The sequence below is a fragment of the Heterodontus francisci genome, chromosome 2 (assembly GCF_036365525.1).
Source record: "Heterodontus francisci isolate sHetFra1 chromosome 2, sHetFra1.hap1, whole genome shotgun sequence".
In the NCBI taxonomy this organism is placed as follows: Eukaryota; Metazoa; Chordata; class Chondrichthyes; order Heterodontiformes; family Heterodontidae; genus Heterodontus; species Heterodontus francisci.
The window spans coordinates 60,177,668-60,249,756 of record NC_090372.1 but is presented as its reverse complement, the minus strand read 5'-3'; the positions used below and the strand labels follow the sequence as shown (position 1 = coordinate 60,249,756).

Here is a 72,089-nt window from a genome sequence, read left to right as displayed (position 1 = left end):
GGCAATTAGCCCCAATTAGGGGGCTCATCCTGCCTTCACTGCAATTAGCGTATGGCGGTCAGTCCTGGTGTCACACAGTAAGCACAGCATGAAAAATGTGCAGGCTGCTTCCCATCTCCGGGGTGTTGGGGGGGTGGGGTGTGGTGGGCTCAGGGAATCCCTCGTTAAAAGGCCTTTAGTACCTAAATGAAGGACCCAGCATTGGGAAGGGGAGGCCCGCTGACAGCCACCCCCCAGCCCTTGCTAACAACCCCCCTACCCCGTGAGACCCCTCCCTCCCTGACCTACCTGTGGCCTGGGTCCAGTGCCGCTCCTGGTCCTCCAGTAAGTGCTCCTCTGACAGCAACCACCGCCTCCCATGATCCGCTGCTCAGTGGAAGAGCTGCCAGCTTCTGATTGGCCGGCAGCTGTCCAAGAGTGGGACTTCCGGCGACAGGGTCCTTGATCCTGTGGAAGGCCCGCTGCAGTCCACTTAAGTGCCTGATTGGCACTAGATTCGGCAGGCCTTCTGAAGAAGAGGCGATGCAGGGTTCTCGGTGTCGCTTTTTCAGGATGTCGAGACCCCCGTCGCCAGCATAAAATCCCAGCCAAAGAGTTTGCAAAGGGATAGAGATGGGTTAAGTGAGTGTGCAAAATTTTGCAGATCGAATATAATGTGGGAAAATGTGAGATTGTCCACTTTGACAGAAAGAATAGAAAAGCAAAATATTATTTAAATGGAGAGAGACTACAGAATGCTGGGATACAGAGGGATCTGGGTGTTCTCGCACATGAATCACAAAAAGTTAGCAAGCAGGTACAGCAAGTAATTAGGAAGGCTAATGGAAAGCTGACCTTTATTGCAAGGGGGTTGGAATATAAACCTTTTGGTCTCCTTATTTAAGTAGGTTTAGACTTGAATTGGCGTCAGTTCTGAGAAGGTTCTCGAGGTTGATTCCTGGGATGAAGGGAAAGGTTGAGCAGGTTGGGCCTATACTCATAGCAATTTAGAAGACTGAGAGGTGATCTTATTGAAATATATAAGATTCTGAGGGGGTTTGACAGGGCAGATGCTGAGAGGATGTTTCCCCTTATGGGGGAATCTAGATATAGGAGGCAAAGTTTCAGAATAAGGGGTTGCCCATTTAAGACGGAAATTAGGAATTTCTTCTCTGAGGGTCATGAATCTTTGGAATTCTCTACCACAGAGAGCAGTGGAGGCTGAGTCCTTGACTATATTTAAGGTTGAGATAGACAGATTTTTGAACTATAGAGGAGTTAAGGGTTATGGGTAACAAGCAGGAAAATTGTGTTGAGGCCAAGATCAAATCAACCATAATCTTATTGAATGGTGGAGCAGGCTCATGGGGCACATGAATTACTCCTGCTTCTATTTCTTATGTTCTTATGACCCCTGCTGGAAGGGGCATATATGGGCATCAGGCTTGGCTATGTTGCTGTGGCAGTTAAAGAGGCTGCCAATGTTGATTATGTAGGCTTGCACAGGCTGTCAGAGGGCAGTTCATCCAAGTGGCCATGGGACCTTATCAGCAATAAGCCTACGGCCTTCAGAAGAAGAAAGAAAATTGACAAAGGGAAAAAAATTATATCATGTCTCAACCACATTTGGCCACTTACATTTTCAGTATTGCAGGGCAATCCTAGTAGCCTCATCATCAATGTGGGAGACACGTATCAAAAGAGATCTGCTCTATTCTTTATTTGAAAATTCTGCCTATAACCTCCAACGCTGGATCTAGCAAACATTTTCTTTTGTAGCTCCTTCTGTCCACAATTCATTTTTAAATTATAGTAATTAAAATATTACTGATATTTATATCACTGTTGATGTAATGTGTTTGCAATAATTGGGGGAAGGCCAACTATACCAAAATTTGGCAGGAGCTGGGGAATGTAGATTGGGAGCAGCTGTTTGAAGGTAAATCCACATTTGATATGTGGGAGTCTTTTAAAGAGAGGTTGATTAGCGTGCAGGAGAGACATGTTCCTGTGAAAATGAGGGATAGAAATGGCAAGATGAGGGAACCATGGATGACAGGTGAAATTGTGAGACTAGCTAAGAGGAAAAAGGAAGCATACATAAGGTCTAGGAGGCTGAAGAAAGACGAAGCTTTGAAAGAATATCGGGAATGTAGGACCAATCTGAAACGAGGAATTAAGAGGGCGAAAAGGGGTCATGAAATATCTTTAGCAAACAGGGTTAAGGAAAATCCCAAAGCTTTTATTCATATATAAGGAGCAAGAGGGTAACTAGAGAAAGGATTGGCCCACTCAAGGACAAAGGAGGAAAGTTATGCGTGGAGTCAGAGAAAATGGGTGAGATTCTAAACGAGTACTTTGCATCGGTATTCACCGAGGAGAGGGACATGACGGATGTTGAGGTTAGGGACAGATGTTTGATTACTCTAGGTCAAGTCGGCATAAGGAGGGAGGAAGTGTTGGATATTCTAAAAGGCATTAAGGTGGACAAGTCCCCAGGTCCGGATGGGATCTATCCCAAGTTACTGAGGGAAGCGAGAGAGGAAATAGCTGGGGCCTGAACAGATATCTTTGCAGCATCCTTAAACACGGGTGAGGTCCCGGAGGACTGGAGAATTGCTAATGTTGTCCCCTTGTTTAAGAAGGGTAGCAGGGATAATCCAGGTAATTATAGACCGGTGAGCCTGACGTCAGTGGTAGGGAAGCTGCTGGAGAAGATACTGAGGGATAGGATCTATTCCCATTTGGAAGAAAATGGGCTTATCAGTGATAGGCAACATGGTTTTGTGCAGGGAAGGTCATGTCTTACCAACTTAATAGAATTCTTTGAGGAAGTGACAAAGTTGATTGATGAGGGAAGGGCTGTAGATGTCATATACATGGACTTCAGTAAGGCGTTTGATAAGGTTCCCCATGGTAGGCTGATGGAGAAAGTGAAGTCGCAAGGGGTCCAGGGTGTACTAGCTAGATGGATAAAGAACTGGCTGGGCAACAGGAGACAGAGAGTAGCAGTGGAAGGGAGTTTCTCAAAATGGAGACGTGTGACCAGTGGTGTTCCACAGGGATCCATGCTGGGACCACTGTTGTTTGTGATATACATAAATGATTTGGAGGAAAGTATAGGTGGTCTGATTAGCAAGTTTGCAGACGACACTAAGATTGGTGGAGTAGCAGATAGTGAAGGGGACTGTCAGAGAATACAGCAGAATATAAATAGATTGGAGAGTTGGGCAGAAAAATGGCAGATGGAGTTCAATCAGGGCAAATGCGAGGTGATGCATTTTGGAAGATCCAATTCAAGAGTGAATTGTACAGTAAATGGAAAAGTCCTGGGGAAAATTGATGTACAAAGAGACTTGGGTGTTCAGGTCCATTGTTCCCTGAAGGTGGCAACGCAGGTCAATAGAGTGGTCAAGAAGGCATACGGCATTAGATTAGATTAGATTAGATTAGAGATACAGCACTGAAACAGGCCCTTCGGCCCACCGAGTCTGTGCCGAACATCAACCACCCATTTATACTAATCCTACACTAATCCCATATTCCAACCAAACATCCCCACCTGTCCCTATATTTCCCTACCACCTACCTATACTAGTGACAATTTATCATGGCCAATTAACCTATCAACCTGCAAGTCTTTTGGCTTGCTTTCCTTCATCGGACGGGGTATTGAGTACAAGGGTTGGCAGGTCATGTTACAGTTATATAAGGCTTTGGTTCGGCCACATTTGGAATACTGCGTGCAGTTCTGGTCGCCACATTACCAAAAGGATGTAGATGCTTTGGAGAGGGTGCAGAGGAGGTTCACCAGGATGTTGCCTGGTATGGAGGGCGCTAGCTATGAAGAGAGGTTGAGTAGATTAGGATTATTTTCATTGGAAAGACGGAGGTTGAGGGGGGACCTGATTGAGGTGTACAAAATCATGAGAGGTATAGACAGGGTGGATAGCAAGAAGCTTTTTCCCAGAGTGGGGGATTCAATTACTAGGGGTCACGAGTTCAAAGTGTGAGGGGAAAAGTTTAGGGGGGATATGCGTGGAAAGTTCTTTACGCAGAGGGTGGTGGGTGCCTGGAACGCGTTGCCAGCGGAGGTGGTAGACGCGGGCACGATAGTGTCTTTTAAGATGTATCTGGACAGATACATGAATGGGCAGGAAGCAAAGAGATACAGACCCTAAGAAAATAGGCGACATGTTTAGATAGAGGATCTGGATCGGCGCAGGCTTGGAGGGCCGAAGGGCCTGTTCCTGTGCTGTAATTTTCTTTGTTCTTTGTTCTTTATTAGATGTTCTCATATGTGTGGTAGACTGTTTAAATATATTGTAATTGACTCTTAATTGTGAAAGAACTTGTATTTATATAGCACATTTCACTTCAGGATATCATAGAGGGCATTACAACCAATGAATTACTTTTAAAGTGTAGCAACTGTTGAAAGCAAATGTAGCAACCAATTTATGCACAGCAAGATCCAAAAAAGAGATAATGACCATTTTAACTGTTTTTGGTGGTGTTTGTTGAGGGATAAAGGTTGGCCATGATACCACAATGATTCAAATTTGAATAATGAATCTTTAGTACCTACTTGACAGCAAGTTTAATATTTCTTCTGCAAATGTTAGTCCTGCTTGTTTGCTCAAGTCTTGAGTGGGGCTTGAACCTACGACATTTCAGCTGAGGCAAGAATACTGTCATCTAGGCTCAGTATACAATACACAGTTTTCTTATGCTCAGGTGGTATTTCATACTAGGGTACAGTTCAGTCTTGATTCCAAGTAGTCATTGTTCATATGTAAGTTTGGACACTGCGTACCAAGAGGATGTTTGATTTGGAGGAATCACATTTTCATCTTAGCCTATTCTCACAACGTTTCCATAGATGTATTTTTAGCAGGCGATCACTTGATAATGGTTAAGCATGCATAAAACTTGGATAATTTTCCTGTGGAGACAAGGGAATGAGAGTGAAATTAACACTTAGCTCAGGATTGAGACTAAATGCTGCTTCTCCATTGCCGTTCAAGATAGAATTTATAAACTCATTTCAGACCTGGAATTCTTTTGATCTCTCAACAAATCCAAGTCCAACACACTTGACACATGAAGGAAGCACTGAAGATAGGATGAGAAGGATAAAAATAGCACAACGCATGGCAGATATTAAGAGCGGCACATAGGAACGGGAATAGGCCATTCAGCCCCTTGAGCTTGTTCCGTCATTCAATTTGATCATGGCTAATCTGTATCTTACCTCCATTTACCCACCTTGGTTTGGTAACCCATAATACCCTTATCTAACAAAACTCTATCTCAGATTTGAAATTTTCAATTGACTTAGCCTCAGCAGCTTTTTGGATGATTAAGTTCCAGATTTCCACTACCCTTTGTGTGAACAGCCTAGCTCTAAAGGTTTGCCTTGTTCTGGACTTCCCCACCAGAGAAAATAATTTCCTTATTGACTCTTTTGATTATCTCAAACACCTCAAGTCGATCACCTCATATCTATATTCAAGGGAATTCAAGCTGAGCCTGTGCAACCTGTCCTCATAATTTAACCCTTTTGCCTGGTATCATTCTAGTGAACCTGCAATGAATCTCCTCTAAACTCAACATATCCTACCAGAGGTGCTGTAGCTAGAACTGAATGCAGTACTCCAGATGGACTCAAACCAGAGCTCTACAGTTGCAACATAACCTCTACCCCTTTATATCCCAGCCCTCTTGAGATAAAGACCAACATTCCATTAGCCTTTTTAATTATATTTTGTATCTGATCACTAGCTTTTAGTGATTTCTGTACTTGGACCTGTAAGTCTCCAAAGTTCCTAGCTTCTTTCTGTTTAGAAAATACACTTATATCTTTCTTTGGTCCAAAATGGATAACCTCACACTTTACCACATTGAACTCTTACCTGCCACAGTTTTGCCTACTGAATCTTTCAATGCCCTTTTGCAAATTTCTGCTCCCATCTACACTACAGTGCCACCTAATTTTGTGTTATTGACAAACTTAGATAAATGACTCTATTTCTTCATCCAAGTCATTTAGAAATATAGAGCTGGATTTTATAGAGGTTTCGGCATTGGGATCTGTGGCGGGGTGGGGGGGGGAACATGAAGATTGCCCTGGATGAGGACCGCCGCGGAGCTCGACGCCGGCTGGGCCCGTCCTGATATTGCTGGCGGCAGCCAGGCCTCATGGTGCCCCCCGACCCCCCCCCCCCCCCGCACCCACCCGACAACCGCTCGGCGATTGGACTGTAATTTAAATATTCAAATAAATTTACTTACCTGCATTAATGACTTTCCTGTTGCCTCCTGAACTGCCACTGCGATCTTCATCTGGGCGGCCGACACTGCCGCTCCTCGGACCCCTGTCTGGGGAAACAAAGCCCAACACTGGTGGGGAGGGGGGAGGAGGTTAGAGCAGGGTGGGGGGGAGAGGTCAAATGAACGTCACAGGTGTGGGGGATGGTGGGAAGGGTTATAGTTGAAAGTTTGTACAGTTTGGGGGGTGGGGGAAGGTCAGATTGTGAAGGTAAGTGTTTTTGGGGAGGGGGCAAGGGCAAATAATGAATTTAATTGATATTGGGGGGATGGGAGAGGGGCAAAAATAATGTTTTTATTTGCTTTAATTCAATGTTCTTTTAAATATTTTAAATTACCTGAAGGGCTAACAGCTCTTTAAAAATGGTATTACGCCTGCGCACAGGCAGCTGATGCCATTGCTGGGGACAGACAGTCCGCCCCCTCTACGTAATTGGGGTTGGGGGGTAGGGTGTGATCCGCTCCGGCTCCAGCTATTTAAATGAGCCACCGTGCTTGGAATCACGGCGGCTCTTTGGCATGTGGCCCGCGCTTTCTACTACTGTAATAGTGTCTCCTGTAAATATTGCTATTCCTCCTGCCGTTCCACTTTCCCTATGCTTTCTAAAGACCTTATAACCTGAAATATTTATCTCCCAGTCATGCCCAGCTTTTAGCCAGGGTTCTGTGATGGCCAGTACATCATACTCGAAGCTGAATTTGCACTTCTAACCTGCTTGTTTTATTCCTTACGTGCATTGATGTATAGAATTTTTGATTGGACAATAGTCCCTGTCCTGCCCTTACGCGCTGATGTTATTTTCTACACATTTTTAACTCATAATTTTTTTTTATCAGTTCTGTTGTATTTTTATCAGTTATTTTGTTGTTATTTGCTATATTTTCTATCCTAAATCTGAATTATTTCTATTACCTTTAACACTATTTAACACAGGCCGGTGAGCCTTACATCAGTGGTGGGAAAGTTATTGGAAGGGATTCTGAGAGACAGGATTTATATGCATTTGGAAAGGCATGGTCTGATTAGGGATAGTCAACATGGCTTTGTGCATGGGAAATCATGTCTCACGAATTTGATTGTGTTTTTCGAGGAGGTGACCAAGAGGATTGACTAGGGCAGGGCGATGGACGTTGTCTACATAGCAAGGCCTTTGACAAGGTCCCGCATGGTAGGCTGGTCCAGAAGGTTCGAACACATGGGATCCAGGGTGAGCTAGCCAATTGGATACAAAATTGGTTTGGTGATAGGAGGCAGAGGGTGGTAGTGGAGGGTTATTTTTCAGATTGGAGGCCGGTGACCAGTGGTGTGCCGCAGGGATCAATGCTGGGCCCTCTGTTGTTTGTCATATATATTAATGACTTGGATGTGAATGTAGGGGGCATGATTAGTAAGTTTGCAGATGACGCCAAAATTGGTGGTATAGTGGACAGCAAAGAAGGTTGTCTAAGGTTACAACAGGATATAGATAAACCCGGAAAGTGGGCAAGGGATTGGCAAATGAAATTTAATGCAGACAAGTGCTAAGTGATGCATTTTGGAAAGTTAAACCAGAGCAGGACATATATAGTGAATGGCAGGGCCCTGGGGAGTGTTCTTGAGCAGAGAGACCTTGGGGTGCAAGTACATAGTTCCCTGAAGCAACACAGGTAGACAGGGTGGTGAAGAAGGCATATGGCATGCTTGCCTTCATCGGCCGAGGCATTGAGTACAAGAGTTGGGACGTCATGTTACAGTTGTACATAACGTTGGTTAGGCCGCATTTGGGGTACTGTGTGCAGTTCTGGTCGCCGCACTACAGGAAAGATGTAATTAAGCTAGAGAGGGTGCAGAAAAGATTCACAAGGATGTTGCCTGGTTTGGAGGGCTTGAGTTATAAAGAGAGATTGGATAGGCTGGGTCTGTTTTCACTGGAGCGAAGGAGGCTGAGAGGGGACATGATAGAGGTATATAAAATTATGAGCGGCATAGATAGGGTAGATAGACAGAGACTGTTTCCCAGGGTAGGGGTGGCTAAAACTAGAGGGCATAGATTTAAGGTGAAAGGGAGGAGGTTTAAAGGGGATCAAAGGGGTAAATTTTTCACACACAGAATAGTGGGTATCTGAAATGAGCTGCCTGAGGAGGTGGTGGAGGCAGGAACAGTAGCAACATTTAAGAGGCACCTGGACAGGTACTTAAATGAGCAAGGTATAGAGGGATATGGAATTAATGCAGGCAGGTAGGATTAGTATTGATAGGCATTATGGTCGGCATGGACGCGGTGGGCCGAAGGGCCTGTTTCTTTGCTGTACGACTCTATGACTCTATGACTATTGATGATGTGGACTTTGCTCTCATTCCTTTTTTAAATCTTTAGGCTATTTTTATTTCTACTGGAGCCGTTCTCTCCAACCACCACTCCAACCCCACTACCCACCACCTGTTGGGTTTGTATTAGTAGTGTTGTAGGGCCTTCTAGAGAAAGTCTTAGCCTCTGGTAAAGGTTAACTAACAACTATATTATTTACAGTTACTATATACACTCTCCACAAGCCACCTAAGCTAGCATCCTTCATGCTGCTGTACCTTCTTCTTCTCAAGCCAATCTCATGTGACTGTTACATCATCGCTTGTACAGTGGGGCGGGGGGAGGGCGGGGTCTCTCTTACTGTCTTTGTTATTAACCCTTTACGTACTTATACTACACCACCCACCCACCTTTATTGGTTAAAAGTCCTTGATGTAGCCCCATTTATCCTTTAAGATAGGAGCTTGATTGAAACTGCTTCAGGTGAAGCCCGTCTCAGTGGTAAAACTCCTTCCTGTCTCAATACTGGTGCTAGTGTCCATGAAATGGAATCCCTCTTTCTCACACCAATTCTTTACCTACATGTTAATTTTCTTAATTTGTTTGACCCTCTGCTGATTTGCACATGATTTGGGTAATAATCCCAAGGTTATTACCCTTGAGGTCCTGCCTGTTAATTTTTCTCCTGTCTCCTGGTAACCCCTAAGCAGGACCTCTTCCTTGCTCTTTCCTATATTGATCACCCCAACATGAACCATGACAACTGAATCTTCCCCCTCCCTTTCCAAATTCCTTTCCAACAACATTGAGATATTCTTTTATTGCTCACATATTTGTGCCCACATATAGGGCCAGATTTTGTGCTCATCCCAACGACGGGTTTCGTGGCGGTGAGGGCCGGAGAATCGGGGCAGAATCGCCCACCACGAACCTAACCCCAGCAATCCTGGATCCGATTCTCCCAGGGGTGGGATAGGCTGACTAGGGCCTTCCCGCCTAGAGGCCAAATAAGGGCCTCTTCCTGCTGCCAGTGCACCCTCCCTGCGGGCTTGTGGGGTGTCCCTCCTTTGTGGTTAATTTATGGCTGATGGAGAACCCCCACCAGGGACAAATGAACCCCCTGGGACCCCCTCCTGCACCGAACGCCCATCTCCCTCCTCACTGGGGCCTTCCGACTGGCCCCGGCAACCCCGCCTTACTTACCTGAGGTCCAGGGTTCCAGCGCTGGGCCTGGCTCTGAGGCCTCTGCAGTACCAGCAGTGACCATCGCTGCCGATACTGCTGAGCTGCCAGCCCTGTGATTGGCTGGCAGCTCTTGGGGGCAGGATCCCTGTCCTTATTAAGTGTTTAAAGGGATGGGGTTCCCGCCTCCTTAAACTTTGACCCCAAAAGACCAGAAGATTGCTCCGGGGGTCAGAAAAAAATGCAGAAGCAGTGTTCCCCCGACTTTTTAGCCTGCTGCCGGGAACTCCGCCTCCTGCATAAAATACAGCCTTTTTTAATGATCTAGCTACTCACTTGACTTTTATAAGTTGGGAACTAAATTTAAAGCAGTTCTAGCCAGCCTAATCTTATCAATTTTCTCTATTTTTAGCCACCTTTCTATTGATGTGTGAATTCTGACACATATATCAACAAGGAATAATTAATTGATAATTTTGTACCACAACATTGTGAATTCTTGGTCAGTGAAAAGATTTTTTTGAAGTACTGCCATGTGTCCCATATAATTCTAGTTGGGGCCCTAGTTGCATCTTTAGGAGTCTGATTTGCATGGCAAAGAGGCCTGCTTCCTGTTTCAGGCAGGCATTTGGCGGGTCAAGGGTAGACCTTTGTGAAAGTTACAGTGAGCCAATCATCAGAGTCAATAGGGCAGTAAGGCTACTGACCCAGGTTTTAGGCCTTTACTTCTAATTCAGAGGAAGGAATGCTACCACTGACCCAAGAACAATACATAACAATCATAAAATGATATCTCCCTGTTGGAGAATTGAACCATGGTCTCCTAAATGACAAAAGAAGATACTGGCCATTCTACTTTGTTCTGCATTTTGGTCGACAGTTCAGTTTCTAGAGCAGTGCAGGTTGGGATTCAATTCAACAGATGCTGGTGATTGCTTCAGGTCAGTTGGAGACTACACATCTGAGTCACAGTTGTGAGAAGTGATTCTTCAGTACTTGTAGTCATGTTTTACTTAATTAGAAGTCAGTTTAATGCATGCTGCAAAGGACTAAGATCCTGCTGATGGATCAACAATTACTGCCTCCCTCTCTATTTCCCTCCAGAACATTTGTCTACTCACCAACAAGATCCTTCCTGTGGATGATTGCATTGATATCCTGGCTTCTGAAACCTCCTTCAAGTGTGGTGAAATCGTGCCCCTAACCAAAGCCTCCCTGCATGGCTATACATTCTACTAGCTTCCCTGCTCAAACCACTGTGGTGACATTGTAATCCTTATCACCAAGTCACACCTTGGTCCTTTCATCTACTTCTCTGGCATCTTCTCTCCTTGAAACACCTCACCCTGTTCTATCTCTCTTGTCTCATTTAAAACTACCCATTTACAGCTGTTCCACTACAAGTCCCACATGAGTTCTGCACTGAGATATCTTGCGATTTCTTCCCTCCTTTCCTCTCTCAACCTCTGCATTCAGTGACTTCTCATACTCAGTGATTTCAGTCTCTATCATCTCTGCTCCCTTTGCCCTCTTCCCTAAATTCACTGCTCTCCATTCCATCCTAAACCACTCCCTCGTTCAAAACTTTCCTAACCATATTAATGACCATCTTCCAACCTTATATATCCCATGGACTTTCTTCTCCTGTGGTCTTCATCTCAGACTATTAACTTGTATTCCTCACCATGTACACTACCTAACCTCTTTTCATTCCTTCTGTATCTGGCCCTTGAACAAAACTCTTTCCAAGTAACTTACTTTTCAAACTCCCAGCTCCCTAGCCTTTTACTTCCATTCAGTATATACTACAGTGCATACTGCACAGTGGTGCAGTGGTTAGCACCACAGCCTCACAGCTCCAGTAACCCAGGTTCAATTCTGGGTACTGCCTGTGCAGAGTTTGCAAGTTCTCCCTGTGACTGTGAGGGTTTCCGCCAGGTGCTCTGGTTTCCTCCCACAGCCGAAGACTTGCAAGTTGATAGGTAAACTGGCCATTGTAAGTTGCCCCTAGTGTAGGTAGGTGATAAGAGAATTGAGGGAAGGTAGGGAATCTGGGATTAATGTAGGATTAATATAAATGGGTGGTTGATGGTTGGCATAGACTTGGTGGGCCGAAGGGCCTGTTTCAGTGCTGTCTCTCTTTATGACTCTGTACCTGTGCAGCTGTTAATTTTCACAATTATTTTCATCTCTAGCTTAGAAGCCCCTGAGCCCCATAAAACTTAAATGTCTTGCATCCGAAACATTCCCCCCATGTGAGTCCCATCAAATCAGAGAGGCGTTGACTTGAGTGTATCTGACACACAACTGGATTAGCCATCCATAACCAGATCTGGGGACGACAACAAGCATTATAGAGTCTCATTCTCCTCTATAAAAACTGCCAACTTCTCCAAGATTACCTTGGGCAGCAAAGATAAGGCCAGCTTCTATTCTCCACGACTGATCATCTCTTTAACTCCTCTCTTCTTTCCCATCCACCCTGAAAGAACAATTGTAAGGGGTTTATGGACTTATTTGCCATTAAGGTAAAGACCATTGACTCAGTCTTTTCTGCTGTCTCTCTTTCTAGTTTCCCAATGCCTACACTGAGCTTAATGTCTCAATTAGACCCACCTCATGCTCCCTTAATACCATCCTCACTAAATTGTTGGCCACCCAATTCCCTCCCTGGCCTCTCTCAGAATTAACATTGTAAATAGTTTCCTCATCTCAGGTACTTCACTTTCAAAGTTGCTGTCGTCACGCCTTTTGAATACCCCAACCTTAATCCCTCTGTTCTTAAAGATTATTGCCTGTTGCCAACTATCCTTTCCTTTCCAAAGTCCTTGAAAGTGTTGCAACCTCCAAAATCTATGCCTATCTCTCACACAACTCCATGTCTGAATCTCACAAATCAGGTTTCTACCAGTGCCACAGTACTGCACTAATCAAAGTTGCATATTATATTCTCTGTGACTACTTTTATTTCTAGGGATATGGGATCGTCATTGGCAAGGCCAGTATTTATTGTCATCCCTAGTTGCCCTGGAGAAGATGGTGGTGAATTGCAGTCTGTCTGGTGAAGGTTCGCCCACAGTGCTGTTAGGAAGGGAGCTCCAGGACATCCAGTCTTGGATTAGTTGCAATTTCTTCCAGCGAACCGGAGATTGAAGCCATCGGGATGGATTTTATATTGGCGATGGGTGCCCCAGCGACAGGCCAGGAGGTGGGGATGGGTGGGGCGTCAACCACACCTCAGCGCTTTATCGGACCCCCAACCAAATTCAACGGTGGGCAGGCAATTAACTGCCTGCTGTTAGCGCTGCTGCCCCCTTTAAGGGACAAGATCCCACCCCAGGAGTTGCCAGCCAATCAGAGAGCTGGTAGCTCAGCAGTCCCATCAGCCCCACTGGGAGTGGTGCAAGAGGCCTGGCACCGTAGCCATGGAGGATGCCCCAGAAGACAGATAACTGGGGTCGGGCTCACCACTGAGGATGGGGGTGGAGTTCCTTGCTGCTGTGGCGGGGGGGGGGGGGGGGGGGGTCACAAAGTGGACCACAAAGTGGGTGAGGTGGAGGCCCCCCCACCCCGAGCTCAGAAACTGGCACTGTCTCCATGTGGCGATAGGCCCCTCCGATGTTGGCTAAAGGCTAGGAGAGGTGGGAGGCAGCCCTTAAGTGGCCCATTGGCCATTTAAGTGTCTTAACTGGCCTTCCAGTGGACTTCCCCACCACAGACAAAATAGCATAGGAAGGACAACGTTGGACATGGTGCCTGGTGCCACCCCATGCCATTTTGTCTGTACCCTCTTCCAACACCCCCCCCCCCACCCGACCCCTCACGCCTCCCAGTCCGTCTCCAAGGGCTGGATAAAATCCAATCCATCATCTTTCAGTCCCAGCACAAATTCCACATTCTTGCGAATGACTCCACCTCCCTCTCTGACCATTGCCTCAGGCTGTACCAGACAGTTTACAATCCTGACAACCTATTCAACTGCAAACCAAGCTCCTGACACCATATTGTCTTGATCATTCAGATCAGCTACTCCCATTCCCATACCCGCCCCCATATCTACCTCAGCATTTCTGCTGCTGAAACCTTCATCCACGCAATTTTGTTACCTCCAAACTTAAAGATTTCATTGTTCTCCTGGCTACCCTGGCATTCTTTATCCTCTGTAAACTTCAGCTCATCTAAAGCTCTATCCTGCTCACTCAGCACCACTGTGCTCGCTGGCATTCATTGGCTCCCAGCCCCCAACACCTTAAATTTAAAATACTCATTCTCATCTTGAAATCTCTTGAGGGCCACATTCCTCCCTATCTGTGTAACTTATTCCAACCCTACAGATCCCCCACCCAACCCGCCCCGCTCCCAAGCTCTCTGCTCCCCAAATTTGGCTTTCTGTGCACTGGGATTGACAGCCTTACCTTCAGCTGCCTAGTCCCCAAACTCTGAAATTCACTCCTTAAATCATCCCTCTTTAAAGATTTTTAAAACCTACTTCTGTGACCAAACTTTTGATCACCCAGTCTAATATCTCCATCTTTAGCTCGCTGTCCAATTTTGTTTTGATTATGCCTCTGATAATGCCGTGGGATGTTTTTCTACGATGATATTTAAATGCAGGTTGTTATTACTGTTGACTCCCCTATCATTCCTGATGGTCATGGGTAATAGTTTCAATGTCTGCCTTTAGTAAACATCCTCCGAATGCCCTGTAACCTTTCTTCTAAAACCTGCGCAAATTCTGTATTATTAAACACAACGCTTAACCATAGCTCAATGCCAAAATCCTTTCTGTGAGAAAAATAATGATAAAAATACTGAAATGTGTCACTGTATTTGTTACATCCATTTTTAATATATTTCCTTCTGTGTACTTTTAAGAAACCTGATTTGTAACACGCCATTCCAATAGGGAGCTGGTAGCATAGTGGTAACTGGTCTAGTAATATGTAGAGACCCAGGCCAGTATCTGGGGACATGGCTTTGAATCCCACCACAGCTGATTGTGAATGCTGCTGGTTCTTGGGGGGGTATTTGTATTTGTAGCTGAAGATTGGTAAGTCCCCAGGACTTGGTATTTTACATCCCAGAGTGTTGAAAGAGGTAACTATGGAGATAGTGGATGTATTGATCATCTTCCAAAATTCTATAGATTCTGGAGCAGTTCCTGCAAATTGGAAGGTTGCAAATTGGAAGGTAGCAAATGTCACCCCACTACTTAAGAAGGGAGGGAGAGAGAAAACAGGGAATTACAGACCTTACATCAGTCGTTGGGAAAATGCTAGAATCTATTCTAAAGGATGCGATAAATGGACACTTGGATAATAATGATCTGATTGGACATAGTCAACATGGATTTATGAATGGGAAATCATGTTTGATGAACTTGTTGGAGTTTTTTGAGGATTTTACCAACAGAATTAATAAAGGGGTTGGTGGACATGGTATATATACTTGGATTTTCAGAAGGCTTTTGATAAAGTCCCCCACAGAAGGTTGATAGCAAAACTAAAGCACATGGGATAGGAGATATATACTGGCATGGATTAAGGATTGGTTAGCAGGCAGAAAGCAGAGAGTAGGAATAAACAGGTCATTCTCGCATTGGCAGGCTATGACTAGTGGGGTACAGCAGTGATCAATGCTTGGGCCCCAGCTGTTCGCAATATATAGCAATGATTTGGATGTCGGGCCCAAATGTAGTATTTCCAAGTTCATGGATGACACAAAACTAGGTGGGAATGTGTGATGTGAGGAAGATGCAAAGCAGCTTCAAGGGGATTTGGACAGACTTAGTGAGTGGGCAAGAATGTGGCTGATGGAATAGAATGTGGAAAAATGTGAGGTTATCCACTTTGGTAGGAGGAATAGATGTGTAGAGTATTCCTTAAATGGTAAGAGATTAGAAAGTGTAGATGTACAAAGGGACCTGGGTGTCCTTGTCAATAAGTCACTGAAAGTTAACATGCAGGTGCAGCAAGCAATTAGGAAAGCTAATGGTATGTTTGCCTTTATCGCAAGAGGATTTGAGTACAGGAGTAGTGAAGTCTTGCTTCAATTGTATAGAAGCTTGGTGAGACCGTACCTGGAGTACTGTGTGCAGTTTTGGTCCCCTTACCTTAGGAAGGATATTATTGCCATAGAGGGAGTGCAACAAAGGTTCACCAGACTTGTTCCCAGGATGGCAGAACTGTCTTATAAAAAGAACAAAGAACAAAGAACAGTACAGCACAGGAACAGGCCATTCGGCCCTCCAAGCCTGCGCCGATCTTGATGCCTGCCTAAACTAAAACCTTCTGCACGTCCGGGGTCCGTATCCCTCTATTCCCATCCTATTCATGTATTTGTCAAGATGCCTCTTAAACGTCTCTATGGTACCTACTTCCACCACCTCCCCCGGCAACAAGTTCCAGGCACTCACCACCCTCTGTATAAAGAACTTGCCTCGCACATCCCCTCTAAACTTTGCCCCTCTCACCTTAAACCTATGTCCCCCGGTAACTGACTCTTCAACCCTGGGAAAAAGCTTCTGACTATCCACTCTGTCCATACCGCTTATAACTTTGTAAACCTTTATCATGTCGCCCCTCCACCTCCGTCGTTCCAGTGAAAACAATCATGAAGATTATGAAGAGAGATTGGGGAAACTGGGCCTGTATTCTCTAGAGTTTTGAAGAATGAGTGGTGATCTCATTGAAACCTACAAAATACTAAAAGGGATAGACAGGGCAGATGAAGGTAAGATGTTTTCCCTGGTTCGGGAGTCTAGAACCAGGGGACACAATTTCAAATTAAGGGGGAAGCCACTTAGGACAGAGATGAGGAGAAATTTCTTTACTCAGAGGGTTGTGAATCTTTGGAATTCTCTACCCCAGAGGGCTGTGGAAGCTTGGTCATTGAATATGTTTAAAGCAGAGATTGACAGGTTTCTAGATACCAATGACATAAGGGGATATGAAAACGCTGTGGGAAAAAGGCATTGAATTGGATGATCAGCCATGATCGTATTAAATGGTGGGGCAGGATCGATGGGCAGAATGGCCTCCTGCTCCTATGTTCCTATTGTGCAGTAAGGAAGAGCTGTGTCAGCATTTTCCCAGAGTCAAAAACGTAGTGTTTGCTTCCCTATGATTCCACACTGGCCGTATTCCTCATGTTTGTGACTGATGTAAATCAGGATACACATCTACACAACTGGGATTAAAAACTGAATTCTGGAAATCCTTTTGAAATCTAACAGGACCATTGCCTCCATCACTCTTCCACCACTCCCACCCCTATATGTTCATTTTTAGGCAAATGGAAAACAACGGTTCATACCTTTCTGTCCGCATTATTTCCTACACACTAAATACACTTTTAAGGAAAGAAACCTACCATTCATACCTGGTCCAGCCTAGACATGACTCTATCCCACAATAACATAGTTGACTCTTAATTGGCCTCTGAACAGGCTATTCAGTTGTCCACCAGCACAGTATCAGGACAATTAGAGATGGATAATAAATGCCAACCTTGCCAGTGATAGCTGATCCCATTGAATTTAAGAAAAACAATATACCATATTCACTAATAATGATTCAGTCTCTATTAGATGCGAACTGGGTGACCATTTTTCCAAACATCTCTGTTCAGTCTGCTAACATGAGGCATTGAACTAACCGTGTCTCCTTATTTTGGTGGATGCTAAAGACATCATGCCACTACTTGAAGAAGAGCTGGGAGATTTTTTTAAAAATGTGTTTATGGGAATTTGGGTGACACAAGGAAGGAGAAAATTATTGCACATCTGTAGTTGCTCTGAGAAGATGATGGTGGACAGCATTCAGGCTTGGGTTGATAAGTGGCAAGTAAAATTTGCACCACACAAGTGCCAGGCAATGACCATCTCCAACAAGATAAAATCTAATAACTCCCCTTGACAATATTACCATCGCTGAATCCCCCACTATCAAAATCCTGGGGGGTCACCATTGACCAGAAACTGAACTGGTCCAGCCGTGTAAATACTGTGGCTACAAAAGCAAGTGAGAGGCTGGGAATTTTGCGGTGAGTAACTTACCTCCTCACTCCACAGGCTCCTTCAACAGCACCTTCCAAAGCCATGACCTTTACCACCTGGAAGAACACTGGCAGCAAATGCGTGGGAATACCACCATCTCCAAGCCACACACCATCCTGACTTGGAAATATATTGCTGCTCCTTCACTGTTGCTGGGTCAAAGTCCTGGAACTCCACCCCTAACAGCACTGTGGATGTACCTACACCACATGGACTGCAGTGGTTCAAGAAAGTGACTCACCATCACCTTCTCGAGTGGTTGGGGATGGACAATAAATGCTGGCCTTGCCAATGATGCTCATATCCCATGAATGAATAAAAAAAGTTTATAGAAAATGCTAAAATAAAAGCAAAATACAGCAGATGCTGAAAATTTGAAATAAAAACAAGAAATGCTGGAAATACTCAGCAGGTCTGACAGCATCTGTGGAGAGAAAAGCAGAGATAACGTTTCAGGTCAGTGACCCTCCAGTTCTGAAGAAGGGTCACTGACCTGAAATGTTAACTCTGCTTCTCTCTCCACAGATGCTGCCAGACCTGCTGAGTATTTCCAGCATTTCTTGTTTTTATTATAGAAAATGCTATACAGGTTCAAGTATAATACAAAATTCAAACAAATGGACCTGAACACATAATACCTGAGCAACATCAGCTTACAAAATCACAAAATAACATTAGAACATAAGAAATAGGAGCAGGAGTAGACCATATGGCCCATCGAGCCTCTCCCACCATTCAATATGATCATGGCTGATCTTGGGCTTCAACTCCACTTTCCCGCCCATTCCCCATATCCCTTGATTCCCTGAGAGACCAAAAATATGTCTATCCCAGCCTTAAATGTATTCAACAATGGAGCATCCATCTGGGATAGAGAATTCCAAAGATTCACCACCCTTTGAAGAAATTTCTCAGAATCTTGAAAGTTTCAGTAAGATAACCTCTCATTCTTCTAAACTCAGAGAATATAAGCCCAATTTACTCAGCCTCTCATTATAGGACAACCCTCTCATCCCAGCGACCAATCGAGTGAACCTTCGCTATACTGCCTCCAATGCAAGTATATCCTTCCTTAAATATGGAGACCAAAACTGCACAAAGTGGACTGGATTTAGTGGAGTTGACGGGACTCCTGATGCCGGGCTGAAACGGCAATGGGACACCCGCTTCGGCCATATGGACATACAGAGACCCCCCACCCCGCTCAGTTCTATTTAACGGCACCCGAGCAATTAATAGCCTGGCGCCAGGAACTCCATCCCTTTAAGGATGGGGATCCTGTCTCCAAGAGCTGCTGGCCAATCAGAGGGCTGTAAGCTCAGTCGTATCGGCAGAGCCACTGGAACGGTGACCAGTGCCAATACTATAGGAGGCCTTGGAACCAGGCCCAGCGCAGGAGACCCAGATCCCAGGTAATTTGAAGTGGCAGGCCCTGGCAATGGGGGAGGGTGTGCATTGAGTGCAGGGGGAGGGGGTTTCAGGGAGATGTGTTCTTTGCTGCAGGGGCCCCTCCATGTACTACGGATTGCCAATGGAGGAGGGCTGCCCCCACCAAGCCTGCAGGGAGGTCACCTCATTTTGTTGGGTGATCGCCCTGTGTGCTGGAGGCCCCCCCACTCCCCCCTTGCTGGCTTAATTTCAGTGGCGGATGGAAAAGGCCCTTAAGTGGCTGATAATATGCATCTTAAGGGCTTCAATTGACCTCTCGCCAGGAAGGTGCTGGGACTGAAAGGCAACATGCCCTCTGTCCCCTACCTCTCTCTCAATTTTATGCCCCCCCCCCCCCACCCACCTCCTAGCCTGCCTCTGGGGGCCCATTAAATCAAGCCCCATATTCCAGGTGTGATCTCACCAAAGCCCTGTACAATTATGCCAACACTTTTTTTATTGAATGGCAAGTCATGCTGCAGCTGTACAGAACCTTAGTTAGGCCACACTTGGAGTATTGCGTGCAATTCTGGTCGCCACACTACCAGAAGGATGTGGACGCTTTGGAGAGGGTACAGAAGAGGTTTACCAGGATGTTGCCTGGTCTGGACAGTATTAATTATGAGGAGAGGTTGGATAAACTCAGATTGTTTTCACTGGAATGACGGTGATGGAGGAGCGACATGATAGAGGTTTACAAAGTTATGAGCGGCATGGACAGAGTGGATAGTCAGAAGCTTTTTCCCAGGGTGGAAGAGTCAGTTACTAGGGGACATAGGTTTAAGGTGCGAGGGGCAAAGTTTAGAGGGGATGTGCGAGGCAAGTTTTTTACACAGAGGGTGGTGAGTGCCTGGAACTTGCTGCCAGGGGAGGTGGTGGAAGCAGATACGATAGCAACGTTTAAGAGACATCTTGACAAATATATGAATAGGAAGGGAATAGAGGAATACGGACCCCGGAAGTGCAGAAGGTTTTAATTTAGACAGGCATCAAGATCGGTGCAGGCTTGGAGGGCCGAATGGCCTGTTCCTGTGCTGTACAGTTCTTTGTTCTTTGTTCTTTATTCTTGTGCTGCCATCCCCTTGCAATAAAGGCCAATTTGCCTTCCTAATTGTTGGATGTACCTGTGTGCTAACATTCAGTGTTGTAGGAGAACAGCCAAGTCTTCTCTGAGCATCAACATTTACAAGTTTCACAGCTTTTAAAAATATTCTGCTCTTCTTTTCTTATAACCAAAGTGAATAGCCTCACACTTAAGAACATAAGAAAATAAGAAACAGGAGTTGGAGTAGGCCGTTCAGCCCTTCAAGCTCGCTCTGCCATTCAATGAGATCATGGCTGATCTTCTACTTCAACACCATTTTCCTGTACTATCCCATATACCTTGATGTTTTTAATATGTAGAAATCTATCGATCGCAGTTTTGAACTTTGTCACGCCAGCTTGATTTGTTGAATGATAATTTGCTTTAATCCACTGGAGATCTGAATTTATATTTTCTGAAGAAATTTAAGAGAGAACAGATAAAGGATGACTTTGCTGACAGCTTAGGATAGTCACCTAATTTGCAACATTGTATCATACATTGCAAGGCCTGTGAGGTGGAGATGAAATGGCTGCTCATCCCAGCAAGAACCAAGACCCAGGATGTTTAAGGGAACTACCTGTTCTTTTTAGCAAGAAGGGAAACACTGCTACCATGTTTGAATCACTGGGTGACTGTCCTGTGACAAGTCTCTCCCCATCTGTGGTTTTACGCTTGTGTTTCTCTGCAGCAGCGAGGAGAAGCAACTGGACTCTGACACGTGCAGACCCAAGTGGGGGTCCCTCTCTCTTTCTCTCTCTCTCTCTCCATTTCAGCTTGCAAGATTCAAACTCTGCCTGTTGACTGGCCACCTTTGCATACTCCGGCTACAATCAAAAACCCCAGTGGAGGAAATCATTCACATCACTATCTCCAAGAGATCCACTGAACCAGCCTTCTACCTCTTCAAACTAAAAGCTTCGTAGAGTCATAGAGCTATACAGCAAAGAAACAGGCCCTTTGGCCCATCGTGTCCGTGCCGACCATCAAGCACCTTTCTATTCTAATCCCATTTTCCAGCACTTGGCCCGTAGCCTAGTATGCTATGGCGTTTCAAGTGCTCATCTACATTCCTAAATGTTGTGAGGGTTCCTGCCTCTACCACTCCTTCAGGCAGTGTGTTCCAAATTCCAATCATCCTCTAGGTGAAAATTTTTTTCCTCAAATCCCCTCTAAACCTCCTGCCCCTTACCTTAAATCCATGCCCCCTGGCTATTGACACCTCCGCTAGGGGAAAAGTTTCTTCCTATCTACCCTATCTATGCCCCTCATAATTTTGTATACCTCAATCAGGTCTCCCCTCAGCCATCTCTGCTCTAAGGAAAACAACCCTAGCTTATCCAGTCTCTCTTCATAGCTGAAATGCTCCAGCCCAGGCAACATCCTGGTGATTCTCCTTTGCACCCTCTCCAGTGCAATCAAATCCTTCCTATAGTGCGGTGACCAGAACTGTACAGAGTACAAAGAACAAAGAACAGTACAGCACAGGAGCAGTTCATTCGGCCCTCCAAGCCTGCGCCGATCTTGATGCCTGCCGAAACTAACACCTTCTGCACTTCCGGGGCCCATATCCCTCTATTCCCTTCCTATTCATATATTTGTCAAGATGTCTCTTAAACATCGCTATCGTATCTGCTTCCACCACCTCCCCTGGCAGCAAGTTCCAGGCACTCACCACCCTCTGTGTAAAAAACTTGCCTCGCACATCCCCTCTAAACTTTGCCCCTCACACCTTAAACCTATGTCCCCTAGTAACTGACTCTTCCACCCTGGGAAAAAGCTTCTGACTATCCACTCTGTCCATGCCGCTCATAACTTTGTAAACCTCTATCATGTCGCCCCTCCACCTCCGTCGTTCCAGTGAAAACAATCCGAGTTTTTTCAACCTCTTCTTATAGCTAATGCCCTCCAGACCAGGCAACATCCTGGTAAACCTCCTCTGTACCCTCTCCAAAGCCTCCACGTCCTTCTGGTAGTGTGGCGACCAGAATTGCACACAATATTCTAAGTGTGGCCTAACTAAGGTTCTGTACAGCTGCAACATGACTTGCCAATTTTTATTCTCTATGCCCCGACCGATGAAGGCAAGCATGCCGTATGCCTTCTTGACTACCTTATCCACCTGTGTTGCCACTTTCAGTGACCTGTAGACCTGTACGCCCAGATCTCTCTGCCTGTCAATACTCCTAAGGGTTCTGCCATTTACTGTATACCTCCCACCTGCATTAGACCTTCCAAAATGCATTACCTCACATTTGTCTGGATTAAACTCCATCTCCATTTCTCCGCCCAAGTCTCCAACCGATCTCTATCCTGCTGTACTCCAGCTCTGGCCTAACCAGCGTTTCAAGACCACCAAATTCAGCTAGGAGCTAGCCGAATCACCAAACCCCACAGACTCTTAACCATTTTTTTTGTATGGACTCTAACTCAACAAATCTGCCCTTCCCACTCTGTAACCTATTTGTGTGTGTGTAAACCTCGAGTATGTATGTGAGTGAAAGTTGTTGCATCGTTTATTATTTTCATTAGTTTGGTTTAGGTACAATAAAGTTAACCTCTTTCTTGGTTAAACTCAAGAAAACCTGTCCGATTGGTTCCTGTCATGATCATAGCAAGTAAGTAATCAAAGGCCTACTGACAGTACATCGACGTTAAGAAAGAATTAAACCTATTGTGGTCAAACAAGGAGAGGGAAAAGAGGGAAGCCCTTTGACTCCTCCTCACTTGACCGTTACAGAAATTTTGGGTCTCATGTCTGGGATTAAACCCAAAGACAAATGGGAAATTGGAAGCGGGAAACTAAATTGATCCCTAGCAATAATTTAAAAACTCCAATACAGGTTTTCTTGTGGTTTTCAGTACGAGAGTACTAAAATGTCCACATTCGAGGTCAGTATCCTCCCAGAACAGGGTGAAGTAACTTGAGCCATGTTAAAAGCCCTATCTGTTGAAAAGTTGTGCAATGTAGCTGGGCAGTTAGAGATTTTCATCCGTCCAAAAGCTAGGAAGCCTGAAATTCTAAAACCTGTGGGCAACCATTTTAAAATTGGCACTGAAGGACTGGAGACAGGCATTGCATCTGAAACAGACAGAGTAACATTAGCTAAGATACAGCTAGAACAGAAGAGACTAGAATTAGAATTCAGAGAGAGAAAGAGGCGAAAGAAATTGAGTATAAGAGTAAAGATGTCTTACTGCAATTACATAGTGCCTTGGTGAGACTGCACATGGAGTATTGTGTGCAGTTTTGCTCTCCTTACCGAAGGAAAGATATACTTGCCATAGAGGAAGGTTCACCAAACGAATTTCTGGGATGGACGGATTGTCCTATGAGGAAAGATTAAATAGACTGGGCCTTTATTCTCTGGAGTTCAGAAGAATAAGAGGTGATCTCATTCAAACATACAAAATTCTTACAAGACTTGACAGGGTAGATGCAGGAACGATGTTTCCCCTGGCTGGAGAGTCTCAGAATAAAACTCCAACAGGTTTATTAAACATGATTTCCTTTTCATAAATCCATGTTGACTCTGCCCAATCCTACCATTATATTCTCAGGGTTCTGTTGTCACATCCTTTATTATAGATTTTGTTGTTTTCCCTACCATTGATATTAGACTAACAGGTCTGTAGTTCCCCATTTTTTCTTCCCTCCTCTCTTAAATAGTGGGGTTACAATTGCCACCAATGCATCTACTATCTCTTCAGTTATCGCTATCAACACAATCTCTGAATAAGGGGCAGGCCAGTTAGGACTGAGATGAGGAGGAATTTCCTCACTCAGAGGGTGGTGAATCTCTGGAATCTCTGCCCCAGAGGGTTGTGGAGGCTCAGTCATTGAGTATTTTTGTTACAGTCAAGTGAGGAGGGGTCGAAGGGCTTCTCTCTTTTCCCTCTCCTTGTTTGACCACAACAGGTTTAATTCTTTTTTAAAGTGGATGTACTGTCCAATTCAGTAGGTGTTTGATTACCTACATGCTATGATCATAACAAGAACCAATCGGACAGGTTTTCTTGAGTTTAACCAAGGAAGAGGTTAACTTTATTGTACCTAAACCAAACTAATGAAAATAATAAACTACACGCCAACTTTCACTCACACACTGTAGGTTTACACACACATAGGTTACAGTGTGGGGAAGGGTAGATTGATGATAGTGGATGGTTTCCTCCAATGGGATTTCTGATTTCCGCGGAGTATGCAAAGGTGGTCAGTCAACAGGCAGAGTTCCAAGCATGCAAGCTGAAATGGAGAGAGAGGGACCCCCACTTGGGTCTGCACGTGTCAGAGTCCAGTTGCTTCTCCTCGCTGCTGCAGAGAAACACAAGCTTAAAACCACAATTGGGGAGGGGCTTGTCACATGACAGTCACCCAGTGATTCAAACATGGTAGCAGTGTTTTTCTTCTTGCTAAAAAGAACAGGTAGTTCCCTTAAACTTCCTGGGTCTTGGTTCTTGCTGGGATGAGCAGCCATTTCGTCTCCACTTCACAGGCCTTGCAATATGTTGCAAATTAGGTGGCCATCCTAAGCTGCCAGCAAAGTCATCCTTTATCTATTCTCTGTTAAATTTCTCCAAAAAATATAAATTCAGATCTCCAGTCAGTGGATTAAAGAAAATTATCATTCAATAAAGCAAGTTGGAGTGACACCTCCTGACCATGCAAAATGAAATGTGACTACAGCAGCATTTCATTATGAGGCCGCATATTAAAAAGAAGCTGTACACACATACTCATCAGTCTCCTTGTCATAGCCATACTCTGGTTCAGATTTTTTTTATCCAGGCTTGGGCACGAGCACAACTGGGGAACTCCAATTGCTCTGACTGAGCTCAATCAGCTTGTGCTCTAGCATATACTGAATTTCCTCCAGAACCTGGGTCAATCTACTAGGACCTAGACAATAGTGACTTTGTTTTAGGGTTGTGGTCTCTCCTACATCTACATCATGTAGGATTAGGGTTGTGCATCCTGGTTTGTCCCTGATGATCCCTTTAAACACTGTGAGCAGCCTTGTTTGGTCTCCTCTCAGTTCTGTGTTTAAATAGGAGAGTATGGTGTCTAACTTATATAATTGACCTTACTAATTTTCTTTATTACTCTGTACGGGCCACTGAACCAGGCTTTCAATAGTTCTCCCTGTATTGGTGATAGCATTAACACGTGGTCTCCAGGCTGAAATGTTTTGGCCTGGGCGTGCCTTTTCATAGTTATCTGGGAGGTTTTTAGGTGTTCCTGAGCCACTGCACAGGATCTCGTGAGCCGTTGTCAGAACATGAAAATGTAGTCTAACAGGGAAAATTCATCCGTGTCCCAAAAACCACTCCTTGATCTGTTTTAGAGGACCTCTCACCTCATGTCCATAAACTACTTCAAAGGGACTAAAACCAGTGGACTCATTGGGTGAGTTCCTGGTAGCAAACAGAAGAAATTGCAGCCCTTTGTCCCAGTCATGGGGGTACTCATAGCAGTATGCCCTGATCATTGTCTTTGGGGTCGGGTGGTACCATTCCAAAGCCCCTTGTGACTGTGGGTGGTAGGCTGAGGACTTTAGCTGGGTTTGCCCAGAGTACCCATGACTTTTTGAAAAATACTGGACGTAAAATTTGAGCCCTGATCCGACTGGATCTCAGCAGGCAGCCCATATCGGATGAAAAATTTGGTTAGCCCCTCCACCACTACCTTGACAGAGATAGTTCTTACAGGGATAGCTTCTGGAAATTGGGTAGTCACATCCATAATGGTGAGAAGATACTGGTAGCCCTCTTTCTTTTTTGGTAGGGGCCCCACACAACCTACCAGCACTTTGCTGAACGATTCCCCAAAAGCCGGTATGGGAGTTAGGGCGCAGGTTTTATTGCAGATTGAGGCTTCCCCACAACCTGGCATGTGTGGCAAGTCTTACAGAACTCCACCACATCCTTCTGGAATTGTGGCCAGTGAAAATGCTGTCTGATGCAGGCTTGGGTTTTCTGATACCGACATGTCCAGCCATTGGATCTCGTGGGCTATTTTCAATATTTCCCTACGGTACCTTGACGGCACCACTACCTGGTGAACCACTGTCCACTCTTCGGCTGCAGGTCGGCGAGGAGGTCTCCACTTCCTCATCAGCGTCTCATCCTTTAAATAGTAGCACTCTGGAACTCCCTCTGCTTCAGCTTCATTTTGGGCAGCCTGCGTTAACTTTTTTAACCCTGGGTCGGCTTGCTGAGCGTCAGTAAAAGAAGACCTGTTTAACCCATCCTTTGGGTCCTCTAACTTTCCAAAGAAGGGTTCAGATAACCAGACATTAGAGTCATCTGTCTGCAGTGCCAGTTCAGCCTCCGTTCATGGAGTTTGTGTGACCATGGACTGGGTCACCACACAGTCAGGAAAAATGCCAGGGACCTTTTCCTGTAACTGCTCTGTCTCCCTGACCTCTTTCAGTCTCTCTAAAACCATTTGGGAAGCAACCACCTTCACCCCTGCCAGATCATTACCCAGAAGCACGTCGACCCTGTCCACAGGTAAACTCGGGACAATCCCCATGGTTACCGGTCCTGAAACAACGTCGCACTCCAGGCACACCCAGTATAAAGGTATGGGCATATACCTTCCTCCGATACCGCTTACTAGCACTCTATCATTCAGTTCACTATCTGACGGAAAGGTCATGCCTTTACCCAGCAGAAGGGATTGGGTGGCCCTTGTATCCCTAAGTATGACTATGGGCTTGATTGCCTCACTCAAGGGATATGGGGTCACTTTTCCTTGGGACACAAAATCCTGGTAACTCTCAGGGATTTAATTAGGTTTTCCCACACTCTCAGCAGTAGGTTTACTGGGTTTTACTGTTGCAGTTAAAGCCACAGCCTGCTCTGCTATACTTTTCATCAGGGCCCCTTTTCCTGTACTAGTCTGGTGTTCCCTAATTAATTCTATAGGCTTTCCCCGTAACTTCCAGCAGTCAGCTTGAAGGTGACCTGCCTTGTTACAATGGAAACATACAGGCTTCTGGGCATCACTCCTGTTCTCAGCACCTTTCTTTTTTGATCTGAGGAGGGCCCCCTGTGTGTCCAGCCTTCCTTTCTCGACCATGGCTGTTCATCCTCCTAGCCCTTGCCACCTTTTATCCTTTTCAGATTTTTGGAGGTGAATAGGGAAGGGTTTCCCTTGGAGAAAGGACTCGTGAGTAAGTGTATAATCATCAGCCAGGATTGCTGCCTGCCTGGCTCTTTTTTTCCTCTACATGGGTTCTTATGGAAAGGAGAAGTGAGTTTTTGAACTCCTCAAGGAGGATCACCTCTCTGTGGTTTTCATAGGTGGACTCTATCTTAAATGTGTGCATCCATTAGTCAAAAGCAAGCTGCTTAACTTTTATAATGAAAGTCAACATGATATTTGCCTTCTTAATTGCTTGCTGTACCTGCATGCTAGCTTTGAGTGACTCATGAACAAGGACACCCCAGTCCCTTTGAAGTTCAACACTTCCCAGCCTCACCATTTAAGAAATACTGCTATTTCTATTTTTCCTACCAAAGTGGATAACTTCACATTTCTCCACATTGTATTCCATCTGCCAAATTTTTGCCCACTTGCTTAGCTGCTCCAAATCCCCTTGAAGCGTCTTTGCATCACACTTCCATCTAGTTTTGTGTCATCTGCAAACTTGGAAATATTACATTTAATCCCCATATCCAAATCATTGATATAGATTGTGAATTAGCTAGGGCTCAAGCATTGATCCTTGTGGTACCCCACTAGTCACAGCCTGCCAACCTGAAAATAACCCATTTATTCCTACTCTTTGTTTTCTGTCAGTTAACCAATTCGCAATCCATGCCAGTATATTCCCTCCAATCCCATGTGCTCTCATTTTGTTTACTAACCTCTTGTGTGGGACCTTATCAACAGCTTTCTGAAAATCTTAATATACCAAATCCATCAGTTCTCCCTTATCAAATCTGCTAGTTACATCCTCAAAAAACTACAACAGGTTTGTTTTAAGATTTAAGACTAACAGGTCTGTAGTTCCCCGTTTTCTCTCTCCCCCCCCCCTCCCCCCCTAAATAGTGGGGTTACAATCACCACCTTCCAATCTGCAGGAAACATTCCAGAGTCTATCGAATTTTGAAAGATGACCACCTACTACTATCTCTACAGCCACCTCTTTCAACACTCTGGGATGTAGAAAATCAGGTCCAGGGGATTTATTTACTTTAAGTCCGATTAATTTCTCGAGTACTTTTTTTTTTACTAATATTAATATCTTGCAGTTCCTCATTTGCACTAGTCCCTTGATTCTCCATTACTTCTGGGAGGTTTTTAGTATTTTCCTTCGTGAAGACAGACATGAAGTACTTGTTTAGTTTCTCTGCCATTTCCTTATTCCCCATTATAATTTCTCCTGACTCCACTTGTAATAGATCCACATTTGTTTTTGCTAATCTTTTCCTTTTTACATACCTTTGGAATCTTTTATTTCCCCACATTATACTCCATCTGCCACCTTGTTGTCCACTCACTTAACCTGTCTATATCTCTTTACAGACTCTTTGTGTCCTCCTCACAGCTTGCATTTCCACCTACTTTGTATCATCAGCAAACTTAGATACATTACTCTTTCTCTTTTTCTGAGTCATTTATATAAATTGTAAATAGCTAAGGCCCCAGCACTGATCCTTGCGCACTCTACTAATAACAGCTTGCCAACTTGAAAATGCCCCATTTATGCCTACTCTTTGCTTCCAGTCCGTTAACCAATCCTCTGTCCATGCTAATATATTACTCCCAACTCCATGAGCCCTTATCTTGTCTATTAACCTTTTATGTGGCACCTTATCAAATGCCTTTTGGAAATACAGGTACACAAGATCTACTGGTTCCCCTTTATCTACCCAACTAGATACATCCTCAAAAAACTCTAATAAATTAATCAAATATGATTTTCCTTTCTTAAAACCATGTTGACTTTGCCTGATCATACTATGATTTTCCAATGCATTGTTAAGACTTCCTTAATAATAGATTCCAGCACTTTCCCAACGACTGTTGTCAGGCGAACTGGCCTGTAGTTCCCTGTTTTCTCTCTTCCTCCTTTCTTGAATAGTGGTGTTACATTTGTCAAATTCCAATCTGCTCGGACTGTTCCAGAATCCAGGGAATTTTGGAAAATTATAGCTAGCGCATCCCCTATCTCTGCAGCTACCTTTTTTAGAACCTTAGAATGTAGGCCATCAGGTCTTGGGGATTTGTCGGATAATGCAGAAGGCCATTTGGTCCATCTTAATTCATCTATCTGGAAAGACCCCTGTAGTAACCTTTTAATCATTTTGTAAATGATTGCAGGGTTTTCTCTCTGCTACTGTACATGAAAATCCATTCCAAGTGTTAACCACACTTTATGTGAAGAAAAACTTCTTGACATCAATGCAAAATTTGCTATTTAGCATCTTAAAGCAGAATCCTCTTGTCCTAATCTGAAACTTAGTTTGGCATCATTTCCAATCTATCTTCCATACCAGTTACTATCTCATATACCACTATAAAGCCACCTTTTAGTCATCCCTAAGGCTAGAAAGACTATGAGGCAAAATTTGTCCTGGGAAATAGCGTGAAACAGGTCATAGTGATCAGCAGCCCAGTTTACACCCCGCTCGATATTCCTTTCCATTCACTACTGAAAGGAAAATCAGCGGGAGTGTAAAACAGACAACCAATTTGCTATCAGCCAAATTGCACCACCGCTCAAGACAAAATTCATCCCCTCCCCAGGTTTTTCAAACTCTGCTCATACCTCAATCCTCACTAGAGATTAGCCCCATGGTTCTCTGAACAGTTTCCAGATCTGGTGTTTCAGTGATCAGAACTAGAGTGGGAGATGTTCATGAGGTTTTTTTTAACTTATGTTGCTACACGAGGACATACAATGTTGAATAAAATGAATTAGTAATTTTTTTTAGTTTAAAAATTGTTTAAGTAAAAAAAATTTAAAGTTACAGAGGCCTTACCATATACATGTCACCAATGACAAGTATGGCCAAGATTACATAGATCTCTAGCTTTGGAAAATACAAATCATGAGTTTTGGATGTGGCTGATGGAGGAGTCATTGATTTGTTATTGTTACTTCTACTGATATTTTCACATGTATCATTAGAAAGGCACAGATTAATCAGGAATAGTCAGCATGGATTTGTTCAGGGAAGGTCATGTCTTACAAACTTAATTGAGTTTTTTGAGGAAGTAACAAGAAGGATTGATGAGGGAAGTGCAGTGGATGTGGATTTTGGTAAGGCATATGACAAGGTCCCACATGACAGCCTAGTCAGTAAAGTGAAAGCCCATGGGATACAGGGGAATGTGGCAAGTTGGATCCAGAATTGGCTCAGGGCCAGGAAACAAAGGGTAGTAATCGACGAATGTTTTTGTGAATGGAAAGTTGTTTCCAGTGGTGTTCCACAGGGCTCAGTGTTGGGTCCCTTGCTGTTTGTGATATATATAAATGATTTGAACTTAAATGTGGGAGGCATGATTGGGAAATTTGCTGATGACAGAAAAATTGGCTGTGTAGTTGATAGTGAAGAGGATTGCAGTAGACTCCAGAAAGTTATCAATGGCTTGGTTGAGTGGGCGGAAAAGTAGCAAATGGAATTCAATCCAGATAAGTGTGAGGTAATGCATTTGGGAAGGGCAAATAAAGTGAGGGAATACACAATAAACAGGAGGATATTGAGAGGGGTAGAAGAAGTGAGAGACCTTGGAGTGCACGTCCACAGGTCCCTGAAGGCAGCAGGATAGGTAGATAGAGTGGTAAAGAAGGCTTATGGAATGCTTTCCTTTATTGGCTGACGTATAGAGTTCAAAAGTAGGGATGTAATGCTGGAACTGTATAAAACACTGGTTAGGCAACAGTTGGAGTATTGCGTACAGTTCTGGTCACCACATTACAGAAAAGACATAATTGCTCTGGAGAGAGTACAGAGGAGATTACAAGAATGTTGCTAGGGCTCGAAAGTTGCAGCTATGAGGAAAGATTGGATAGGCTAGGGTTGTTTTCCTTAGAACAGAGCAGGCTGAGGGGTAACTTAATAAAGGTGTACAAAATTATAAGGGGCCTAGATAGAGGAGACAGAAAGGACCTGTTTCCCCTAGTGGAGAGGTCAATTACCAGGGAGCACAGATTTAAGGTGATTGATTAAGGATTAGAAGGGAAATGAGGAAAAACTTTTTCACCCAGAGGGTGGTGGATGTCTGGAATTCACTGCCAGGAATGGTGGTGGAGGCAGAAACCCTCAATTATTTTAAAAGGTACCTGGACATGCACCTGAAGTGCTGTAACCTGCAAGGCTATGGACCAGGTGCTGGAAAGTTGGATTAAATTGGGCGGCTAGTTTTCTCGGCCAGCGCGCACACGGCAGGCTGAATGGCCTCCGTCTGTGCGGTAATTTTTCTATGGTTCTATTTGGACTATATTATTGGTTTACTTGTGCTGTCTAATGCTAATTGCTGCTGCTAAAATATAACTATAAGAGTTTTATTATTCATATTGATGTTAACATAATTATCTCTCATAGAATAGTTCAAAAGATTCACAAGAGCTATTTACCGAAAAACAGACTACTAATTCACAGTTAGAGCTCCTCCTACAGCTCTTACCGAACAATTGCACCTCTTTCCCTTTAAAAGTACAGAAGGCACTTGCTATAACTGGTAAATGTTAAATATTTTTAATATTTGATAATGAACCGTCATAATTTTTGAATGACAGATTTTCAACTCTCCCATTTATTGAAATTGGGCTTGTAATTGCTTGGTAATGATTTTTCCCTCAAAACATAAAATATATTTTCTATACTCTGACGTGTTCCAGCTGAAATATTTCCGTTGTTGAGTGCAATTTTCAGAACGTGCTTGTATAATAATAAACAAATATTTTCATACCACTGATAAAATACACAGAATCCCAACTTCACATTCCAGCATTCAATTAGACCATGGCTGATCTGTACTCAAATCCATTTGCTTACCGTTCCTCCGTATCTCTTGGTACCCTTACCTAACAAAAACTTATCGATCAATCTTAAAAGTTTTAATTGACTCGACATCTACTGCCTTTTGGGGGAGAGCATTCCAGAACAGTAGCAGTAGTGATCAAGCTGTCATACCTAATATTTAGCAGTTTTTAGTAATAGACTATTACTGCCATATTTCCGCTTTGTTGCCAAAGTCCTATATTTATCCATAGATTTCAGCTCACCCAGGGGAAATGATAAAAAGATAAAAATCCTCCCATCCTCACTGTCTGTCTGAAATCTTTCTGTCCTCTCCATGTCTCTGGAGCTCTGATTCTCAATATCAATACCCCCATAAACGGTTGCAGGGGGTCAGTGGAGGTGAGATGGCAGGGGGGTGGTTAAATGCTTAAAACATGACCCAACACAACATTTATGCACCCGCTGCCATTTTTATGGTGGGGGAGTAGCAGGCCATTCAAGTGTCCTGTCTTGGAGAGGAGGGACCCTTTGGTAACGTTTTTAAATCAGGCTCCTACGGCACAATTGGAAACCTGATTTACATTTAACAAATGCTGACTGGGTTTCCCAGGGCTCTGGAAACCTGACAGTAAAAGGGAGGCGGGAACTGCTGGCTCCATAAGGTAAGAAGTTTTAATAGCACTCCTTGTGAGGCGGGGGGAGCATAAGTACTCACCCCAGCCCCTTAAGGAATCCTTTGGCATCCTGTCTGCCAACCATGGCCCCTCCGCTCATCCATGATCGGTAAACCCTCCCAACACTGATTCACAGCCTGCAAAATGTTCACCAAGCACCACCACCCCGACACCCCACCCTCACCCCCCCCACCAATACATCCCAAGCCATGATCTGCAGCCCACAGTCCACTCCTAATCACTGGGAGGTCATTCCCAAGGGTTGCTGGCTGTGACCTCATGCCTCTGTTTTTCCTGTCTAGCAAATGAACAGCCTGTGAAATTGGCCAGCCACCAGATGGGAAATGGAATTTTTTTTTTAATAGGATCCTGCCTTTGAATTCTCTCACTGCCACCTTCTTAAGAGCAATTAGGAATGGGTAATAAATGCCAGAGACGCTCACATCCCAAGAACAAATAAAAAAAAAATTCAGCAGGACCACTACCACCTTACCAGATTTTTGCCATGCTATTGTGCTCTCCCACATCCTCCCCATAAATATTGAGGCTTTTGAGTTTTTTAGAATCCGACAATCTCAATTTGTCTCTCATCACCACTGGCACTCTGTCTCCCCAAGATCAATCCAACCTACTTTTGTTTCTACACTCTTTCCTTTGCTATTCCCCTAAAATCCTTTTGTTCCTTTTGAATGCCACACTCCCTCTCCAACTTTAAATTTGCTGCTATGTCTCTGTTCCAAATTGCCCTTCCTCAAGTGGTGCTAGCTTTAGTTCTCTGTCTCTCATCTACAACTACCCACCTCATAAGGCCCCCTCCCCCTGCTCTCACTCCCATTCCATGGCCATTGCACTCATCCTTATTCTTGCTACAGCAAAGTGTTACTGCTATTCCAGGATTCTTAGTACCAGTGAAAGCAGCCTGTTCCTTCCACTGGCACTAAGGAAGCCATGATAGCTCCACCCACAATGATTATATCTCCTTACTGCTGTACACTCCTTACATCGTTGATAGCAGGAACTCTTTCCAGTTTGCACCTAGTGTTAATAAAGTTATCTCTACTGAAGGTAGTTCAGCTTCTTCCCTCTGCCAGTTTAGTGATAGATATCTATCTTTTGCTAACAGTGGAATAGTTAGTCAATATGTGTCCAAAGTCGATATATGTCCAAATGTCTTCAGTCCAATGACGGGAATGTGTTGCTTGTTTTGTGTGAATTGTATATATTTCTTTGTAAGCGGCACATGCCTTATTTCCTGGCAAGTCTATTTGTTGGCATTTGTCCTAAACCTTGGCCGCATACATCTGAATCACTGATCATTTGAAGCCGGTTTCAATTCAAATTTTGGATCTTCTGCATTGCAAATTAACTTGAATGCTTATCTCCACTGCTCAATATTACTATTTTATAGAACGTTTTTCAATAAAAATTCATAACAATGAAGAATGCAAAATATATAGGCTTTAGTATAGTTTAGAATATTATAACAACAACAGCCTTCAAACACAGGTTATGACTATTGACGTGATTATCATTTTGAGTTTGATTTTTTTTGACTAGGATGTGGGTTAAGGTTTCCGCTTTGGCATTTTCATATGTGCAGAGCTTACTACTGTTTAGGTAATTGAAAGATCCACCATGTAAAATATTAATCTATATTTATGAAACTCTTTTTTTTACTGAGAATATGTGCAACATTATGTTTTAAGTCTTGATTGCATTTTCTCTCTTGTGCCAATGCCAACTGTGGCTGGACCCAACAACCTTTTTAAACAAGCATGAAATGAAATTTATTTACATAATGCAATGATCCATGAAGGTTACCATAACATCAAAGGGCAATATTAACCGCTTGAATGAAATTCATTAGAAATTAACTACCACTTAAATTAATTTTCCCACACTCATGACTCTGTAATGGTGGGAAAAAGGGCTGTTCATCTGCACATTCTGACAGCCAAGCTGTCTTTGACTTTATTTATAGGTGACTACATTAACCCATGGATCAGCCTTACTGTGCTATATCTTGAGTCTTTCCAAACACTACAGTACAAGTTGCACAGACTCTCTGATTAATAGCTAATCCAATTTTGTATCTATTTAAAGATATCAGAAGGTGCATTGTAAATGTAAAACCAAGCTTAAGCACTAGTGTCCCTTTGCATTTTGCACAAATAGTGCTACTGTTTTTGTTGGTATGATAGTAAGGAGTTTAATATGGTGCAATCTTTTGGGTAAAACTTATTTGTTTCAGCTTATAGGGCTGAATTTTACCGGCCCCTTGACACCACGGGTTGCGGCGCGGGGGCCAGTAAAATTCTGCGCGGAGAGGCCTGCCTCAAGCCCCAACGTCGAGAAGGGTCCGTCGCATATTACCGGCGTCAGGGGGACCTTGGTGCAGACCCCCCACCGCTCGGCGACGGCACCCCAATTACTATATTCAAAACGGTACTTACTTCTGCAGATTATGCAGCCCGCCGCCTCTCAATGCACACTTCTGGATTTTACGTTGAATGGGCTGCCGTCATGTGCCATCCCATTCACGATCAGAAAAGCTGGTGGGTCATCAGAGGCAGAAGGTTTCACTACGGAAAGTAAGTTCTGATATTCAGGGGTCTCACTCTGCATTCTGGAAGGAAGGAGGGAGGGGGGATATCCAGGGGTCTCAGCTCTGCATTCTTAAAGGGAGGAGGGAGGAGTTCTGGGATTACTGGAGGGAAAGCTCTGCAGGCATGAAGAGAAGTACTGTGTACCCTCCCTCCGTAGACAATGTACACTCTGCATTTGTTTGTGTGAAGGAGCAATGGCACTCTAATCACCCTGTGTGTGGGGAAGGTGCCAGAAAGGGTAGGATCATTACGGCTATATGGATGGTGGGGGCAATCGATGCTGCTGGTAGGATCTTGATGTGGTCATGCTGTGCCACTCTGAGTGTTAGCCATGATGGGCAATGCCATGCCACACCACATAGTTGATCCATGAAAGCACCTGATGTACCTGTCAATACCGATCCTCGCCCTGTTAGGAAATTTTGAATAAATGAAGGGTTCAACTTTATTCATCACATGGAAATAGGTATGGCTCATTCTACATTGTGTGATTTTCTGCTCCTGAGGACCTGTATTCGCCGGAGCCAAAATCAACAGGCAGGTGCGGTCCACGTAGAGGCCCCCGGTCATGAGCAGCAGCCCCCAAGGGGAGCTCGCCATTACAGTAGCCGTGCAGCTACACGCCCCACATGACATTCCATTGGCTGTCAGAGCACCAGTGTCAGAGGTGATAGCACATGTAGAGAGGGTGGTGCCACGTCTCTGTGCCCTGCTCAAAGATGACCTGCAGACCATGGACTTCAGTGGACATCCTACGCCTGCAGTCCTCTTAGTGACAGTGGTTCTCGAGCTTGACGCCTATGCAATTTTCAGGGGCCCATCGGAGACCTTTGTGAGGTCAGTTAGCAGTGCACTGCGGCATCAGAGAGGTCACTGACACCCTGCACCAGAGGGCCAGTCAGTATGTCCGCTTCAGGATGGATCTCACAGCCAGGCCCAGAGGGCCATCGGTTTCAGCACCATTGCCAGAGAACCATAGGTTTAAAGGTTCATAGACTGCACCCATGTGACCATCAGGCCTCCTGCCAGGCTACCACCTGCAGATGTCACCATTAAAGGAATCCTCTCAATCTAGGTGCAGCTGGTATGTGATCACTGGAGATGCTTCTTACAAATCTGTGCCCGCTTCTCAGGCAGCTGCCATGACACCTGCACCCTGCGCCAGTCCCAGCTGGCACCGCTGTTCACTGAACTGGCTCAGATGGAGCTGCAAGAGCCACCACTGAGCAGGCGATCGGCATGCTGAAAAAGCGCTTCCAATGCCTGGATAGGTAGGATGATGCCCTGTACTACAGGTATAAAAGGCCAGCTCCTTTATTTGCTGCTCGCCGTGCTCTGCACAACTATGTAGCCAATAGGGGGCAAGCCTGGCATGATGAGAGACGTAAACAGGATTGCTCCTTGGACTATGAGGATGCTGAGGACCTACAGGAAAGGCACATGGGAGGGTAGATGGCACCCAGGCTCGACATGCAGAGCTAGCAGTGAGCTAGGGATGTACGGCAGTGGCTTATCAGACAAAGGCTCTTTGCTCCATAGGAACTGACATGAGCTCTGCAAGCCACACATCACCTTCACTCACCTGCTGTGCACCAGTCCACATTTGCAGCATCTCTGTGTAAACCATTAGAGGCAGCAGCTGACTGAGCCAATGTCAATGTCACTGCATCTGTGGAGACACTCATGAGTAATGGTGGCATGGCAATGATGTTATTGCATACATTGGCTCTCCTGAAGGGCTAACGGTGCAAAGGGATGTGACATTGGTGCTACACGCTGACACACATCATTCACACAAAGAAAAGGACACACATGTTGATGAGGAACATTTAGCGAAAGACATATTTACATTGCTATGACACCCGTGCATTCCCATTTGTGTCAGTGTGTTCTCTGTAAACGCTTGCGAGTGCCCATTCTCAGTGCAACCTCTGCGCTAGCAGCTTGACTGGAGGAAGGCTGCTGATCAAATTGCCCTTTGGCTGTGGATGACTTTGGCACTTGTACACTGTGTGCATGAGGCCTAGAGGGCCCCAGCTGGCTGGGGGAGTGCTCGTTCAACCCCTTCCGTCATTGGACTCTTTGACCACCGGATGGCCCCATGGCTACTCACCTCCTCTGCCCAGGTTGCCTTGTTTAGGCAGGAGGGCCTCTTCTTACCATCGTTGGTGAAAAGGATCTCCCGCCTTGCCCTCACAGTCTGGTGGAGAGTGACCAGGGAGGCTTCGCTGCACTATGGGGCCACCCTAGAAAATCCGTCTGCCATCCTCAGCTTTTGGTGTGGTCCTTTAAATGCAAAGGTTTAACTGCTCTAACTTCTGGATGCAAGGTTTGTCTTGCACATGTTTGAAAACCAATGCAGGACTAGCGAGGAAATCTGTGCTGTTGTCATGGTTTTTCAACTATTACACATTGACGCATGTTCACAAACACTATGCATCTTCAGCAGCTGATCATAGTTATTGGTGTAATATTTCTGGTTAGCAATGCAGCTAGAATATGAGCATATTTTCCTGTTTTATAACAAAAATCGTTTTATTGTAGTTACATGTATTTTCACATAACAGCATAGAAATGAATACAGATTCCAAATGCATATTAGTCTGCGGCTTTTCACAGTCAGATGATTAGAAGCCCATAGTATGTAAATATTCTTCAATTATGGTTTTATTTCTGTTGTGTATTTACCTTTTATGGTACATTTAAGTCTCACGTCCTGGAATGTGCAAAATTAAGATTATTCACCCAGGTGTGGCACGCCAACAAGAAGGAATGTAATACTGAGTGGAAGAAGAGGATTGCAACTTCACAGGACACTGGGACACAGGAGGGTAAGTATGTGGCAGCGAAGCAGAAAGTGCGGGGGTCACTCAGCAGGTCAGGTAGCATCTGTGGAGAGAGAAGCAGGGTTAACTTTCAGGTCTGTGAACTTGGTCAAGTTAACTCTGCTTCTCTCTCCACAGATGCTGCCTGACCTGCTGGATTTCTGCTTTGCTGCCAGATTGACAGCAGCCCCACTCTTCAATAGTGAAGTAAGTATTCTTTGACAGCTGTCAGGTAGCAGGTGCTGCAGCGCGTTAGGTAGGTCCCCAGCACCTTCTACACAGTTGTCAGAAGATCCCTCACTGCGGCGAATGTCCCACCTGTCCCCACGTAATATCGGGGGGCGGCGCATCGCAGTGATGCAAATGAGCCCCGGCGCGTAATATCGCGGGTTTGGCGACGATCGAATAAAATTCAGGCCATGGCCTCTATCTAGTGTCTATATTTCCTGAAAAATTTGGGCAGGCTTCTTCTCCCATTAAGTATTACAAAATGAAAAGTTGATTTTAGGTTTCAATTGGCCTGCAATCCCTGTGCTTTTATATTAAAAGAACTGATATTAAAAAGTGTGAATAGAAAGTATACAGGTTTTCTGTTTCCAAGTTTCATGCCTCATACTGAAGTACAATTCGACTGATAGCAACAGGTCTCCAAGACCTGACACAAGTAGCCAATCTTTGTCTGTAAGCCTAGGCAGTGCCAGCTATTCACGTGTGAAGTACATTATAGAAAGCTCTTCTCCCATTTTTTACCTGGCATTCACACATGCACAGCTCTCAGCGGGGATGACTAGATAATGAACATTATCAGGAACACTGGCTGATTTTTCCCACCGCTTGTAAATACCTACAAGGCACTGATGCCAATCATGGTGCTTCAACAGCTGTCTTGGGTTAGATCATTTAGTTTTGCACATATGGATTTGTACCTGGAGAAATACATTTTGACCATGCTGTGTAAATGTTGAAGCTTCTCTAATGGCTAGTAAGTATGCTACTCAATGTGGAACTGAACTAACTAGACCAGGTTACATGTTCAATCTCTAGTTTGTACTGAATTTGTTAATCCCAGCCAGGACAGTGGCTGGAACACCAAAACTGGTTTTAGTACCCTTCCATTAAAGAGAGGGAATCTCAGTCAGGGTCTCCATTCCAGTTGTACTTGATGGAAAGTGCATGTGCCTGGAAAAGCTGCACAGGATTGGTCATGGCTGAATAACCTGTGGATTCTGACTTACTTCAAGGTGGGTGTGGGGGGAAGGGAGGGGGTAGGGGTGTGGGGGTGGGAAGGTTGGAGGAGGGTGTGGAGGGGAGGGGGTGGGGATGGGGGTGGGGGAGATGGGGGAGGGGCCTGGGGGCTACCAAATGAGTTCATTTGGAAGAGGCCCAACAGCTGTACCAGGGCAGGAGGCACCAACTGACCAGAATATCGCAGTAACCGCAGGCTTCGCGAGTCCTTGGTCCTCCACAGGCCTGAGTCACCTCTCTCACTGTGTGCTGGAACTGGCAGCTGAGCACTCTGTCTTCAGGTCCCCGACATCCTGAGGCTCCTGTGCTGATTTCCCGCTCCCCCTACCATCTCCAACATTGGACTTGCTGGTTTCAGGATTCATGCAATATTTAAATAAGGCCCAAGCCTCAAGCTGAGCTCTCCTGCCTTGAGGGGCACCACTCCTCAAGCAGGGAGCAAGACAAGGAGGGCCTCCATGAACTACCATAGCCAGGACAGGGATTGAACCCACCTTGTGTGCATCTTTCTGTATCACACTCCAGCCAACTAAGCTAACCAACCCTCATGTAATGGTAGAGGCAACAGAAAATAAGGTGGTCTCAATATTCCCCATATGGAGATCTTGGTACTTATGGCAGGATTATGCTCGCTGGTGCCCTCAATGACTGAGATGGATGGACTGTCAGACTATGAACTGCTGGGAGAGTACACCTAATTAGCATTGGGCTGCCTGCTCCAAGATTATGGGAACAACAGCCTCTACAGCCAGATCGGAGAGGAAGGGTGTTCGGTCCCACCTGAAGGAGCCCACCCCATAAAAATCAAGGCCATAGTGTTTGTTAAACATTTCCAACAAGATCCAGACATTGTGAACTTATCACATACATGCATCTGCAACATGAATGCTCACACACACATGTGTACAGAGACTTCAGCAAAATTTAGATGAGCAAACATTTCAGTTCTTGTTTGATGTGTAAGGTTGAAACCAATGAGAACATTAACAGTTCTTTTTCTTTCTCTCTTGAAGCGGTGCCATATTTAGAAGAGCATTATTCAGTCACTAAACTACAAAATTTCAATTTGTAGAGAAAGTTTACTTTTCTGTGTTTCTCTTGGTATGTAGTTGGCAGATGGAATATAGGCGGTTGTGTCACCACGTTTGGAGAATTTGGTAATGCTTCCAAAATAATTGTAGGAAAGTGGACATGCTTACATTGGGAAGGAAATTATATAAGAAGAGATGAAAACATACAATTCTAATATTGTATGATTTGTCAGAGTCATGGAGACATTCTACTTTGACTAGCAAAGGTTTGTTGTTGAGATCATGAACTTTTGTTTTGCTCACCGAGGGAGTTTGAATGGAGCTAAACAGATGGATAAGAACACCAGCATGCAAAAATATAGTAAACTAAGAATGACAAATTCTGCATGCATACCTATTAACAAAGTACTTGACTTCACAAAGAAAACTTACAGTAAGAAGTACATTTTTCACCTGAAGCAGTATTGCTGTCTAATCAATGCAATATTTCCCACTGCTCCAATCTTTTGATACATTTACAATGAAAGAGGTCAATGACTTGCTTTTAGGTGTTATACTCTGGTTACAATTAAAAAATTAAAGCATAAAATCTGAACTACAATATGTGAAATTATTATCCAGTTAAAGGTAATACTCAAGCCTTGCTTAAGAAATAAAATTGAACCCAAGTGTGCTTGCCTTTTGTCCTTTGAGGACAAATAACAAATATGTTTTTGATAAATTTGACATTAGTGTTTTTCCTTTTAGCCCAGGGCTATATGGTATTTCCGACTGAAAAGTGCAGACAAAAGAAAACAGTTTCACGTTTAAAAAAAACATTGTATGGGTTAATCATAACCATACAGAAATCACAAGGCTGCCAGTAAAGAAATAGACTGGTACCGCCAAGGGAGCAGCATAGTTTATTGCGAGTGAACTACTGGGATTATACACCCCCTCTATGTGCAGTAAAGTATTTCAAGCATGTGCTTCCTAATTAATTATTTACAAGCTTTAGCAGAAGTTTTTATTTAGGTAAGAAATAATTAACTGTTAAATATTTAAATTGTAAAAAACTTAATTCAGATGTTTCTCAGTTGTTTGATTTTTGTTAAAGACACAAACAGTGTAGTAAGAAATGAAACACAAATAATGAATGTCTTTTTATTTAGCTCTACAAAGGATAAATACCATTCAGCAGGTAGCTACCTCATAATTACTATATAAGGAAATGTTGTGTGGTGCACTCTCAACTCATATCATTGTTGTTGTTGTGGCCATAGTCCCAAAGGACCATAGGCATTTCTGTCCATTACAGAGAGACAGTTAGTAACATATAGGCTTGAGGGGCACCACTCCTCAAGCAGGAAGCAAGACAAGGAGGCAGGCCTCCTTGAACGACCACAGTCGGGACAGGGATTGAACCCACCCTGTTGGCATCTTTCTGTATCACACTCTAGCCAACTAAGCTAACTAACCCTCATGCAATAGTAGAGGCAACAGAAAATAAAGTGCTCCCAATATTCCCCATATGGAGATCTTGGTACTTATGGCAGGATCATGCTCGCTGGTGCCCTCAAGGACTGAGATGGATGGACTGTCAGACTATGTACTGCTGGGAGAGTACACCTAATTAGCATTGGGCTGCCTGCTCCAAGATTATGGGAACAACAGCCTCTACAGCCAGATCGGAGAGGAAGGATATTCGGTCCCACCTCAAAAATGGTTGCAATCATGACTCCCCCACCCCTTTGGATTGTCTAAAAATATTAATTTATTAAGTCTTTGAGAGTCCAGCATACTTTCCTGGCTTGAACTCTCATGGTTGACCTGCTTCTAAACTTGAGGAGGCCAGTATGCCTCTTCACAGCCACTGTACCTGCCTCCATTATGCCTGTCTCCTGTAAGGTGAAGAATCCCATAGCAGGAATTCCCCACCCTCACCCCGTTCATTTGGAAATGGAGTTTCCACTCCCTTATAAGGCTCCATGGATGCTGATAAAGCAGATAGCTGCAAGAATGTTGCAGAAGGATTGTGGAATTTTGACCTCAATAATACTAAGAATATATGCTAATGAATCTGAATTTTGAATTTAATAAATTCCAACTATTGGAATCCCCCAAATCACAGCATCAGAAGATAGGGAAGACAAAAAGCCATTAACTCATTAAGTGTGGGCGGCACAGTGGCGCAGTGGTTAGCCCTGCAGCCTCACAGCTCCAGAGACCCGGGTTCAATTCTGGGTACTGCCTGTGTGGAGTTTGCAAGTTCTCCCTGTGTCTGCGTGGGTTTCCTCCAGGTGCTCCGGTTTCCTCCCACATGCCAAAGACTTGCAGGTTGATAGGTAAATTGGCCATTATTAAATTGCCCCTAGTATAGGTAGGTGGTAGGGAAATATAGGGACAGGTGGGGATGTGGTAGGAATATGGAATTAGTGTAGGATTAGTATAAAATGGGTGGTTGATGTTCGGCACAGACTCGGTGGGCCGAAGGGCCTGTTTCAGTGCTGTATCTCTAAATAAAATTTAAAAAATAAAAAGCTCATCCAGGATCTATCTGCATGGATCATTTCCCTTCTTAACAGTGTCTGTATCCTTCTACCAGCTGATGAGTCAAGAATCTGGTTCTTTTATTTTTTAATGCTTCAAACATTTGCACCACACTGATAGTTTAGCGAATATTAATGACATTCCTTTTAGTTATTCTGTATATTCTTCTCTGTTTCCACTCAGTAGGGGTGCAATTTCTCCTGTCAATAATTTAAGTGAAAAAGTCACTGAGTGCAAAATGGGGCTTTGTACTCATGCCAACATTTTCACAAATTATGGCGAAGCAGAATTTTGCCTTCATGTATTCTTATAACCACATATCATACCACCAATAAAACGATAGGTAAATAAGATAATCCCAAGCATTTGTCAGTGTTATCCTTCAGTTATATCCAGGTGCATGAAAACACCCAGGAATAACTGCCTCTGATTTTGCCTCCCTGTGAGGAAGAAGCTGGTCTCTGTTCAGTATCTGCATTTGATAACATGACGATGTTAAGGTGCTAACAGTACGTGCATTTGTTTAATTCATTCATGGAATATAGGCATAATTTATTGCTTATCCCTAATTTCCATGAAAAGGTGGCAATGAACTGCCTTCTTGAACTGCTGCAGTCCATGTGTGTAGATGCACCCACAGTGCTGTTAGGGAGGGAGTTCCAGGATTTTGACCCAGCGACGATAAAGGAATGGGGACATATTACTAACTCAGGATGATGCATGACTTGGAGGAAAATTGCAGATGGTGGTGTTCCCATCCGCCTGTTGCCATGTGCTTCTAGAGCCCCCAGCATTCTCCCTCCACCTGGGCCCCTCCCTCTGGCCAATTACCCACTCCTGATCTTTTCATTGAAAACTGTCAGTGAGACATCGGCCGTCTCAATTTCACTGCCCCCCTCATTCACTCTAACCTGTCTCCCTCTGAACTTGCTGCACTTCGTTCTCTCAGGTCTAACCCCGACATTGTCATCAAATCTGCTGACAAGGGTGGTGTTGTTGTTGTCTGGCGTACTGACCTCTACCTTGTAGCGGCTCAGCACCAACTCTCAAGCACTTCTTCCTACTTCTCCCTGAACCATGACCCCACCTCCCAACATCAAGCGACTGTCCACAGGACTGTCACTGACCTCATCTCCTCTGGACATCTTCCCTCTACAGCTTTCAAACTAATAGTCCCGCAACCCTGGATATCCCACTTCTACCTCCTTCCTAAAAGCCACAAACGGGACTGTCTCGGCAGACCCATCATTTCAGCCTGTTCCTGGCCCACTGAACATATTTCTTCCTATCTTGACTCTATCTTTTCTCCCCTGGTCCAGTCTCTTCCCACCTATATCCGTGACTCTTCTGATGCCCTACTTCATTTTGACATTTTCCAGTTTCCTGGCCCCAACCGCCTCCTCTTCACTATGGATGTCCAATCTCTCTACACCTCCATCCCCCACCAGGATAGTTTGAGGGCTCTCCGCTTCTTCCTTGAACAGAGGCCCAGCCAGTCCCGTTCCACCACCTCCCTCCTCTGCTTGGCTGAACTTGTTCTCACATTGAACAACTTCTCCTTCAACTCCACTCACTTCCTTCAAGTAAAAGGGGTTGCTATGGGTACCTGCATGGGTCCTAGTTATGCCTGACTTTTTGTGGGATATGTCAAACATTCTTTGTTCCAGTCCTACTCAGGCCCCCTCGCCCAACTCTTTTTCCGGTATATTGATGACTATATTGGTGCCGTTTTCTGCTCCCGCCCCGAAGTGGAAAACGTTATCAACTTTGCTTCCAATTTCCACCCCTCCCTCACCTTTACATGGTCCATCTCCGACACTTCCCTTCCCTTTCTCCACTTCTCTGTCTCCATCTCTGGAGATAGGCTGTCTACTAATATTCATTATAAGCCCACCGACTCCCACAGCTACCTTGACTACACTTCTTCACACACTGCCTCCTGCAAGGACTCCATTCCATTGTCCCAGTTTCTCTGTCTCCGATGCATCTGTTCTGATGATGCAACCTTCCACGACAGCACTTCTGATATGTCTTCCTTTTTCCTCAACCGAGGACTCCCTCCCACTGTGGTTGACAGGGCCCTCAACCATGTCTGGCCCTTTTCCCGCACTTCTACCCTCACCCCTTCCCCTCCCTCCCAGAACCACGACAGGGTTCCCTTGTCCTCACTTTCCACTCCACCAGCCTCCACATCCTAAGGATCATCCTCTGCCATTTCCACCACGTCCAGCGTGATGACACTACCAAACGCATCTTCCCCTCCCCTGTTAGCATTCCAAAGGGATCATTCCCTCCGTGACACCCTGGTCCACTCCTCCATTACCCCCAACACCTCGTCCCCTTCCCACAGCACCTTCCCGTGCAATCGAAGGAGGTGTAATACCTGCAATCTTTCCTCCTCTCTCCTTACTAGACCCCAAACACTCATTTCAGGTGAAGCAGCGATTTACTTGTACTTCTTTCAATGTAGTATACTGTATTCGCTGCTCTCAATGTGGTCTCCTCTACATTGGGGAGACCAAACGCAGACTGGGTGACCGCTTTGCGGAACACCTCCGCTCAGTCCGAAAGCATGACCCCGAGCATCCTGTTACTTGCCATTTCAACACTCCCCCCTGCTATCATGCTCACATCTCTGTCCTGGGATTGCTGCAGTGTTCCAGTGAACATCAACGCAAGCTCGAGGAACAGCATCTCATTTACCGATTTGGCACGCTACAGGCTGCCGGACTGAACATTGAGTTCAATAATTTCAGAGCATGACGGGCCCCCTTTTTTATTTTCAGTTATTTTTTATTTTTATTTTAGTTCATTTCATCATTCATTTTTCTTACCATGTGCCTGCCCAGTGTTTTTTTCATGTTTGTGCTTTGGGTCAGGGCTGTTCATTTCTCTGTCCATTAACACCCTCTCTGCACTAACACTTTGTCTTTCAACACACCACTGACATACTGTTTGCCTTTGCTCCATGACCTTCTGATCAGTTATTCTCTGTGATCCTGTCCTATCAACACCTTGACTTTTGTTATCTCTTGCCCCACCCGCACTTTATTGCTTAAAACCTATTACATTTCTAACCTTTGCCAGTTCTGATGGAGGGTCACTGACCTGAAACGTTAACTCTGCTTCTCTTTCCACAGATGCTGCCAGGCCTGCTGTGTATTTCCAGCATTTCTTGTTTTTCTTGCTTCTAGAGCTTACAGGTTTGGAAGGCGCTGTTGAAGGAGCCTTGTGAGTAGTTGCAGTGCATCTTGTAGATCGTACATACTGCAGCCACGATGTGTCTGTAGTGGAGGGCGTGATTGTGTAAGGCGGTGGATGGGGTACTAATCAAGAGGGCTGCTTTGTCCTCGATGGTGTCGAGCTTCTTGAGTGTTGTTGGGGCTGTATTTATCCAGGCAAAAGGAGAGTATTCCATCACACTCCTGTCTTGTGCTGTATAGATGCTGGGTGGGGTTTTGGGAGTCAGGAGGTGAGATACTTGAGATACTTCCCAACCTCTGACCTGCTCTTGTAGCCACAGTATTTATGTAGTTGGTCCAGTTGAGTTTCTGCTCAGTGGTGATCCCCAGTATGTTTGATGGTGGGGGAGTCAGTGATGGTAATGCTGTCAATAATGTCAAGAGGAGATGATTCGATTCTTGTTAGAAATGGTCATTGCCTGATACATGTGTGGAGCGAGTGTTACTTGCTACTTATCAACCCAATCCCGACTATTGTCCAGGTCTTGCTGCGAATGAAATGAACACCTTTTAATCATCAGCAAATATCCGACTTCTGATCTTATGATGAAAGGAAGGTAACTGACGAAGCTGCTGGAGATGGTTGGGCTCAGAATACTGTCTTGAGGAATTCCTGCAGTAATGTCCTTAGGCGGAGATGATTGGCCTCCAAAAACCACAAACATCTTCCTTTGTGCTAGGTGTGACTACCGCCAGTGGAGAGCTTTCCCCTTGATTCCCATTAACTTAAATTTTACTAGGGCTCCTTGATACCACCTTGGTCAAATACTGCCTTATGTCAAGGGCAGTGCTCTCATCTCACCTCTGGAATTCAGCTCTTTTGTCCATGCTTGGACCAAGGCTGCAATGAGGTCTGGAGCTGAGTGGCCCTGGCAAAACCCAACCTAAGCATCGGTGAGTAAGTGCCGCTTGATAGCACTGTTGACAACAACATCCATTACTTTGCTGATTATTGGGAGTAGGCTGGTGAGGTAGAATTTGTCCTGCATTTTGTGAATAGAACTTACCTGGTAAATTTTCCACATTGTCTTGTAGAAGCCAGTTTGTAACTGTACTGGAACAGCTTGGCTAGTGGTGCAGCTAGTTCTGGAGCACAAGCTTCCAGCACTACAGCCATGATGTTGTTGGGGCCCACTGTATCCAATACGCTCAGCCATTTCTTGATATTGCGTGGAGTGAATTGAATTGACTGAAGGCTGGCAGCTGTGATAATGGGGAACCTCAGGAGAAGACCGAGATGGATCATCCACTCAGCACTTCTGGCTGAAGGTGGTTGTAAATGCTTCAGCCTTTTTTTTGCACTGAGCTGCTGGGCTCCACCATCATTGACGACAGGGATGCTCGTTGAGTCTCTTCCTCTGGTTAGTAGTTTAATTGTCCAGCACCATTCATGACTGGATGCAGCAGGTCTGCAGAGCTTTGATATGAGCCTTTAGTGTGGGATCACTTAGCTCAGTCTGTAGCATGCTGCTTCCTCTGTTCAGCATGTGTGTAGTCCTATGTTGTAGTTGGCACCTCATTTTAAGGTATGTCTGGTGCTGCTCCTGGCATGCTCGCCGACACTCTTCATTGAACCAGGATTGGTTCACAGGTGATGATAATGGGATATGCTGAGCTATCAGGTTACAGATTTGTAATGTAGTATAGTGCTGACCTCACCTTTAAGTAACCTTACCCATAAGAGACCACTGATGTAACTGATGATATCACCATATGCAGGAGACACCATCTTGTAAGGAGACACTAAGCACATTGCCTGCAGACAGAGCGTACACAGCAGCATGGACGAGACCTGGACCTGAGTAATGTGCAGATCTCATACAATGTTAAATAGTTAAAGTAATAAAGAGTGTTGTGTTGAACCTGAATATCAAGGCTGCGTCTATCCTTAAGAAGACTCATTGATCTGTTTAATGGCTCTACATAAAAAAGCACAACAAACAAAGAACAAAACAAAGAACAGTACAGCACAGGAACAGGCCATTAGACCCTCCAAGCCTACGCCGATCTTGATGCCTGCCTAAACTGAAGCCTACAAGATTGTGGTTGAATGCAATTCTGCTGCTGCTGTTGACCCACAGCACCTCTTGGATGCCCAGTTTTGAGCTGCTAGATCTGTTCTGAATCTATCCCATTTAACATAGTGGTATCGCCACACAACATGTTGAAGGGTGTTCTCAATGTGAAGATGGAACTTCATTTCCACAAGCACTGTGCGGTGGTCACTCCTACCAATACTGTCATGGATAGATGCATCTGCAACAGGTAGATTAGAGAGGATGAGACCAAGTAGGTTTTTTCCTCATGTTGGTTCTCTCACCACTTACCACAGAACCAGTCTGACGGAAATGTCCTTCAGAACTCATTCAACAGTGGTGCTACCAAGCCACTGTTGCTCATGGGACATTGAAGTACCCCATCCAGAGTATATTCTGTGCCCTTGCTACCCTGAGTGCTTCTTCCAAGTGCTGTTGAACATGGAGGAGCAGTGATTCATCATTTGAGGGAGGGTGAGACTTCATGAGTCCAAAGTCAATGGCCTCTGAGGACTCGCAGGATCACTTCCTTTCCACTGTATACTGTATACTGCCATCTCTGGTGGGTCTGTCCTGCCAGTGGGGTAGGACATACCCAGGAATGGTGATGGAGTAGTCTTGGACATTGGCTGTAAGGTATGATTCTGTGAGTATGACTATGTCAGGCTGTTGCTTGACTCATTTGTAAGCGTTGACTCGCATAATTTGTTGCTGTCGGTCTCAAACAAGCTGAACATTGAAGAAGTAGAATTCTTTCCAATTCATATAGGTATTGGCATTGTGCAATGAAGCATTTAGTTCACATGGCAATCTATAATATTCTGGACCTTCAGAAATCTTGCCGTTTTGTAAAATTACACAGTCCTCTCAAGCAGCTGCTAATATGAATGCTCAACCAAACAAGACATCAATCATTTGCTTTATGCATCTACAGATAGCTGATTGACTTATAGCCTCAATGGCATCCTGAAATTATCCAGAAGCTTTTAAGTTAAGGACTGTTGTGACCTTGATGACATGGAAGAATTTGACTACAGGTTACCTTAGAACATGAAGCGTAACTTGATCATGGATTTTATAAACCTATGCCTCTATCTGCTGCTCCTTTGACCATTAGAGTTATCTGTATGAGTGAATATATCAGGGATGGGGGCAAAACACCTTTAGTGCATCGTGACCTGCCTAGCATCACTGCCTTCTCTTCTTTTCCCAGAAAAAAGCTTAAGTACAGGGAGAAACCCATTGTGTTGTTCTTGTTGATGATGCCAAAAATTGTCAATGCCCCAACTGTTGTCACAACAATACTTTGAGAGATAAGTGGAGCGAGGAGGTAAAGCATAGATTCAGAAAAGGCCAGACTGTCATTACCACAAATTTTGCAATTGAAACTTGCCTCCAACTAAAAATGAACAGATAAATGAATGAACAGTATCCTTGTAGGACCAATGGATAATTATGCCATTATTTTGATATTACAAGCAACAAACTGATAGATATGCATTTCTATTACTGGTTTGAAACTCAACCTCAAAACTGGATTTGGAGCTAAATGGACGGGAAACCAATTTAATGGATCTCTGCTTCTTTTCCCAATCGCTGAGTCCAATTTATACCCATTTAATCGAACAGGAAATTTAGGCCAATGTGTCTACTATGACACTGGAAAACAATGGAACCTTGGCTGAACTTTAATCTATAATTTAATTTTATGTTTATTCAATTTTTGCTTTAAAGGATCAAGACATTCATTAGTACAAACAGAGAAATGCACATTCTTAATATACACTAAGTTATACTGGAAAATAGGAAAACCCAGGAGTTAAATATAATAATTTTGGTTGATAAAACTCTTGAGATCATAGGAATACAGTCACGCAACTAATTAGACAATTAAAAGTAATATTTACATCCATCTAGTCTATTAAGGGTAAATCCACAAAACTATCAAGGGGCATTCATTACATGGCTGTTTAAATCTACTTCAATAAACAGCTTAGTCTCTATCAACCTTCTATTCCATTTTAAATTGGCAGTTAGATGAATTGGCAATATCCCTGTGGGAACCCTGGGATATTACATGAAAGAACATTTTTCCAGCATTTTCTGTTTTTATTACTTATATGGGCTTACTTGTTTGGGTAAATTTCAGTAGTTCAAAGTCAGGCCACTCAGTGAAGCATTTTGTAGGTGTGAGGTACATGCCCATCTTAGGAAGTACATAATGGACTTTTGCAACCTGCCATATTTAATTTTCATCTCCTGTCCACTGATCAGAGTGGGACATTGTACTAGTAAATAATGAAGCAAAAAGGCTGAAATATGGCATTACTTTTTAAAGTCATATTTAGCTAATTTTATATGCCTAGTTTATGTGCTCATTTATGGGGAGCCTAGTCTAGGTAACAGTTTGAAGTTGTAGATAATTGGTATTGCAATCAAATCTTATTAACACAGATGTTAGTTCACCAAACAGCAAGTTATGCAGAAAAACAAAAACAGAAAATGCTGGAAATACTCAGCAGGTCTGGCAGCATCTGCAGAGAGAGAAACAGAGTTAACACCTCAGGTTGTGACTTTTCATCAGAACTGGCAAAAGGTGGAAATGTAATAGGTTTTGAGCAAGTGAAAGGGGGGAGGGGGAAGAAGAACAAAAGGGAAGGTCTGTGGAGGGCAGGAGAGATTAAATGTCAAAAGGTTTCATGTTACAATTCTCCACCTTGCTCGCATTCTGGCCTTTCTGTCCTTAGCCTGCTACAGTGTTTCAATGAAGCTCAATGCAAGCTCAAGGAACAGTACCTCATCTTTCAACTGGGCACTTTACAGCCTTCAGGACTCAACATTTTTTTTGTTAATACCTGTTATTTTTGCTGGTTCTTTCGCATTTCTGCCTTGTTTCTTTCTGTGTTTGGACAGCTTGGGGGAATAGGAGAGGGGATTGGAAGTGTGAGTATAATTTTATTTTAATCTTTTGCCAAACCTGTCCCTTTAAAAAGTAAAATGACCTGTCAAGGCTTGAAGCCCTTTAAAAAGGACAAAGCGCCCGTCCCCTCTATGTCATCGGGGGTGAGCAGTCCGCCTTCTCCATGTTAATGAGCTGCCACACAAAATATCACAGCGGCTCTGTGTGCACGTCTTGCGCATGCACCATGCACTTTTTGAACTGAGAATGGCGGTGGGCTAATAAAATTCAGCCCACAGCTGTCTGGACAGTCACTCTTGGCTGCAGAGAACAGTGTCTATCCCCCTGACTATACTGCCCCCTACTATCACTACATTCTTATTTACTCCCCCCTCTTGAATGACTTCCTGTAACATGGTGCCATGGTCAGTTTGCTCATCCACCCTGCAGCCTCCGCTCTCATCTGGAAAAGCTGAAAGAACCTCAAATCTGTTGGATAATTGCAAGGGCTGAGCCTTCTCCATTTCTCCCTTCTCGATCCCCTTACCTGCCTCACTCACAGTCTCATCCTCCTGTCCCTGACCACTGACCAATTCAGAAGACCCTATCCAAGGGGTGTGACTACCTTCTGGAACAAAGTGTCCAGGTAACTTTCCCCCTCCCTGATGCATCACAGTGTCTGTATCTCAGCCTCCAGCGCACTGATTCTGAGCCAAAGCTCCTGGAGCTGCAGACACTTACTGCAGACCTCGTTGCTGTGAATCGCACTGGTTTCCACAAGCTCCCACATACTGCAGATGCAATACATCACCTGCCCTGTCATCCTTATTGAGTTTTAAATAACTAATTAAATACTTACTTAATTAATTTTTTAATGAATGCCTCTCCTCATCAGCACTTACTGATATAATTTAAACCTTGGTAATACAATAAACCTTACCACTTAAAAATAAAACAGAACAGTAGATTGACCAGCTTGCTTCCCTTCTGCTTGCCTGTCTTAATTAATTATAATTAATTATTAGGTAGCTGCATAAATTTTAATTTTACATTTTCTTAATTTTCAGCTTTTAGCGCACATCCACCCTAGCAACAATGTACTAACCTAGCTATTAACAGATATTCCCTAACAGCAGTTACTCACCAATCAATCACGTTACAGCTTTCCTGTGACATCACTGTTTGAATTCTTTTCAAACTTTTTCAGCGCGTGCCGACTCCTGAAGCTGTCTAGGTGCTCCTTCGCAGGTCCAACTCCTCTCCGGTAAGTAAGTGAAGGCCCCAAGTCTGGCACTGTATTTATTCTCTCCCGATTCTATGTGCTCCCATGCATGTCCAACTCCTCTTTGCTCCCGAAGGTCAGTTAGCAGGCAGCTTCCAGGTTTAATTCCCAATCTGTGTTTTTTATTTTATTTTTATTTTTTATTTAGAGATACAGCACTGAAACAGGCCCTTCGGCCCACCGAGTCTGTGCCAACCAACAACCACCCATTTATACTAATCCTACATTAACCCCATATTCTCTACCTCATCCCCACCATTCTCCTACCACCTACCTACACCAGGAGCAATTTACAATGGCCAATTTACCTATCAACCTGCAAGTCTTTGGAGGTGGGAGGAAACCAGAGCACCCAGCAGAAACCCACGCAAACACAGGGAGAACTTGCAAACTCCGCACAGGCAGTACCCAGAACTGAACCCGGGTCGCTGGAGTTGTGAGGCTGCGGTGCTAACCACTGCACCACTGTGCTGAAGTGGATGGTTCGAAACATGGTAGCAACAAGGGCACTAGAACTGACTTCCATGTCCCTGGGCTAGGGAAAGGAATAATCAATTGGGTGTTCCACTCTTACCTGCTATTTAATGATTTCCAGTTGAGATCAGGTTCAGCTTTGATGACCCCCACAGTCAAATAATGAGTTTCTAATGTCATAGTAATATCATACCACAACATCATATTGTGCTTAGAAAAGAGAATCTTGAGAGAAGATTTGATGGAGGAGTTCAAAGTCATGAGGGGCCGATACAGAGTAGATAGGGAGAAACTGTTCTCATTGGTGGAAGAGTCGAGAATCAGACGGCACCTGATATAAAGTCATTGGCAAAAGAACCAAAGGCAACATGAGGGAAACCTTTTTCAGCCACATATAGCACATATAGGGCTGAGATTTACCGGCCCCTCGACGCCGTGGGTCGCGGTGCGGGGCTGGTAAAATGCTGCGGATAGAGGCCCGCCTCGACCTGCAATGTTGAGATGGACCCGCCGCATTTTACTGGCGGCAGTGGGACCTCAATGCGGCCCCCCACCGCACGGTGGCAGCACCACAATCAACATATGGTCATGATTACTTACCTTTGCTGATTATGCAGCCCGCCGCCTCTCCACCGACACTGCCGGATTTTTAGTTGAACAGGCGGCCGTCACGTACCGTCCTGTTCACAATCTGAAAAGCCAGTGGGTCCTCACTCTGCATTACGGTAGGGAGGAGAGAGGGGGGATACACAGGGGTCTAACTCTGCATTCTGGAAGGGAGGAGGGAGGGGGCGGGGGGATATACAGGGGTTGCACTCTGCATTCTGAAAGGGAGAGGGTCTGGGATTACTGGAGGGAAAGCTCTGCTGGCATGCAGGGAGGGACTGTGTACCATCCCTCCATTAACAGTGTAAGCTCTGTGTTTGTGAGGGGGCAATGGCACACTAGTCACCCTGTGTGTGGAGAGGGTGCCAGAAAGGGCAGGAGCATTAAGGTTTTATGGATGGTGGGGGCAATCGATTCAGCTGGTAGGATCTTGATGTGGTCATGCTGTGCCACTCTGAGTGTTGGCCAAGATGGGCAATGCCATGGCACGAACATAGTTGATCCAGGAAAGCAGCTGATGTACTCGTCAACACCAATCCATGCTCTGTTAGAAACCTTTGAATACATGAAGGGTTCAACTTTATTTATCACATGGAAATAGGTATGGCTCATCCTACATTGTGTGAACCTCTGCATGTGAGGATCCGTATGCGCCAGAGGCAATATCACAGGCACATGCAATCCACGTAAATGTCCCCAGTCATGAGCAGCAGCCCCCAAGGGGAGCCCACCATTACAATTGCTGTGCATCTACAGGCCCCACATGACATGCCATCGGATGTCAGAGCATCAGTGTCAGAGGAGATTGCGCATATAGAGAGGGTGTTGACACATCTCTGTGCCCTGCTCAAGATGACCTGCAGCCCATGGGCTCCGGTGGACATCCCATGCCTTTGTTCCGCATAGTGGCAGCGGTTCTCAAGCCTGACGCCTCTGCAGCCTTTTAGGGGCCCACCAGTGAGCTTTGTGGGGTCACACAGTCAGCAGTGCATCACTGCATCAGGGAGATCGCCAATGCCCTGCACCGGAGGGCCAGTGAGGATGTCCGCTTCAGGACAGACTCTCACAGTCAGGGACAGAGGGCCAGTGATTCTGGCACCATTGCCAGAGAACCATAGGTTATAATGTTCATAGACTGTACTCATGTGGCCATCAGGCCTACTGCCAGGCTACCACCTGCAGACATCACCATTAAAGGAGCCCTCTCAATCTAGGTGAAGCTGCAGATGCTTGCAGCGAATGTGTGACCGCTTCTCAGGCAGCTGCCATGACACCTGGGTCTTGCGCCAGTCCCAACTGCCACCGCTGTTCACTGAACTGACTCAGATGGAGGGGTGACTTCTTGGAGATAAGGGCTATCCTTTGCAGACATGGCTCCCGACACCACTGAGAGACTCCACCACTGCTGCAGAGGAGAACTATAATGTCAGACACTGAGCTACATGAGCCACCATTGAGCAGGAGATAGGCATTTAAAAAAAAATTCATTCATGGGATGTGGGCGACGCTGGCCAGGCCAGCATTTATTGCCCATCCCTAATTGCCTTGAGAAGGTGATGGTGAGCTGCCTTCTTGAACCGCTGCAGTCATTTGGGGTAGGTATACCCAAAGTGCTGTTAGGAAGGGAGTTCCAGGATTTTGACCCAGCGACAGTGAAGGAACGGCAATAGAGTTCCAAGTCAGGATGGTGTGTGACTTGGAGGGGAACTTGCAGGTGGTGGTGTTCCCATGTATTTGCTGCCCTTGTCCTTCTAGTTGGTAGAGGTCGCGGGTCTGGAAGATGCTGTCTGAGGAGCCTTGGTGCATTGCTGCAGTGCATCTTGTTGATGGTACACACTGCTGCCACTGTGCGTCGGTGGTGGAGGGAGTGAATGTTTGCAGATGGGGTGCCAATCAAGCGGGCTGCTTTGTCCTGGATGGTGTTGAGCTTCTTGAGTGTTGTTGGAGCTGCACCCATCCAGGCAAGTGGAGAGTATTCCATCATGTTCCTGACTTGTGCCTTGTAGATGGTGGACGGGCTTTGGGGAGTCAGGAGATGAGTTACTCGCCTCAGGATTCCTAGCCTCTGACCTGCTCTTGTAGCCACGGTATTTATATGGCTACTCCAGTTCAGTTTCTGGTCAATAGTAGCCCCTAGGATGTTGATAGTGGGGGATTCAGCGATGGTAACGCCGTTGAATGTCAAGGGGAGATGGTTAGATTCTCTCTTGTTGGAGATGGTCATTGCCTGGCACTTGTGTGGCGCAAATGTTACTTGCCACTTATCAGCCCAAGCCTGGATATTGCCCAGGTCTTGCTGCATTTCTACACGGACTTCTTCAGTATCTCAGGAGTCACGAATGGTGCTGAACATTGTGCAATCATCAGCGAACATCTCCACTTCTGACCTTATGATTGAAGCAAGGTCATTGATGAAGCAGCTGAAGATGTTTGGGCCCACGACACGACCCTGAGGAACTCCTGCAGTGATGTCCTGGAGCTCAGATGATTGACCTCCAACAACCACAACCATCTTCCTTTGCGTTAGGTATGACTCCAGCCAGCGGAGGGTTTTCCCCCTGATTCCCATTGGCCTCAGTTTTGCTAGGGCTCCTTGATGCCATACTCGGTCAAATGCTGCCTTGATGTCAAGGGCAGTCACTCTCACCTCACCTCTTGAGTTCAGCTCTTTTGTCCATGTTTGAACCAAGGCTGTAATGAAATCAGGAGCTAAGTGGCCCTGGCGGAACCCAAACTGAGCATCACTGAGCAGGTTATTGCTAAGCAAGTGCCGCTTGATGGCACTGTTGATGACACCTTCCATCACTTTACTGATGATTGAGAGTAGGTTGATGGGGCGGTAATTGGCCGGGTTGGACTTGTCCTGCTTTTTGTGTACAGGACATACCTGGGCAATCTTCCACATTGCAGGGTAGATGCCAGTGTTGTCGCTGTACTGGAACAGCTTGGCTAGGGCGCGGCAAGTTCTGGAGCACAGGTCTTCAGTACTATTGCCGGAATAGTGTCAGGGCCCATAGCTTTTACAGTATCCAGTGCCTTCAGTCATTTCTTGATAGCACGTGGAGTGAATCGAATTGGCTGAAGTCTGGCATCTGTGATGCTGGGGACTTCAGGAGGAGGCCGAGGTGCATCATTAACTCGGCACTTCTGGCTGAAGATTGCTGCAAATGCTTCAGCCTTATCTTTCGCACTGATGTGCTGGGCTCCCCCATCATTGAGGATGGGGATATTTGTGGAGCCATCTCCTCCAGTTAGTTGTTTAATTGTCCACCACCTTTCACGGCTGGATGTGGCAGGACTGCAGAGCTTCGATCTGATCCGTTGGTTATGGGATCGCTTAGCTCTGTCTATCGCATGCTGCTTACGCAGTTTGGCATGCAGATAGTCCTGTGTTGTAGGTTCACCAGGTTGACACCTCATTTTGAGGTATGACTGGTGCTGCTCCTGGCATGTCCTCCTGCACTCTTCATTGAATCAGGGTTGGTCTCCTGGCTTGATGGTAATGTTAGAGTCGGGGATATGCCGGGCCATGAGGTTACAGATTGTGGTTGAGTACAATTCTGCTGCTGCTGATGGCCCACAGCACCTCATGGATGCCCAGTTTTGCATTGCTAGATCTGTTCGAAAACTATCCCATTTAGCACGGCGATAGTGCCACACAACACGACGGACGGTATCCTCAATGTGAATGCGGGACTTCATCTCCACAAGGACTGTGCGGTGGTCACCCCTACCAATACTGTCATGAACAGAAGCATCTGCAGCAGGCAGAGTGGTGAGGACGAGGTCAAGTATGAAACGCATGCTGAAAAAGCGCCTCCAATGCCTGTATGGATAGGGTGATGCCCTGTACTACGGGCCAAAAAGACCAGCTCCTTTCTTTGCTGCTCTGCACAACTACGCACCCAATAGGGGCCAGGCCTGGCATGATGAGGAGAGACGTCAACGGATTCCTCCTCGGACTATGAGGGCGTTGAGGACCTACAACATGAAAGACGCATGGGAGGGCAGATGGCACCCAGGCTTTGCACGCAGGGTTAGCAGTGAGCTAGGGATGTACGGAAGTGGCTTATTAGCCAAAGGCTCTCTGCTCCATAGGAACCAACATAAGCTCTGCACACCACACATCATCCTCGCTCACCTGCAGTGCACCAGTCTACATCTGTATCATCCCTGTGTAAACCATTAGAGGCAGCAGCTGACTGAGCCAATGTCCTTGTCACTGAGTCTGTGGAGACGCTCATAAGTAATGGTGACATGGCAATGATATTATTGCATATGTTGGCTCTACTGAAGGGCCAATGGTGCAAAGTGATGTGATATTGGTGCTACATGCTGGCACACATCATTTAGTGAAAGATGTAGTTACATTACTGTGACACCCGTGCATTCCCATTTGTGTCAGTGTGTTCTCTGTAAACCTCTGTAATACCTTTTATGGTCTATTTAAGTCTCACATCCTGGAATGTGCAAAATTAAGATTATTCACCCAGGTGCGGCACACCTACCAGAAGGAATGTTACACTTGAGTGGGAGAAGAGAATCACAACTTCACAGGGCACTGGGACACAGGAGGGTAAGTATGTGGCAGCAAAGCAGAAAGTGCTGGGGTCACTCAGCAGGTCAGGCAGCATCTGTGGAGAGAGAAGCAGAGGTAACTTTCAGGTCTGTGAATTTGGACAAGTTAATTTTGCTTCTGTCTCCACAGATACTGCCTGACCTGCTGGACTTCTGCAGGACTTTCTGCTTTGCTGCCAGATTGACAGCAGCCCCACTCTTCAGCAGTCAGGTAAGTATTCTTTTACAGCTGTCAGGAAGCAGGTGCTGGGGCGCTTAACATAGGGCCCCAGCACCTGCTGCACAGCTATTAAAGACTCTCTCACTGCGCCGAATGTCCTGCCTCTCCCCACGTAATATGGGGAGGGAGGCTCGGCGCCATGATTCTAATGAGCCCCCGGGATTAATATCGCAGGAGCTCGGCAGCGGCCAGCGAGTTCAAAGGACGCCGCCATCTGCATATTTAGGATCTGGAATGCATTGCCTGTGAGTTTGGTAAAGGCAGATTCAATCGTTGCTTTCGAAAGGGAATTGGATAATTATCTGAAGAGAAAAAAATTGCAGGGCTACAGGGAAAGGGTGGGGTGGTGGGACTAGCTGAGTTGCTCTTGCGAAGAATTGGCACAGATATGATGGACTGAATGGCCTCCTTCTGTGCTGCAACCATTCTATGATTCTATAAATTTGAATGGCAAGCTTATGGATAATATTTGTTAGCTGTAGGGCATTGAAATTATGTATATGAAAAAACTGTCTTTTGTGCATCAAGCTGTAAATAATTATTTATTACTTTTTGGTGGCGACTGCTTGCTGGGCTACAACCATGTCAGGAAAACCTGAGCAGAGCAGGTCCAGTGCCTGTTCTGCTGAGTGCAGTTGAAGGTGGCAAAGGGCTTCCGAAACAGCTTCAAGGAGCCTAGCACCTGTTAAGGTGGCTGACAGAGGTGCCTAAAAAGTTGAAAAAACACGGAGAAATATGGGGTTGCATGTATTTAAAGTATCCTTGGTGGCGGGCACAATCCTGGGCAAAATTGGTACTTTTTATCTGTTTTCCACCCAGGTAATGGGTGCAACAAAAGTCAGTTTCTACCCCAATTTGTTTTCTCAGTAAGAAATTCTGCTAGTTCAGTAGATTTTTAGAATTGTGTTAATCAACGTTGTTTGTGGCCACACGTGTGGTACAAAGATTGAATTTTACAAATTTTTCTATGGCACTGTACTTTCTGGATTAATTTTCTTAAACTGAAATGAATTGAGTAATTTCTGTGGCTGTGTAAGCTTTTGGTTTGGCCAGAAAGAATGAAGAGCGGAATTGAAAGCTGCAAGAATTACTCCTTTCAGTATGGGAGACCAGTCTAAAGATACCAATCAGAAGTATGTCCAGAGATAACAGACATTTCTATATAGGTTTTAATGAACAGCTTACATTCTTTTTAGAGTTGGAATAAGGGACAGCCTGAGCAATGCACAGCTGTTCGAAGAGTGCAAGACCTTAACATAGATTAACACCTGCTCTGCATCCAATCAGATCAAGCTTTTGAATTAATCTATCATTAGTATTAATCCTAAATCAATATTTCGGATATAATTCCTTTCAGCTCAGCCAACTTTCATATATCAAATCAGGTGTGCCTCTGTCAATTGTTTTTAAGACGATTGGATGAATCATATTGCTGTGTTCTTTTGTCTTTTTTCAACTGTTATGACTTAATAACAAAGAATCAATCTTTGCAAAGAAAATGTGATTGTAGCATCACTTTATTTAAATATGTTTCATTTTCAGTACCATACAGTTGTACAAAATCGCTTAACTTTCAAAAATGCAAGCAAACGTGAAATGATTAAGCTGTTTTTTTTGAACGAGGATGGTAAATTAATTTTTTTTAATTTGCATTTTTAACAGGATTTGATTTCCTTGTGAAAGTATAAATTCTGTTCATCTTTACAATTAATTAATTTGCATGTACATGCTGAGACACTGCAGTAAATGTAGGAGTCATTTATGACACAGTCCATTCTCTCACAATCAGTCTGGCACATAAATATTGTAAAGCCTGTAATTAAATAACAATCTTTATCCTTTTTGACATCATGAAATGATTTATAACCCATTCATTAGTAAACTACAGGCTGAATTAATCGTTATAAGCAAATTTCTAATTCTGAAGTCCATCTCTTGACCATTTTGGGATTGCAATTCATTAAACTACAAATATTTGTACAGTGAATTATCCCTAAAATTGTTTATTAATACTTTGGCCTATTTGTAATCACTTTCTCTTGCTGTTCAATAGTTGATCAATAATGATGTATCACACCAAGGGGCTCAAAAATATCTGAATGGAATTTTCCAAAAATTGTTTCGGAAGTGGATGAGGGAAATCCTACAGAAAATGATGAGAAAATGGCAAAAAAAAAATTATTTGCAGGTTTTCACAACATTTTCTCAGATTTGGGCGATTTTAAAATTTGTTTATGAAATTGCTAAAACTGTCATACACTTCTAATCATGTTGCAATCAACAGTATCTATTAGGTAAATGCACATTGGGTGACTGCTTTTCAGAACATTCCATTGTGTTCGCATGTGTGACCTCAAGCTTCCAGTCGTCTGTCATTTTAATTCTTCACTCCACTCCCACTCTGAGCCCTCTGTCCTCGGCCTCCTACGCTGTTTCAATGTAAGCTCGAGAACAGCACCTCATCTTTCTATTAGACACTTCACAGCCTTCTAGATTCAACACTTGAGTTCAATATTTTTAGATCATAACTTCTGCCCCCGTACTGTTCAGTGTTTTCTGGTTTTGTTTTTGGACAGCAGCTGTTGGTAATGATTCTACTTTCCCATTTACACCTCTAGATACATCTTTTGTTTCTTTAGATGTCTCATTATCACCCCCTTTTGAAATAAAAACAGAAAATGCTTGGACTACTCAACAGGGATGGCAGCATCTGTGGAGAGAGAAACAGGTCTATGATCTTTCATCAGAATCCCCCTTTCTCATTTAATCTCTCCTTTCTTCCACCCTATCACAGACATTCTCTTTTGTTCTATCCTCTATCTTTCCCTGCCTCTATACTTGATTTAAGCTGTCACATCTCTAACGTTTTCCAGTTCCGATGAAAGGTTGTCAACCTGAAACATTAACTCTGTTTCTCTCTTCCCAGATGCTGCCTGACCTGCTGAGTATCTACAGCACTTTCTGTTTTTATTTCAGATTCCCAAAATCTGCAGTATTTTGCTTTTGCATGAGTATTTATTAGGTCTTGTTTACTGCAGTGAGTGAAAACATTAAATAGTAAAACTAACGATATTGTTTCGTCACATATGGCAGAACCTTCGAGGCCCAATACCACTGATGGGGCCTTGCAGATAGCTGGTGAAAATAGCACAGAAAGGTTTGCCCAGTATGTTCTGTTGTTTTTTTCTCTCAAGAACCCTAGGTGCAAGCCCACTATGCAGAATATCATCACAGTTGTAAAAAGCAGGAAAAAGACAAATTATAGGGGGTAAATTTACATTTGCGCAACTATTGGAACCACATTTCAGAAATTCTGATGCAATTATTGGACAGAAAATCATGGGATTATGTACCTAAATTCATGCCATACACCCCTAATGGCAATGCTCTTCTATGATAGGAATGCAAACAAATAAAATGACCGTACAAGTTAATACCCTATTGTCACATTTTGTCACACTTTTTCTGTCAACATTTTTCCACATGCTAAATTCCCATGTCCACATTTATAATAGATTTTATTCATGTAAACTCACCAATCTAATTATGCAATCTGGCCATAAATCACTTAAATTCGCCATTTTCACACATTCTAATATCCAACAGAAGAGTTTGAACCAAAAAAATTCAAAAATTACATATTTCACCAATAGCATAATAAAATTTATCCATTGAATTGCCTTTTTAATATATTCATTAAAGTTTTAATTTGAAGGCCTTTTTTTAACCGCTCCCAAAAATCAGATTAGACTCAATGGGTTAGTGGGTGGGTGGTTAAAACTGGCAAAATTGATAATAGGTTGGGAAGGGAGCTCCAACCTGCTGACTTCCACATTTCACTGCAACTGGTTAGGTTTCATGCAAGCAACCCCAGGAGAGGCGGGTTGTCATTTAAGGTATGTTAATCGCTCAATTATAGAGATACTGATGTGAGTTTTCAACTTTAACTTTGGGTCCACAGGTTTCCCAGGCTTCCTGGAACTTGCCAGTGATAGCAAGGTGAGAACGTGGAAGAAGCCATGTCAAGGAAATATACCAAAAAGTAGTGAGCACTCACAGCTGCCTTATTGCCTGCTTGTGGAAAAGGGTTTGTTGTAAGAGGTTATTTTCCACACTTTGGAGGCTTCTTAAGCATTTTGGAGATTTATTACACACTTTGGAGGTGTCATCTACACATTGGAGGTTTGGACGTCTGATCTGTACTTTGGAGTTCTGTTCTGTCAAATTAGCATGGGTGCTGCTTACGTTGCTTCAGATTGGACTTCAAATGAGGACCAAGATGACAAGGAACAGGATCAGCAACAGCAGGAGCACCAGCACCAGCAACTGCAACTGCCTGCTGCTCATCGACCTGTAGAAAGGGAGCAGCAGAGAGGTGCAGCTCAGAAGTAGTCATACCTGGCACACAGGATCTACTGGGATAGGATATGTCTGAAAGCCAGTGCGTCAAGTGGAGGCAGACATTTTCAATCTGCTGGAACAAGATCTACTGCCAACCGAACCTTGTGGCCATGCTTTACCAGTGGCTGTCAAAGTCACCACTGCTTCCAACCTTTATGGATCCTACCAGAACCTTGCCACAGACATTTGTAGGATCTCGCAGACAACGACACACAACTGCATAAGTCTGGCAATTATGTCAACTTTGCCTGTGATGATGCCAGTCAAAATGAACAAGCTCTTGGGTTTGTGGTTCTGGCTGAATTCCCATAGGTGCAGGGCATCATCGACTGTACATGTGGCAATTAAGGCAGTCCCAGATTAACAAGGAGTGTTCATCAGCTGCAAGGGCTTCCAGTCCGTCCATGTGCAGCTGGTATGCAACCACAAACAGATGTTTATGCAGGTGTGTGCAAGATTCCTGGGCAGCTGCCATGATACTTTTGTCCTGCAGCAGTCCACCTCCCCAGACGACTTTGCACCTGAAGGCAGAGTTATCTGTTGGCTGTTCCGAAACAAGGGATACCCACTTCAAACATGCCTGGTGGCACATTTCAGAAACCGAAGAAATAATGCCCAAGAGCGCTAAAACAAACGCTATATGACCACCGGATATGCCATCAAACGGGGGACAGTGGTGTAGTGGTAATGTTATTGGACGAGTAATTTAGAGGCCCTGACTAATACTCTGGGGACGGAGGTTCAAATCACACCACGGCAGCTGGTGGAACTTAAATTCAATTAATTAATAAATCTGGAATTAAAAACTAGTTTCAGTAATAGTGATTATGAAACTACCGGATTGTTGTAAAAACCTATCTGGTTCACTAATTCCTTTGGGGAAGGAAATCTGTCATCCTTACCTGCTCTGGCCTATATGCGACTTCAGACCCACAGCAATGAGGTTGACTCTTAACTGCCCTCTGAAATGGCCTAGAAAGCCATTCAGTTGTACTGAACAAGCCAACTGCATGCTGAAGATGCACTTCAGGTGCTTGGAAAGATCTGGAGGTTCAATTCAGTGTGCACTAGCTAGGATCCCTAGAATAGAACAAAAGAACAAAGAACAGTACAGCACAGGAACAGGCCATTCGGCTCTCCAAGCCTGCGCCGATCTTGATGCCTGCCGAAACTAACACCTTCTGCACTTCCGGGGTCCATACCCCTCTATTCCCTTCCTATTCATATATTTGTCAAGATGTCTCTTAAACGTCGCTATCGTATCTGCTTCCACCACCTCCCCTGACAGCAAGTTCCAGGCACTCACCACCCTCTGTGTAAAGAACTTGCCTCGCACATCCCCTCTAAACTTTGCCCCTCACACCTTAAACCTATGTCCCCTAGTAACTGACTCTTCCACCCTGGGAAAAAGCTTCTGACTATCCACTCTGTCCATGCCGCCCATAACTTTGTAAACCTCTATCATGTCGCCCCTCCACCTCCGTCGTTCCAGTGAAAACAATCCGAGTTTTTCCAACCTCTCCTCATAGCTAATGCCCTCCAGACCAGGCAACATCCTGGTAAACCTCCTCTGTACCCTCTCCAAAGCCTCCACGTCCGTCTGGTAGTGTGGCGAATGTTTATGATGTGCTGTGTTCTGCACAGCATTATCCAGCAGTGAGGTTTGGACCTGCAGAAGGGACAAGACGCAGAGCAAAGGTCTTCTTCAGATGATTCTGAGCAGGAGGAGGAAGATGAGGAGGCAGAAGGTGACACAGACAATGCACCATTAGCAGTGCTCATTGCTGCCCGGGATGCCCTGATTGTTGCAAGGTTCACTTAGGTTCCACCAGTGCACTCATTTGAGAACCACATGCAAAAGCCACTTTTGCCCCAACCCTCCCCCAACACCACTAACACAAAGCAGTCCTGCAAACAACCAAGCATCAAATTCGCAGTCGTCAATTCATGTCTTCCCATTCCTCATGAAACAATTGAAAAGGCACTTTCCAGCCATCAACCAAGAATGGCAAGACAAGGAAGTGGTGCAATAGCATAATATTAATGGGTTTCAAATATACAAGAGAAATGTAACAATATAACAATATCTAACACACCCATGTGCATATTCTTGTGCAACTGCAAAGCTTTATTCTTCCTTTTCTTAGCAATTCGACGTTGCAACCCCTGTGGCTTCAGCAGAGCTGCAGGTTGCTCAGATCCCTCCTCTGACTGTTGAATTCCTCTTGGCCAACATCATCTGGGTTTTAGAGCCCACAATGTCTCTGCCAAAGACTGCTGCATCTGCAGTTGTACTGTGTAGACTTGGGCAATTGTGAGACAAGGCAACTTGTGGGGTACTGACTGAGGGTAGGGGCAATGGGGGAGAATTGGAAGCGCTTGGAGCCAAGTTCCCAATTCCAAATCCCCTCTAGCCATCTTCCTTCTATGACCCAGCAGCACTTCCCTGCTAGCAATGTGCTGGAGCTCACTTTGCTGTAGATCAGTGAAGTAATGAAAGTTCAAAGCTAGGGTATCAGTCATCCTAGCTAAGGTGGCATCCAGACTGTGTAAGCCATTGTTGAAGGCCTGCATGCCCTCTGTGATTGCTGCATTTGATGCTCCATCCACTTGGACACTCTATCCATGAAAGAGTCATTGCAATGGGCTACGAAATTATGTCAGTCATGCTTGAGATAGACTCTTCTAATCTCACTGCAGTCATGAATGATGTGCTTGAACAGCCTGCCAGTTACTCATGCATTCCCTGCTGCTGCTCAAGAAGTACCCTCTTCATCAACAGTCCCTGGGGAACAGTATCTGCATCTAGTTGAGCAGAGATTGGAGATTCCTGTGCCCTCCAATGCAGACTCTCCACTGGGGTCCCTCTCTTAACCACCTACTTTTGCTCACTTGTGAAGTGAGAGTGACCAATTGAAGACCCAACTATCTCTTTAACTACTACTACCAAAGTTCGAGTATCTGAGCTGATGCATGATTTACATAAGTCCTGTGACAGGGCGCCCTCAGAGCGAGTGAGCATTTCTGAGGTATCGTTGTCATCATAGATGACCTTGAAAACATTCTGATGGACACATGAAGACCATTTGGGGGATAAAAGACATGAATAAGTACTGTCAGGGTAAGAACACTTGAAGTTATTATAATGCACATGATCATATTTCAGAGGCTGGTGACATCAAGTCAACATGAGTGAGTGTTTTTTGCCACGTGATTGCTTCATATTTATTTGTGTCACCAGGTAGCTAGCTGGCCCCCATTTCTGAAGGCCAGACACGCTGAGACTCTGCTGATCTCCAGCACCTACACCTCTGCAGATTTTAATTGAGAAATCTGTGGAGGGCCACCTCTGATTCTCTGCCTTCCCCAGTGTTCTGTACTCTCTTCTGTAAGGAGGGAAAAAAGAGACCAATGAGTGAGAGTAATGTAATCTGTTTACCCAATGGACAGAGAGCATTTGTTAAGGATGAATATGAGGGATAGGCATGACATTGCATTAGGACTAGGGTGAGTACCAATGGTGGGTGGATAGATGGAGCTGCGAGGATGGTCATACACACTGAGGGATGGGTAACCTACAAGGTAAGTTGATGTGAGGGGTGATGTCCTGGAGTAGGCTTGAGAAGGCAGATAGTGGGGGGTGGTCAGGGTGATACATGCATCAGGATGTAGGTGAATATGCCACTTCTCTCATCTTTCCTGCCCTGTTTAGGCCATTGAACCACTCTTGTATTGGATCCAGGGTGTGGTGCAAGACTCCTGCTGCTGACTTCTCTGTCCACCTCCAACCATGCCTTCTTTGTCGCAGCTGCTGACCTCTACCTCCCGCTAGTAGCGAAGTATCTTCCTCTGGGTCCTTGCAGCCCCCAGCAGCACATCCAGGGTCGCATCCATGAAGCAGGGAACAACCTTTTCCCATCTCAACTCCATTCCAACACGTGTTTACCTTTCCATGTCAATTCCAACTGTTTCAACTGGCATGTTTGGAGTTGAAATATTATCATTCATAGGAATGCAAACAAAGAACATAAACTTATTATTATGGGCAAGTGGTAAGTGGTGTGGGTGGTTTCCACTTTTCACCTTTCACCTGACCGCAAATAGGGTTTTGTTAAAAATGATGTGTTAGTCCCTAAGTGTTTTTAAAGTCAAATAAACACCATTGATAGGTTTTTTTGTAGATGTAAAAAAAAGTTAAGCTTCTATTTGAAATGGATAGAAGGGAAAGGGTAAGATGCAATTGAAGTCCCAAGTGATGTAAGAGTTTGTGATTCACAGAAAGCTGTTGAATCTTCTCGGGAAGAAAGCCTTTTCAAAGGTGCAGGCCTCGTTGTTTGCAGTCGTGTACTTGCTGAGGTGCTGCAGATTTCTGGTGGTTAAAATTTCAGTCTGGAGGGGGTGCTGCAGCAAGTTGAATTATAGTATCAGCAGCAGTGCTTCTTCCTTCTCACAGCCTTTTGCTGGAACTGGCTTTCTCTGGTCATTGCTTGAACTTTCTTCTCTCCCCAGAGGTTGACCTTTTAAGGCAAAAATCCATCATATTTGAGTCTCTATCAGGTGACACAGGGCCTTCTTCCCTGGTGCGACCACACAATGGCCCGGGATATGGAAACCATTCCTATCTGCTGGCGCCTAGAAGGAGACCATTCTGTTACTATGATGCTACTTAATACTTATTCATTTTGGTTTGTGCTGTGAGTCAGTCTGTCTACAGACCTTTTGTTAGTTCATTCCTGTAGAAAGAAATCATCAAAATGTAACGGGCTCCTTTCAATTTCAATGGGTTCTCCCCAGAGTTAATTCAGACGAGGTTGATGAGTTTCATTCTCAGCAGCCGGATGTGTTTATTGACAGTACAGGAGGAGTCACCTGACCTCTACTCCATTTTGCCTGTGGTACAAATGTGCCCATTTTCTTATGGTTCAGTTCAAAAACTGACTTTTCTTTCATAACTCCTCCAGTTCATTGCTTATTTCATCACAGCTCTTTACGAGTATGACATTATGTTCCTTATTTACATCACATAAATGTTTTACTTTTTCACCACGCTCCTGCCTTGTCCATATGTGGGTGTTGGGTAGTATGTGGCCTTCTAATTTGTTTGATAATTATGCAATTGATGGTGAACCATGAGGGATTGTTGAAGGGTTGGTTGCAGGATTGCTTTGTGTCAGTGGCATTGGGGGCAGAGCAGGAAGAGTGACGTTTATCATTTCTTTGTGACATGGGTCCACTGGTGCAACCTAAGTGAACCCTATATGAATAAGGGCATCCCTGGCATCCCAGGCAGTATTATGAACAGCTGGGGGTGCAATTCTCCTCATCACCTTCCTCCTCCTTCTCCTCCTCCTCCAATTTGTCCTCCAACCCCTTAGCATAATCCGATAGGATCTGAGCTCTTTGCTTTCTTCCTCCTACAGGTCCAAGCCTTGCTGTTGTGCAATGTGGTCCATAGCTCAGCAAACTCTGACCATTCTGGAGACTCTGGCTGGTGAGTACTGAAGGGCATCTCCAAATCTGTCCAGGCACCTGAAGTGCATCTTCAGCCTGCCAATGGCCTGTTAAATTACACAGCTGGTGGTGATATTGTAGAATAAGGGTATCAAAGGGTTAATCTTGAGAGAATGTAAAGATTACTGCCCAGCATGATGATGTGCGCTATCATGTGGGAGAGACTGGAGAACAGTTACAGCGTGGCTTTTGAAGGAGACGCACAGGCTAATGTGGAATGTATATAGTACTATACAATAAAGATTAATGTTTAAACAATACAATCGAAGAATATCTATGGCTAGACTCTATACGGTGGCAGCATAAAAAACCAAATATATAACAGATATGACATTCATTGTAGTGCTGTTGGTCTTTGGTGGTCGTGTTTCTGACGAGTGTTATCAATCAAGTTGGCAGTGGGTATCCCTTGTCTCCTAGCAGCCATGCATTAAGTCTGCTTGCAGGTGTAAAGAGATCAGGGGGCTTGGGTTGCCACAGAGCAAAAGCATCATTGCAGTTTTCTGGGAGTCTTGCATACACCTGCATGAACATCTTTTTGTGGTTACACACCAGCACCACATTGATGGAGTGAAAGACCTTGTGGTTGACAAATACGCCAGGTGATCTGAGGGTACCCTGATTGACACGTGTCTGCAGTTGATAACCCTCTACACCTATGGGAAATCATATAGAGCCAAGTGTCAACTCATTCTTATTGGCACTATCAGTGGCAAAGTTGACATAATTGGCAAACAAGCCATCAGACACTTGTCTTATGTATTTGTGGTCCATCAACTGGGAGATCCTGGACTTGTCTGTGGCAGAGCCTGAAAGAATCTGCAAGAAATTTGAGGCCAGTGGTGACTTAGGACAGAATCTTTGTGGTCCAGCAGGGGTGGGCTCCATAGTGGGACTGGGAGGAGTTTCAGAGAAATACGCATTGGATCAGCAGCCCGAGCGTTCCTGTCTCCAGGCGATCTTCTCGGAGGCAGATCAGCACCAGCAGAGGCTACTCGCCCAGCATCGACAGGTAGCCAATCCGCATAATTAAATGTCCATTTATACGCTGATTGGCCACACCGTCAGGATCTTCCCGGCTGCAGATAGGCCTCCCATTGAGGTCCAAGCCCCGCTGGTGCCTGCAGGCAGCTTGCCTAGGGTGCCTGCAAGGCCTCCTGTTTTAACCACCACGCTGGAGCTGCAGCCATCAGTGGGACAGCTGCTGTCATCTGTCATCCTGTGGAGGGATTTCACCTCCAGAGGGGTGGCCTCACAGCTCTAGTTAGGGTTTATTTTTAAATGTTCTGGCCTCTTCAGTGGGTGCCTCACGATGGAGGCGCTCCCTGTGTTCCCCCTCCAAAAGTAGCAGAGCCACCTCTGACAGTGAGGCTGATTGCCTCTGATTGGGCCTGCAGCCTCAGGGTCCCAGCCACCGTCCTTAGTTGGACAGCAGACCTGGAGGCAGCCTCTTATTCAGCCGCCTCTGGGAAGATCTTTCAGGTGGGCAGCCTGACAGTCAGAGCAGGATGGGGACCTGGAAATGCTTGTATTCTAAGAGCAGAAGATTCCGTCCTTTGGTAAAGTGTGGCCATCAGGTCCAGCAGGCAGCAGGTCTTCTTCTAGGAGGCTGCAAATGTCTGCCACCACCTGAGTATTTATTGACATATTTTCCTGAGATTGCGCTGTGTATTCACTTTGCTTTCACTGGTGAGTTTCAGGAAGCCCAGGAAACCCATGACCCTGACGCTAAAGTAAAAAGTGTGTGTTATATGACTGTGATTGGGTGATTAACATATGGAAATTGGCAACCTGCCTCTCCCAGTGGGGGTTGCGCGTACAGCCTAATGCGCTCAAGTTAAATGCTGAAGTTGGTGAATTGGAGCCAGCTTCCCAACAAGCTTTTAAAATTTAAAAAAAATGAATTTTGAAAGCTTTAATTATTGCCTATGTTTTGTTGATCATAATTAGAATGTTTACAATTTCGTAGAGCTATCTGAGAAGAAGAGAGAAACAGAAATAGAGAGAGTCAGACACAGTGCGGGTAACTTTAACCACTGCATCCCGCACCCTCCCCTGCCACCCCCCCCCACCACCACCACCCACCCCTCCTTTGCAGGTTGAGGAGGAGGTATATAGAGGAGTTAAAAATAAAACAAGAAACCCACCTCCAATCTGCCCACTTCTGGATTTAATGAAGGTGGGTCGGGTGCGGGGGGCAACCAATCCACTGTCAGGAGGCAGGTGTCAGTACAATATTTGACAGAGGTTGCATGTTGCCATTTTAACTAATGTTTTATTTTTAATTTCTGCAGGCAGGGTTTGCTGAGCCTTGGGAAACCTTTCAGATGAAATGAACGAGAAGGGCTGGATACATGGGATAAATATTTTTATTACACTGTTTGTGGGCCAGAAGAAACAAGAATGCCCTCCCCGCACCTTCCACCAACCCCACGGCCCACCAAGCTTATCTTTCAAGCACCCTGCAATTGGAGACCAACCTTCACCAGTGATGTCTGATTTCTTCCGTGATGTTGATCCTCGTGATGTTTGGCCTCTCCCCATCCCCAGTGTCTGATTTCTCCCGTGATGTTGAACTTAGCTACCATCCATTCCCTGTCTACTTTCCATCCTGACAGACAGCAAGCCTGTGAACCTGGCTCATCGTTGGGTAGAAAACCTGTTGAGATCATTTCTCACTTCTCATTTGCACATCGTCCGCTACCCCTTCCCCCATTACTCCTTTCCCAGCTCTGAATTATTATCACGCCCAGAGAGAATATCCACTCTCTTTTACCTGTATCTTTGTGTCACTGTCTGTCCTCCTTTTCTTCTCTATCTGTTTATCGTCTCTTTGTTTCTCTTCCCATAACTATTTTTTATACTTCTCTCTCTGTTTCTATTTTTCTTTCTAGTGGGTGATGGTAGGTGGAATGGCAAGTGTGGCAGAGAAATAAGTCACCAACAGTTGAAGGCTGCATTTGGAGTGAGGGCTGCAGTAAAAATGTGGCCCTTAGTAACTCCCATCCCATTCTGTCCTCCAATCATTCATGCTTTGCCCCTACACTCTTGCTCCCATCATGCTACCTTTCCATTCCCCATTCTCCTTCTTGATACCATTCAATACTCTTACCTCTTCTCCTTTGAATGACCCACCTAGCCTGTTTATCCTCCCCTTTGCTGCACTGTCATATATCTCACTCTGAACCCTCCATACACTTCCCTCACTCCGAAACACCCACCTAGGGCAATTGCTGAGACACCAGGTGCTCTGTCATCCTCAACAAGTTTCAATCTTCCCCTCTTCCTCCTATCCTACTTTGCTATCTACTTCCCGAAAAGAAACTTTGCTTGCTTTTGAAGTTTGACTTATTTTGTTCAAAAAAAATAAAAATGAAGAAAAAACTGCCTGTCTACCTTTCTCTCTGTGTCTCTTTCTCCCCGTTCTGTCTCATAGGTGTTAGAATCTCTGTCACATGGGTGAGGTATTTAGCTGGCTTCCAAATTCAATGTTATTTTCATAAATTGAAGTAATGTTACATGAAGGAGGACATGGGGGTAATTTTTCATTTTCACCAAGTGGGTGTTAATCTGGCAGAGCCAATCACTTGCCCATGCTAGA

The 72,089-nt window shown here is 44.7% G+C and overlaps 1 long non-coding RNA gene across 1 annotated transcript; it reads left to right on the top strand.

The window, feature by feature from the left end:
* Nucleotides 1-35,333: 35,333 nt before the first annotated feature.
* On the top strand, nucleotides 35,334-71,787 carry LOC137379525 (uncharacterized). The gene is made up of 3 exons (XR_010976843.1): nucleotides 35,334-35,594; nucleotides 68,398-68,468; nucleotides 70,783-71,787. It is a non-coding gene; the product is annotated as an uncharacterized lncRNA (long non-coding RNA).
* The last annotated feature ends 302 nt before the right edge of the window (nucleotides 71,788-72,089 follow it).